Raw genomic sequence first — 70,250 nt, 5'->3', positions numbered from 1 at the left:
CCTGGACTTGTGCAAAGTATTTGATGCTGTCCCACACAGCATCCTTGTCTTTAAAATGGAGAGACATGGATTTGATGGATGGACCACTCAGTGGATACAGAATTGGCTGGTCACACTCAAAGAGCTGTGGTCAACAGCTCGATATCCAGGTGGAGACCAATGATGTTCCTCAGGGGTTGGTATTGGGACCGGCGCTGCTTAAAATCTTTGTTGGCAAGATGGGCAGTGGGATAGAGTGCAACCTCAGCAAGTCTGCCAACAACATCCACCTGTGCGATGCACTCCCACTGGAGGGAAAGGATGCCATCTAGAGAAACCTGGACAGGCTTGAGGGGTGGGCCCATGCAAACCTCATGAAGTTCGATAAGGCCAAGTAAAAGGTCCTGCACATGGGTCAGGGCAATCCCAAGCACAAATACAGGCTGGGCAGAGACTGGATTGAGAGCAGTCCTGAGAAGGACTTGGGGGTACTGGGGGATGAAAAGCTGGACATGAGCCGGCAATGTGCGCATATAACCCAAAAGGCCAAACGTGTCCTGGGCTGCACTCAAAGCCGTGTGGCCAGCAGGGCGAGGGAGGGGATTCTGCCCCTCTGCTCCACTCTTGCAAGACTCCACCTGGAATACTGCGTTCAGCTCTGAGCCCCCCAGCATAAGGACATGGACTTGTTGGAGCGAGTCCAGAGGATGGCCGTGAAGATGGATCAGAGGGCTGGAGCACCTCTCCTATGAGGACAGGCTAAGATAGATGGGGTTGTTCAGCCTGGAGAAGAGAAGGCTCCAGGAAGACCTCATAGCAGCCTTCCAGTACCTGAAGGGGGCCTACAAGAAAGCTGGAGATGGACTTTTTACAAGGGCATGTAGTGATAAGACAAGGGGTAACAGCTTTAAACTCAAAGAGGGTAAACTTAGGTTAGATATAAGGAAGAAATTCTTCACAACGAAGGTGGTGAGGCACTAGAACAGATTGCCCAAAGAAGTTGCAGATGGCCCATCCCTGGAAGCATTCAAGGCCAGGCTGGATGGGCCTCTGAGCAACCTGGTCTAGTGGAAGGTGTCCCTGCTCATAGTAGACGGGTTGGAACTAGATGATCTTTAAGGTCCCTTCCAACCCAAACCATTCTATGTTTCTCTGACTCAAAGGTCAAACCCAAAAGACATCTTAATGAAAAAAAATTGTTCTTTTTTCTCCAGTTCATCTTGACAAGATGTACACAAGGACTTCAGGCAACAACATCAAGATGCATTGCTTTCCCTCAAGAAACTTAGGGTCCAGGTCCACCACTGCATGTCCTGTAGCCAAGAGAGACTGAGCAGAGGTGCAAGTCCCAGATCCACACATGCTTCCATTACAGCACCCTAAAACCAGCTGCAGGCAGCCATGCAGGAGCTCTCACCCTGTCCCAGCGTGCTCTGCATAGAGGGGATGCATGAAGCACCCTGCAACCATCAGGGCCTCATTAGCTCCCCAATAACCCCATAGCTCCTACCACGCAAAACCCTCCAGCTTTAACCCACGGTTCAAGCTTTATCCAGTGGGATATTCAGGCCCTTTAATAATTTGTGGTTTGCAATACTTCCCCCACACATACAAGAGAAGATAACGACTCTTTGACCGAGCAGAGGACAACTCCACATGCCTCAGGTCCCATCGCAAAATGGACGTACCATCATAATAAAACTGCACATCATCAGGCAGTGGCTCGTAGAGGGGGGCAAAGTAGGGTCCTCGGTGCTCCAGCTGTGTCCACTTTACCCCATCTTCTTTCTTCTCCTCTTCCCACCTGAGACAGATGCAGAAGGACCTGTGAGAGCATCCCCATCCTGTGGTCTGGGACCTGGTCTCAAGGTCACACCAGGAAAATGCTCTATGAGCAAGGGTTGCCACAAAACCTGGGTGAGATCCTGTTGTCTCTGCTAACTGCCTCAGTTTCCCCATGCTTTCAAACAAGGAAGACTGCAATACAACGCGGGGAAAGGTGTTTTGAGGAAGGGGAGGCACTCGGTGCAGGGACGCAGGGGGAGAGCAAAAGGGTGGATGGGTCAGCCAAATCCACGGGGAGAGGCACAGAGATCCCACCGCTGAGCCACAAAGGTCACTCAGGTCACACCAAAGAGGCTGCGAGGACTAAAACACTCCCCACTTTCCTCCCCAGACCTCACTTATTTAAAAAAAAAAAAAAGTACACAAAAACAGTTCATGTGCATATTCCAGCGGAGTAAACCACACCACATTCGTAGCTAGGAGACCACCACCCCATGCTGCTTATACCTACGACCTTCATGCAAATAAAATCTTAAAGCACCTCTCCTCCCTGCAGAGCAATTAGGATTTTAAAGTCACCACAAGTCTTAGCTGAGAAATTACGATTTAAAAAAAAATAATTAAAATTTAAAAAAGAAAAAAATAATGAAAGCACCCACCCTGAAGAGCAGAGGAATAACATTAAAAAAAATAAGCCAGGTCAGGGGCACAAGAAGCCAACTGGAGGAGTGTTTGCCAGCAGCAGTGCGTGGGACAGGCAAGAGATCTGCGCTCTGCGGCTCATCGCCAGCCGGTCACTTGCCTGTTAACCCCAGCGTCTCCGGGAAAACAAAGATTGCTGGGAAAACACAGCGAGATTCCACCCCTGGGAAGCAAAACTCCCATGTTTCTTGCTCAGCAATGCCCCGGAAGTATTTCTGACCTTTCTCCTCCCCACGGGAAGCGGGGTGGAATAAATCAATCTCATCAAAAGGTGCGTTGTGCCAGGAACAGGTATTAAAAAGAAGATATTAAAAGAAAAATCAGCAAGCTACAGAAAACTTGGCTGAAAGCCTCGCAGAGACAGGCAGCCGCCAGGCTGATCCGCAGGGTGCTGCAGGGGCTCTGTCTTTCCTCCCAAACCCACGCGATGCCCCATTGCCTGCACTCACCTACCGCAGCCCCCCGAACCCGGCCGGAGGCAAGCGGGGGCGAGCCAGGGGTGACAGACCCTGCAGCCAAGCAGCGAGGAGGCGAAATGCCGGTACATCCCGCTGACCAGCCGGAGAGACGGAGAGGCTGGAGGATGCCCAGCTCACTCCACACATCCTGCCCAGGTCACCCTGCTACCCACCAGGACATGGAGGTGGTGGTGGTGCCCAAGGCATTGCCATGAGAAGCCACCGCTGTGTCCAAGCCAGGTTGTGGTGCTCCCCACGTGCCAAGGCAGTGCAGCCTTATGGGAAATGTAGTCCCGCACGTGTTTCGGGGCAAAAATTGCTACAAATAGAGCTGATGTTCCAAACCGGCCTCTCATCTTCGTGCCAGTCTCCAGTCCCCCCCACTCCCCCAAACAAGGCATTACTTAGCAAAAAAAAAAAAATGCATAATCCCACTTTTTGTGCCACCCTGTGCCCCACAAGAGCTGTCCCAAAGGTCCAGGCATACATGGGTGTCTGGGATAACACCCTAGCAGCTCCCCACAGCCTGGCTTTGCAACAAGTCCAAAGCATCCAGCCCCCTAAATGCTTCTTCTCTGCCCCAGATATTGGGGTGCTCCGCGAGAGAGTGACACCAAGCAGCTAAAGCCACCGCTCCCTGCCACCCCAAAAATAAATACAGCATCTGTCAGCCTTGCTCATACACCCTTTCCCAAAGCTCTCCTGTCAAAAACCTTGAGTGGGTCATCCAAAAACTGCTGCAAAAGCCAGGGCGCACATGGAAATGAAGCCCCTTTATATCTTCTGCAACTCCCTGATACGAGTCCCGCTGTCTTGGAAGCTGCTTGATTACAGGGGGTTGCGGGGATCATCTCCTTCCACCAGCCACGAGCATCACCCTTTCCTGGCTGGGCACCAGCAAAGCCATTTCAGAAGGAATATATATATTGTACGTACTGCTATAAGATTAAAAATACCCAACACTGTTACACAAATACTATTTTGTATTCAGGACCTCCTGTTATCTCTCACCCCCTTCCTCCTGCCAAGAGTGCCGAGTTCAAGGATGAAGAAGATACAGCAGAGCAGTTACAAATAGTAATAAAAGAAAGAATTTTCACAGTTCTACCCTAAGAAATAAAGCTAAAACCCCAATTGCATCAGTGTTAGACCTGCTCACAGGCCAAAGGCACACAGGACACTCACCACTTCCACTTTTTTTCTGCCTCTTTCTTCTCTTCCTCTTTCTCCTCCTTTTTAGTCTTTTTGTTGTTCTTTTCTTCTCCTTCTTCCTTAGATTTCCTTTTCCGAGTTTTCCCCAGGGTCTCCTCCTCTTCACTCTTCTTCCCCTTCTCTTTTGTTCCCTCCTTTGGCTTTTTCTCTTTGATTTTCCGCTTTTTCTCTTTCCCTGGCACATCTCCCTTCCCTGCCTCCTCCACCTCCTGCCCAAGCTCTGCATTCTGGGTCTCTCCTGATCCTTCATCCCCTTTCTCATGCACCTTCTCTTCCTCCTCCTTTATTCCTTTTCCATCTTCACTTTCCTTTCCCACCCTGTCTCTCTCCTCCAGTCCCTCTCCCACTCCTTTCTCTCCTTCCTCATCTGTCTTCTCCAGCTTTTCCTCCTCTTCAAACATTTTCCTCTTCTTTATTTTCTTCTTCCCCATCTTCTCCACCCCCTCTATTCTCACCTTCTTGCGCTTCTCTGCTTTCCCCTTCTCCTGCTTTTGCCTCCCACCACCCCATCCCTGGGTGCTGCTGCTCCCTCGCTTGGCTCTGCCCTGTATCCCTGCCCAATTCCTGCCCCCATTAGCACCTTCCTCCTGCTCCTCGATGCCCTCCATCACATCCCTGGGGCTTTCCTCAAATTCATCCTTCTTGCTCCCTCCTTTTCTCAGCAACCCCTTTTTCTGCTGCTTCCTTTGTTCTTGCTTCTTCTCTCTTTTCCTTTTTGAGTCTTGGGCATGCCCTTGCTGCTGTGGGACAAGGGGGTCCAGCTCCTTCTCCTCACCCTCCCTCACGGTGGTGACACCCTTGTCCATCTCCAAAGCCCCAGGCTCTCCAGACAGGGATGCAGCCCCACCAGCAACACGATCGCTTGGCTTTGGGACCTTTGGGAAGAAGCCAGAAGGGAAGAAAGGTTGAAGCTGGGAAAGGCAATTGACTATCCTAAAGCCCAGGTGCATGACAGGGGTGCAGAAGTGCCATCCCCCATGCAGGACTGGGTCTGGGGGATGGCAGTTCCTCCTGAGTTTCCTACCCCAACTCCAGCCTTGGTTCCTGAAAGCTGCCATCCTGCCATGGGTCCTGCTCTCCGGGGTTTGCGCTGTGACCTACAAGAAAAGCAAAGCCACTTCTCACCACATTGTTGAGCAGCAGCCTCCACCTCTTACATGCGGAGTTAGGGGACTGCTCCCGAGAAGTACTTGTTACCCTTCAGGAATGGTGAACCTCATGAGGTTCAACAAGGTCAAGTGCAGGGTCCTGCACCCAGGTTGGGGCAACCCCCAGTATCAGCACAGGCTGGGGATGAAGGGATGGAGAGCAGCCCTGCCGAGAAAGACTTGGGGGTCCTGGGGGATGAAAAGCTGGACAGGAGCCAGCAATGTGCGCTCACAGCCCAAAGACCAACCGTGTCCTGGGCTGCACCCAAAGCAGTGTGGCCAGCAGAACGAGGGAGGGGATTCTGCCCCTCTGCCCCGCTCTGGGGAGACCCCCCTGCAGTGCTGCGTCCGGCTCTGGAGCCCTCGGCACAGGAGAGACATGGACCTGCTGGAGCGGGGCCAGAGGAGGCCCCAGCAATGCTCCGAGGGCTGGAACAGCTCTGCTGGGAGGACAGGCTGGGAGAGCTGGGGGGGCTCAGCCTGGAGCAGAGAAGCTCCGGGGAGACCTTCCTGCAGCTGCCAGGGCTGAGAGGGGCTGAGGAGAAAGGTGGGGACAGACTTTTCAGCAAGGCTTGTAGCAATAGGACAAGGGATGATGGTTTTAAACTAGAAGAGGAGAGATTTAGACTAGACATAAGGAAGAAATTTTTTTATGATGAGGGTGGTGAAACGCTGGCCCAGGTTGCCCAGAGAGGTTATCGATGCCCCATCCCTGGAAACATCCCAGGTCAGGTTGGATGGGGTTCTGAGCAACCTACTCTGGTTGAAGATGTCCCTGCTCATGGCAGGGGCGTTGGACTAGATGGCCTTGAAAGGCCCCTTCCAGCCCAAGCTATTCCATGATTTTATGGTGGCACCCAAAGCAGCAATGACCAGCTCCTACAGGAACAGGATGGCCCCAGGTTGCAGCTTACAGGTTGAGGAAGCTCAAATGAGCAGGAACACAAGGTCTCCAGACCAAATGGGGGAGGTCACAAGGAAGTGTCCCCAGAGACACTGCTGCCCAGAGAAGAGTACAGGTTTGGCAAGATTTGGCAGCACCAACAGAAAGCAGGACAGAGACGGCATCACACCGAGCATCGTGGACACACTGAAGGAGATCTTGTGATGGCACGCATCTCCTGGGACTGTGGGGACAGGGTCTCCTACCACTCTCCCGAGGAGGCAGTCTGAGCATTGGCATGATGGGGAAGGACACAGTCTCATCATCACAAGCTACAGGACCAGGAATGTCCAGATACATGACCTCCACCCTCAGGAACGTGGGTGGGGAACACAGGAATGTTTCCTCGGTCAGCAAAGAGGTCAGGGAGCTCTGTGGGACATGTAAACATTAGAAAGCACCAACCTGCTCCTATAAAATACTTTCTCCCAAGGTTTCTCCAAGCCAGGCAAGGAGTTGGGAACCTCATCTCCAAGTTGCTCGTGTTTCAGAAGAGCAAAGCAAGAGATGAACAAGGGAGTAGCATGCACAGTCTAAACCAAGACTACATCTTGTAGGTTGAGCCTACATCTCCACAGGGTTGAAGTGATGGTGTCCCCTTGCCCACAGGAAAACTTGAGGTTGTCTCCACTTGCTCATTGCCACCTCCCAACTGAGCAAGAGGTCCACCAGGTTGCAGAGCATCACATCCCCAGCTTGTGATCAGCACCACCACAAAGAAAAAACCCACCAACGTATCCAAGCCAGCAGGTGAAAAGCACTCAGAGCCACATTCCTCCAGCCCATGCCAGGCAAGCTTGCAGCTGAGCTCAGGCCCTCGCACCAGCCCATGGGTCAGGTTCATTGCCTGCCTTGCCCCTCTCCTTGCACCCCTCAGCAGGGCCAGTACGAAAGCATAGCCAGTTGCCCTGATGCCACCCAGGAAGGAGCAGAAAAGCTCCAAGAAGGAGCAGAGAAGCCATGTTTCTCCTCCCAAGTAGGATGGTGATGGCTCTCCTGCATGTCCAGGTAAGCACAAAGCAGAGCCACAATTTTTGCTTTTAGCCAAAACACCTCACAGACAACATTTCTGCAACAGAAAGGGAGATTTTTTGGCCCGTTTCTAAGAGATCGTTTAGGCTAAATTACCAGGCTGTGGGACATCAGAGCAATGCAGGGCTCAGGAAAGCCTTCAAGCCAGCTTGGGATGGAGGTAGCAAGTTCCCAAAAAAACCAGGGGCCGGATGCTTTTTCCGCACAGCCGGAGCACGCATTACACAATCTCCACTACAGTCATTAGGGCAAACGGCCCGGCAAAACACGCTCAGCCCCTCCAATCTCATTAGCAGCCAAGCACCAGTAGATTCTCATGACTCAGAAGGCAAAGTCCTACCACCTTTTGGGATCGGCTCCTTCCCCAGAAGGTCTTATTAGAGGCCTCTCACCGGACATGAAAGCCCCTGCCTCTAAGACGCAGAGAGGATTAGCCTGCTAAGGGCCAGCTTTATGAATTTAACTTCCTATCTCTGCCTAGATCTAGCACAAGATGAGGAAAAGAAACACCCTTTTCCCAGGCTTTGCGAGGCTGGTTGTCCCCACTAGCATTTCCCCACCGCCTACCTCTGTATTTATGTAGGTATGTGCATCTGAGCAATCATGCCCTGCTGACTCCAGCATCCTTTGGGAGGTTGGATGGGGCCAGGAGCCTCCCTCACCACCCTCAAATCCCAGGATTCCACTTGCAATGGTTTTTGCAAGCTTCAAGGTCACTGAAGGCACCAGGACATAGCCAAAGTGTCCCATGGAGGCACCAGTAATGAGGTGGTCTCAGTGATACAGGAAGGAAAAATCAGGGCTGTGCAACGCCATGGCAAGAAGAGAAAGGACAAATTTCTAGTTCTCTGAGCAAAAAGCATAAAGAAAAATGGCTCGACTTACCTTGAGGAGTTCTCCAGCCCCACTGATGGCCCTTGGTGGAGGGTTGATTTCATCTTCTGAAAGATATTCAGAAGTGTTGATCCGGGAAGGTTTAGAAGTACAGAGCTGGCAGGAGTACGCCAACAGCAGCATCACCCCCAAGTACTCACCCAGGCCCTGCAATGGCAGCCACCCAAGCCACAGTGCCCATGTGCCACTGGCATCACCCTCCCCTTCCGCAGCCACCTTGGTTAGGAAGCAGGAGCCCAAAAGAGCAGGCCTCAATTAGCCAGGCTTTTCCAAGCATGAGGGGAGCTTTGAGGCTTTATGGGGTTAGGAAATCCCCATCTTGCTTCCAACAATAATGAACAGGTATTTTATGGAGCAAATACATGAAAACTATCACCCATCCTCAACCACCTCCTCACTAGATGCATTGCTGCTCTCGGGGACACCAGCCCAGAACAGCAGAAGGGATGAGAAGGCTCCAAAACAAAGATGCATCAAACGACAGCCTGTGTGCATCCACACCAGCTCAGTCCGTAGAAGATTAAGTGACCTTTGTAGCAGATGGCAAGAGGGAAAGAGAGGCGGAGGACAAAGCCACAGGGTGGGAAATACAAGAGTGAAGGGAGGGCAAGGAGCAAGAAAAAGCAAAGCATAGGGAAAATGGGGACAGGACCTAGAAGAAAATGAGATCAGAGGGGATTCAAACAGAGCCCTAAGAGCTGACCTATAGTGGCCACCAGAAATCTTATCACACTGTCTGCATGTTTGTTTTCAAAGCTGAAGCCAGGTTCTTCTGCTCCTGGCCATGCCAGGCTACATCTAACCTCACAGCGCCCTGAAACCTATCCCAGCTTCACCCGACGCTTGCCAAGCATCGAGGCTCTCGTTATAAATTCTGACTTCATCGAGTTTCTCTTTCGAAGGCTTTCAAGGGAGGCCAAAACCACACAGGGATTTTTCTTGAAAGCTGCTGCTGAGAAGCTGCTGGGTTAAGTCATTAATGAAAAAAAAACAACAAAACCAACTGAGTTAATTATAGGTTGGCCATGGCAATATACACTTTCGTTCCCTGGGAATATGCCTGCTCTCAAATTCACAATCCTTCAGCCGCTGTCAGAAATCAGGATGGTAAATTCAGGAGTAGGCAGCCACGATCTTCCAAAAAAATTCCTGCAATGCAAATGCCTGGCACTTGCACTGGGAACACCGGCAACACCAGGACACCAACCACAGGCACCCCTGGGGGGTTTCAAGGCTGCAGCTTCAATTGCATCCGTCCAGGAGAGTTTGCTGACATCTCAGACACTTTGCAAGAGGGATGGAGACTCCCCATGGGGAAGGGAAAAAGTATCTCTGCCGGTTTTACACACCAAGAGGATAAATGCGATATGTTAATGTGGGCAACACAAAACGTAGGGGGAAATCAGTCAGGATCTGTGCTCGCCAGCATCAGCCCAAGAACAGCAGTGAAGACCACAAGCCTCAGAAAGGGATGCTGTCGGGATGAGACCAACCCCAGCCTTGTGCTTGGGAAATGACAGAGACATCCACATCCTGGTGTTCCTCGTTAGAGCTAGTTCATGCTCTTGGTCCAACACCAAAATGTGACTGATTCAACCCCAACGCCGCATGCATCTGAGCTTCAGGCAATTTATGCTTTAATTCAAGATGCTCAAAGGATCCCTTTTAGGGGCTTGCAGACAACCACAAGCTGTAGGACACGATCCTTACAGCTCCCCTGAGAGCAAATCACGTGAGTGCCCCTTAATCCTTTGGTGCAGAGACCACCACATACCAACCCAGATGTAGCTCCCTCCTCTGCTTGGATCCCATCCCGTAGGCTCAAGCCAAGACCTTTCCCTTCCACAGCCTCTTGCTTTAAGGAGCTTCTTGGCCAAAAAGGAGACAGAGAAGGAACACAAGTTTTTTCTTATTAAAAAACCTTTTTGATAATCAAAGCAGCCCAAGGAGAGCAGAGCTGGACACGGTGCTCCCATGCACAACTCTGGAGTGAACCCAGATGGGTCACCCCAGCATGGGTGGGGGGGGTGGGGACAAAGCCCCAGTGATGCCATCTCCTCCCTGGCTGCCACCATCATCCCCCCATTCCATCCAAGGAGTTACCTGCTGATGATGTTTTCCTGCAGCGGTTTCTCCTTGACTTTGGACAATTTCTTCTTCTTCCCTCTTACCACAGTAGGCTGCACATCAGGACAGAGTGGGGTAAGAGAGAAGGAAGTTCATGGAATAGGTTTGATGCCCACAGAACACTGAGGACAATCACGAGGGTCACCCCAATGCCCAGGCATGGAGAGGGTTGGCTGGTACCTGCACCGTGCATGGCGTTTCCTCCGGCTCCTTCCTCACAGCCTTTGGCACCTCCTGCCCCTTCCCCGACTCGCTCTTTCGCTTCCTAGGAACAAGAGTGAATTCATCCCACCAAGGCCAAGCCTACAGCAAACCCCTTGGTGGCAGAAATAAGCCATGGCATGATGCCACACTGCCTAACCCTCACGTCCAGCAGCACCAAAAAAAGGGCTTCCAAAAGACAGTTTGGAGGGATTTCCCTGCTGACCATTTCAGGGCTGAGCTGCAGCAAATGTGATAACGTAATGCTGGAGGCCCCCCAAAAATCCCCTGCCATGCCCCACGGCACCTACCTGCTGCTGCTCTTCGCCCCACTTGTCCTTGAGACTCCCATGGCTCCGTCACCCACCAGCTCTTCAAGATGTGGCGTGAGATTAAAGCAGCATCCCCAAGGATGGCCACTGCAATGAGACAGGGGTGGCATACGGCCAGCAGCACCCCAGTTTTGCTCTTAGAGGACACCCCAGCTCAACTCCAGCTCAACCCTGCAATCTGCAGCTACCCACAGGGTTAAGCTCAGCTTTAACCAAGACCCAGGCAGAACATCAAATGGAAAAGCTGTGAGCTCAGTCCCTGAGCTGCTGTTGGAGGGGATAAAAATAAAATCACTGCTTAAACAAAAGGAAAGTCCTCCAAGATAGTATAGGGTCTATCCACAGGTCCACACAGGTAGGTGGGGGTTGTGTGCTGGGGTGGATTTACACCCGCAGAGTGGCCCAGGTTACCCAGTACACATTATCCGGGCCCTAAATGACACTCGGAAAGGCACCACAGTAGAAAATAATAAAACACAGCAAAGACACAAGAGCAAAACTGAGATATCGATCTCCTCCAAAGCAGGCAGCTGGGTCATCATCGCCCTGCTAGCACCACTCCTCTCCTTCCCATAGCTGGGGAAGCCGGACACCCACCCCCCAAAATCTCCACTCCCCCTGGAAACTCAAGGCCTCAGAGGATACAAGAAATAAAGATCACATTCAAACAACACTAAGGTGGTCCCCGTCCACAAAAGACCTTCACCACTGAAGAAAAAGAAGGGGAGTTTTCAAGGAGAGAAGGACAAGCTACAGAGCACCATGAGACATCCCACAAACTTCTCAAGGAGTAGAAAACACATTGAAAACTTCCATGTTTTACCAGCCTTCGCCAAGCCGTGAGCACTTGCAGCTGCTGGTCGGACCACGCTCGCTCAGTACAGGGTGAGGTGCTCCCTCAGAGCCACCCAACCTGGAGAAGACCTCATGCCTGGCCCAGCAGCCTCCCCAAGGGCAATGCCCCTCTGCAGGCAGCTTATTTAAAGACTCCCTCCACCCTGATTGGAGGCTCCTAGCCCAGGATGCACCCTGGGAAATGAAGTTTTAGCTCAAAAAGCTGAACTTGAGGAAAATCCCTAGCCAGCAACTCTTTGGCAAGGGGACCTGCTAAGGGGAAAACGCCTTGCGCCACTCAGGTGGGGGATCGGGCCAAACAGATCGCTTTAAAAACAACTTCGGGAGACCTCCTCCCCAGAGATATCCCCTCTGCAATTATGTGATTAAATTAGACCTAATCCCCAGCTTTTCTCAGCGGTCCCTTACCCATCAGAGCCCCACAGCTGGGTTTGGAGAGATCTTTGAGCCCTGACGCCGGGTGCAGAGCCCAGACCGTGCAAGGTGCTGCACACTGCGGCCCACGAGCCCCATCCCTGGGCACTCATGCACCCCGTCCCTCTCCAGCCCTATTCCTGCAGGTGAGTCCATCGCTTTCACCTGCCCACTCAGCCCATCAAGCACCTCGTCGCAGCTGAGCCTCAGAACGGCCTCAACCATCAAAAGGACCTGGGGGTGCTGGTTGACAGCCGGCTGAACATGAGCCGGCAGTGTGCCCAGGTGGCCAAGAAGGCCAACAGCGTCCTGGCCTGTATCAGGAATAGTGTGGCCAGCAGGAGTAGGGAAGTGATTGTGCCTCTGTACTCGGCACTGGTGAGGCCGCACCTCGAATCCTGTGTTCAGTTTTGGGCCCCTCACTACAAGAAGGATGTTAAGGTGCTGGAGCGTGTCCAGAGAAGGGCGACGGAGCTGGGGAGGGGTCTGGAGCACAAGTCTGATGAGGAGCGGCTGAGGGAACTGGGGGTGTTCAGTCTGGAGAAGAGGAGGCTGAGGGCAGCCCTCATCGCTCTTTGCAACTGCCTGAAAGGGGGTTGTGGTGAGGTGGGGGTTGGTCTCTTCTCCCAAGTAACCAGCGATAGGACAAGAGGAAATGGCCTCAAGTTGCCCAGGGGAAGTTTAGACTAGTTATTAGGAAAAAATTCTTTACAGAGAGAGTGGTCAAACATTGGAACAGGCTGCCCAGGGAGGTGGTGGAGTCACCACCTGGAAGTGTTCAAAAAACGGGTGGACATGGCACTTCAGGACACAGTTTAGTGGGACATGGTGGTGTTGGGTTGATGGTTGGACTTGATGATCTTGAAGGTCTTTTCCAACCTTGATGATTCCGTGATTCTGTGTGTGATCCTCAACCCGGTGCAAGCAGCGCGCTGGGAAGGGGTTGGTGCAAAGGGGCCGGGGGACTTTACACAGCGTGAAGAAACACGAGCTTTCCCCAAAAATGTTGGGTTGGAGAGGGAAGGTATTCCTTCACACCGAGATCCCCAGCCGGGGCGAGTAGCGGGGCCACGCGTTCCCCTGGGAAGGTGCCGCCCGGTTCGTGGCCGGGAGCGGAAAACCTCGGAGGCAGGGCTGGCTCCGGGAAAGCCTCTTTGATCCCTGTTGCGCCACCCGGGGAAAAAGCACCCAAGCCACCTTTCTTGCTGGATGAGTAAAAGTTGTCAAGGGATGGGAGCCGGCCCCAGGGCAGGGAGCAGGAGAGGACGACTTCATGCCAGAGCTTGTTCGCTCCCGGCCGCCTCCTGACAAGCCAAGGTCCGGCATATATCTGATTTTCTTCCATTTTCATTCCAGGTCCCATATAGATTTGTTCAGCCCTGGTGCTTGATGAAGGTTTCTCCCAAGCTCTCCACACCAGTTGGAATATCTGCGGTGGACAATGATGGGGTTTGCAGGATAGATGAGCTGGGAGAACCCTGTCCTAGTCTAGACCTGCTCCAATTTGCCTATACATCCAACCCAAACAGAACCTGGGTTGAGCCTCTTAATAATTAAGATGGGTCTTACTTATGTATATTTTTGTATATTTTTATATATTTTTATATATTATATATTTTTATATGTTTTCTATATTTTTGTTTTGTATATTTTTGTTTTGTATATTTTTGTTTTGTATATTTTAATGTTTAATATGTTTTATATATTTTATACATTTAATATATTTTTATATTTTATATATTTCATATATTTTAATATTTTTTCCACTTACGGGCAATCTTCACAATGGGGCAGATGGGAGCAGGATGGCTTCACCCAGGGCTCTGCAGTGGGGAAACACGGACCACAAAGAGGGTCTGGCTCATCCTTGGGGAAAACCAAGCTGCGAACGGGGTCCCTGCACGGTTCGGTGACGCCACGGTGAGCTGTTGAGGGTCATATCGGTGACACCATCCCGCAAGCTGTCGATTGCAATTGGGCTGAAGGCAGCTCCATCGTCAGCAGAGGAATAAATACCTCTTCCTACGCTCTCCCTGATGCGCAGACAGTCGCGGCCGCATGATTAAAGCACTTTTCTTCGCAAACCGTTGCGGTGTTCATCCGGAAAAGCGTTGCTGCCATTCCAGATTAAGCAGCAATTTCACTTTTCTAGTCCAGCAGCTCCTTTTGGATCGGGAAATCCAGGCAGGAGAGAAAAATCCTTCCTAATGTACTGCCTTCCCCGGGATTGCGTGCAATCCTCGAAGGCCCGGCAAGGAAAAATTGGCTGGCAAAGGTGGAAAATGGGTTAATATATTCAGGCAGTTGTAAAATAAATTCATGCAATATAAAAGACTTAATGTATTCCGGGCTAATTTTTTCCCCCCTCGTTAAACAGCTGAGCCGGTACCACGTTCCTCGTGCTGTATGGACGTGAATAGGATTCATCACGCACGAGCATGGTCTCATTAACTTCATTACAGAAATTAAACCAGACCCAAGTAAAGACTAAGGAACCTTTTCACGGTGACGCGTGCCGGTGACAACCCAACTGCACATGTTAGGGTCCCGTTTATATCTTGGGAATTGGATTTTTCCAACCCCTGGACATTTTTCCATAACATTTTACCGGTTTTAGTGCCGTTGCCTGGTCCGGCTTTTATTTTCTGAGGGTAAAATCCTTCCATGGGTTAAGAAGATGGCTCAGAGCAGGGGGAGTGGGGTGGGATTTGCCTGTATCCGGCTGGAAAGTGGATTTTATTTTATTCCTTTATTAATTTTCCATTATATTTTGAATTATATTGTATCTTGTACAGGAGCAGCGTCTAACGGGTGTAGCAGGGCAAGGGCGCGGCAGTTCCAGGTGTTGCTCCGGCAGCTGTGAGAGCTGCAGTGTCACCATCCAGATGTTGTGGGGTGGGTTCATTTGGGGGGGGATATGATGTAGCCAAGGGGCCACACGGAGGGGAGCAGCAGGGGGGCAGGAGGCAGCTGGAGCTGGCTGAGGCGAGGGGTGCGCGATGGGTGCCGCCCTATTGCACCCCCCCCGCCACAGCAGCCCAGATGTTGTGGGGGAGGAGCACGGACCGAATGGGGGAGAGCGCCCAGATGTGGCCGGGAAAGGGGGGGGGCGCGCCTGGTTGGAGGTGGGATCTTCCAGATGTGGCCGGGGGCGGAGCCGACGCGCACTCAGATGTGGTACGAAGGGGGGGCGCGCGCCCAGCTGTGGCTGTGGGAGGGGCGTGGCGCCCGGCGAGGCCCCGCCCCGACCGTGACGTCCTCGGCGTTCTAATTCCCACCGTTGCCACGGGCGACAGCCCCCCCCTCCGCCCCTCCCCTCCCCGAGCCGCTCCGTTCTTCCCCCCTCCCCCGCCTCTTCCTGTTCCGCGCCTTCCATTGGGCAACGCCGCCGCCCATCCCCGCCATCTCCTCCCTCCTATTGGCCGCCGCCGCTCTCCGCCCCGCCCCACCAGCCCTGCTTATGCCCCGCGCCGCGGCTGGGCCGGCGCCGAGTTCGCTCCCGGCCGGCAGCGCCCAGCGCGGCGCCACCGCGGGTGGTATTGTCTCCCTGGGGGGGCTCCGGGGCTTCATTTGCCCCCAGCTCGGCCATCTCTGTAAAGGAGTTTCGGGAGGGGTTGCCTCCGGACTGGAGCATCTCTGCAAAGGGCGTTGTGGGGTTTTGCTTCCCCCCCCCCCCCCCATCTGGGGTAGCCCTGAAAAGGGGTCTGTGGGGTCCGTCCCCCCCCTCCTTCAGCGGGGGTAGCCTCGGCGGGGGGGAAGCAAGCTGTGGGCTTGTCTCCAGGCAGGTTTTAGGTGCGTGGGGGGTTGCAGCAAGGGGCTAGTGGGGGTGTAAGGCCCCACCCAAGACAGGGCTGGGCTCTGAACCCCCTGGGGGCGAGCAGGGTGTGGGGCTAGGCCAGCAGAACCAGAAGAGTCCGAAGAGGGGACACCGGGCGCCAGAGACTCCCCACAGCCGCACGGCGGGGTCGGGTGGGGGCCCACCCCCCTCAGCCTGCGGATGCTGCGCCCCTGGAGATGATGCCCCCCGAGGAGGAGAGCCCGGCTGGCGGCGGGGAGGGGGACGGGGATGGCGGTCTCGTCCTCCTGCAAGCCCTGAAGGCCGGCAGCACCCGGAAGGTGAGGCGCGGCGGTGGGTTGCCGTGGGTGGGAGCAGGGTGGCCAAGTCCCCAGCTGACGCTCCGTGGGGCTGGGTATCCCTCTCCGGTCCGAGGGGCTGGTGGTCCTGGTGGGTGCCGCAGGGCGTGGGGTGGGGGTGCAGGTCCATCCTGGCCATCTAACCGTGTTGGGGGTGTCGGGGCACCCCAGCGTGCCACGTGGGGTAGAGATGTGTCCGGTAGCTCATCCTTAACCAGACCTACACAACTGTCTCGTAGCTCATCGCCTCTTCAGCTCCGCTATCGCATCTGCCTCCGTTGGCTCCACCTGCAAGCTTCCCAGTGGCTACTTTTAACCAAATTCTCCCGTGTTTTGGCTTTTTCTCCTTCCTGCCCCGTAGGAAGACGGTCCAGCCAAGCACTGCCTGTCCCCACCTCGCTGGTGGAGGTACCAGGCGGGGTGTTGCTCGCTGGCCCGTTTCTTCCCCCGGGAGCCGCCCGCAAGGAAAGTCGGTGCAGCGGGAGCCTGGCTATGGGTGTGAGATTGGGCTGATAGCTCCGCTGGCGTCACTCGTTTAATTAGTAACAGCGGAGTGAAACCAAGGGGGATTGTCCTCGGGACGCCATCAACCCCACTGCTCAACTTTCCCCGCCGTCCCTTGGGCACACTCCTGGGGTTGTGGAGGCTCCAAAGAGTGCCACTTGTTGTAAGAAAAGATGGGTAAACATGAGTTTTTAGGGTGGTTTAAGTGCGTCTCCCGTTAGGTCTGTCCCCTGGGAGCCGGTTTCATGAACCTGCAGTGAGTTTGCTTTGTAATCTGATCTCTTCTTGCAAGTATATAATTTTCAAAACTTGTTCTTCAGCAGAGCGCTGTGTTTCTGCAGCCCTTTGGCCAAAAAAAAAAAAACCCAACCAAAAAAACTAAACCAACAAACCCAACACCTAAAAAACCCAACAACCAAAAAAGCAAAACTCAAACCAGGATCTAGAAGTGGCTTTTGTTGTTTTGTGTTTTCTTTCGAGTGAGAGTTGAGATTGCAGCCTCGGCTGAACAAGGATCAATCTGATCTTGAGTCACTTGAGCCTGGCCTCTCTGACTGCAGCTAAAGAGGTTGCAACCTTAAACCAGGTTGGAGTTTACCCAGGGCCTTGTCTAAATAGCAGGTGCCACTTGTAAAGGAAGATTAGCAGGCGGGTTTTTTCCCCCCCAATTTATTCTGCGTAGGAACGCGCTCTTTCCCTTATATGAGCAATTGGTTTACCCTGTTGGCATCAGTCGGACAGTAGCACAGAGGAGAATAACATAGGAAAATATTGTAAAGCTTTGGCGGGGGGGGGCGTGACTGGCAGGGGATATGCAGCTTCTGTCATAACATGATTACTTTTTTAATTGAAAAAAAGAAAAACACCTGATATAGATTTCCTATTGATGTTACCAATTTTTTATTTAAAAGAAACTATCAATATAAACTTTTCTAGATTTTTTTTTTACCCCGACAGCATCAGGGATGTGGACATGGCCACTGCATGTTTGCTCTATTGCAGCAGATCCCAAAATGCTGCTGCAATGGTGATACTTTTTTTTTTTTCTTTGCCAGTGTTTGTGTATCAGGGCTAAAGATTTAATACATCTGTTTCCTGCTGGCACCCTGCCCTGGTTCTTATGATGCACAGACACCCCTGTGCCTCCCCCGGCACTCTGGAGCCGTTTCATCCTCCTCAAATTCAAGCTCTGGATGTAGGTTTTGCTGTTTAAAAACCCTGATTTCCCCATACTTTTTTTCCCCCCCCCCCATTTTATTTTTTCTTCTTCTTGCTGAGTGCATTAGCCAACAGTGAGGGCACTTGGTTGGGAAATTTAAAACCTTAATCCTCCACTCATTTGTTAAAAGGCTGTGTGATGTAACCATATTCTCAATAAAAGGTTTTAGAGGTTTTAGCTGGTAATGTCTCCCACAGAAAAACAGCTTGCAGCCAGAGTGCTTCATGAGATTAGTTTCATGATAGGGACTTTTATATATAAATAGATGTTCAGGGAGCAAAAACATTTTTTGTGACCTCCTGGTTGTGTTGTAGTAACAGCCCATATTACTTTCTGAAATGCCCTTGGCTGGGAGGAGGAGGAAATTATCGATATATTTTAAAAAGGAGAATTTTAAAGCCTGCTTTTGTGCCTGGAGTGGTTCTCCAGCTTTTGTTTTGCTCTCTATCCCGTGGACTAACACAGCTAAACCAGGGTCACTTGGCCACTTGTCCTGTGCTGGCCTGACTCAAAAACTCCTGGGTTTCAAAGAGGAAGAATAATCCCAGTTGACAGGTCTGACTCCATCAAAATAGCTTGTAGACCAGTGTGGTTCTGAAAATAAGTGCTGAGAGCTTGATGCTCCAGTTACCCTATTTCTACAGCAAGTTTTCCAGCTGCTGGATCATCTGTGCACTTGGAAACATCCCTTTTTGGGGACAAAACTGTGTTAGTTTTTAGTTAATATTATTGCTCCTGAGAGTGGGTGAAAATAAGTAAGTACCTGCTTTTCTTTGAGTGGGAGATGTTGTAAGCATTTACTGGGTAAAACCCATGAGGTTGAGGTGGTACCTGGAGACCATGTGCTCAAGGCACAGGGTTGGGGTCATGGATCAAGGGTACCTCTGTTAATGACAGTGGTAGTTTGTGTGTCAGTGCTTCTTAGAGCTGTAGAAGCTGTTGTCATCTTTGGCTGTTCCTTGTCTGTGTGCAGGTGTTTTGCTTTAGCTTTTACTGCAGAGTAAATGTTGATATTCTGGAGTGTGCCTTGATGCTGGCTGGGTGAATTAGTGGAGAGCAAACGCAGCTTGGACTTGACCAGCTCTCATGGAGTCACCCACCTCTACCTGAATTACGCTTGGTGGTTGGTGCTTGACTCTTCCAAGCACTGATCTTCAGCTCTTCATTCCCCGTCCCTGCTGGGGTTGAAGGCTTCTTGGGTGCAAGCCATATGATTTCCTCGTGCTTTAGCACCTCGTGCTTCTTTGTGTGCCATTTTCTTTAATTGCATGGTGAGCACAGACTGGTAGTGCTGGAAAGGTTGGTTGGTCACTAACTTGGTGGTGTGGAATACCGTAGGAGCTTACCACCCCAGGACCCACTTAGCAGACAGCTCTGAAGACTGGGGACCTTTAGGGTTAGCAACAAACCGTATCCAGCACTGACATGGATTTGGCATTAACCACAAATCCTGGTCCTACCTGAAGGAATTCCCCTCTGGAATGAGAGAACAGTTTGCAGGTGGGATGACTCATGATGTCCAAAGGATGCTGTGGCTCTGTCTGGAGCGTGGCCCTCATGCCTATCAGGTGTCGTCAAACGGAGATATCTCAGGCTTGTTTTGTAGCCTTGCTTGGCTTTGCCGTTGGCCCCAAAGTGGTTTTTTTATTTATTTTATTCTGACTGCCAGTTTTCTCTCTGTGTGTAGAAGGAGCGTCTGTAGTGGCTCTTGTGGGAGCTGCTGGGGTAGGAGGAGATGAAGTGGAGATGAGAGACAGGGATCCAGGCTTCAACAGAGCTGCCATTTCATGAGGGGTGTATTTATGCCCCAAGCAACCAACTTCAGCAACTGGTTGGTGTGAGGAGGGAACAAGGCAGCACTGGAGAGGTCAAATGGATGAAATCCCAGTGGGTTGTCCAACAGAAGAGTTGAACCATGTCCTTTTCCTTCCCTGGGGAAGGGTTGAATAATAACACTTTTGATGCCTTTTGACTCCCTTCATTTAAGAAAAAAAAGTGATAAGCGCCCTATTTCCTGGGAGGGATAAATTATAAAATTAAAACAAAATAATCGTTAAGGCTTTAAGGAACATACGCAGCAGTTTGGGACAATGGAAACGCTGAAGGCAGTTGAGGCTTCAGGGGCTGTAGCAGATAAGCATGGCAGGTACCTGTGCTAAGTGCAGCTGGGCTCTGCTTAACATATTCATGGTAGCTACCATCTCTCCAGTTGGTCTGAGCAGCAGAAGCTGAGATGGGCCTAATCCTGCCCTTACTCCTCAGCTATGTCCCTGAGCTCTGGTTGTCCAATATCAAGCACCATCATTCTGCATTGTGAGACTGAGTCTGAGCCTGTGTTGTCTGACCTGGGGTACCAGGACTGTGGTACCCCAGATGTGGTACCACTGCAGATGTGCTGCTTCCCATGTGCAGTGCATGATCTTCATGACAAATCTTACGGCAGATAATTTGATTTCTATTGAACCAGGTTATTCCCTCATTGAAAAGAAGAGAGTTGTGGGTAGAAATGCCTGACTTCTCTGAAGCAGCAGTTTATCCCGTAGATATTGCATTGCCTGGCACCAAGTGTCTCCCTACCTTTGTATACGTACATGGCAGTGATACAGGGCTGGCTGGTGCCCTGCTCCCCTTGCAGCTTTCTCCTTGAGCCTCCCTGTCCTTGGAGATGTGAAGGTTGTCTCCTTGGCGGTGGGGCTGGCTGTAGAGCCTAGGTCAGCACCAGGTGGCGACTCATCTCACCACTGCTGTATTACGGATGTCTTTAGTCTACGTGCAAATTAAACTTTAGTTTCCGCTGTTCTGCGGGCACTCTCCAGCTGCTCTAATTGGCAGAAATCCTGGTGGTGACTGTTTTGTGGCTAAGACTGGCCTTGGAGATGGCACAGCTTGGTCCACACTTCAGCAGGTGGGCTGTGCGGCACCTCCCGTGATCCAGACAAGCTCTGCAAATGTCTGTGAGCTTTTGCTGCAATACCCATTGGGGCCATAACTTAACTCCCAGCTACAGACCCCTTCTTCACTTCTCTGAAGAGATCCATGCCTGGCTTTTACCAGCATGCTCCTGATCTGTACCTGTTCCTCTGGACAGGGATGCAGCAGCCACTTATGCAACTGGATCAGTATCTCCATTTCTCTCTTGCTTATAACTCTAACAGCATGTCCTAGGATTGTGTTTTCCCTTCTCACAGGTGTCACAGTAACAGCTCGGAGTCATCCTTTGATCGCTTCATACACTTAACGTTTTGCTTTTGCTCAGCTGCTTCCAGCGACAGAGCTCCTGTTCTTCTAGCAGAAACAAAAGAGCAGAAATTAGTCCCTTTGTACATGGCTTTGCCCTTTGGACTTGCTGGCATCCACCTCTTCCTACAGGTGATTAGGTTTGTCTGTCATTAGTGCTGGGAAAGCTGGGAGGTGGTGGCCTTGTTTTGGCAGCAGGGTCACAAATAACACTTGAGGTGTGCCTTGTCACCCAAGACATATCCAGGCTTCATCTCTGTGGGCTTACTGGAGATGTGAAGTGCAAAGTACACTTGGTGATGATCTCTAAACAAACATTCTCTAAGGACTTGCTTATAGAAGGAAACCTAACCATGTAACTGCCCTATTTAACACCCCAGATGGGTGCTCTTGAACTGGAAGAGGTGTTGGGGAGTTAACACCACCATTACATCACGGTGTATGTTCCCTGCAAAGATAGGGTTTGAGTTGGCAGAAGCCTTGACGTCCCTCTAAAGGGATCTGTTTGTCTTGGCCTCCTCTGGAAGGGGTCTTCTGACCTGTTCCCTATTCCTCCTTACGTGTAGACATTGGCTGAGCACTTTCTGTAACGCTGTCATCTTTCCATGCCGAGGGTTGAACCTGATGTTATTTGGCAGCTGTCTTCTGAGCATAAAATGGTCTCACTACAACAATACTGGCTCTAATCCTGCTTTGTCAGAGGCAATAAACTTCAGAGTTGGACACAACTCGTATAACTTAATGACCCACACCTCATTCATTTTCATGGCTTAATGTACGCTGTTTTCTGTGTACATACAAGCTGTGCTGTTCCCTGGCTGCTACACAATTTATGGCCTCTTACTGGAAGAGTTATGTGCTTCTCCTTTGTAAAAGCTTTAAACTAGGAAGGCTAAGAAATCTCACGTTCAACCTGGCCACTTCTTAAACACACAACTTTACTCTCTATTGATGTCCCTAGGTGCACCCCAAACCCCAAGAGGCTGGTTGAAATAACATGTCTTCTGACCTTAAAGGGTTGACCTCAAGAGCTTGTACAAAGGAGAATTAAGCAAGGAAAATCACTTTTATAACCTAACAGTGGGTTTTGGTGGGTTTTTTCCCTATGCCTCCTTATGTAAGGCATGCTTAAATCCATCACCGCTTTAGAAACCCTGTGCTGTACTTTTTAGCTTTTGGTTACAACTTGGAGAGTATGGGCACAGGCAAAGTGATGGGTTCCTTTGAAGGCAAGCTGTTGAAGGATGGACGTGCTCTCCTCTTGACTCTATCTCCCCTATCTACCTTTTGATTTACATATGGCTTTTTTTTCTTGTGATGGTGTTTCCTTTCATATGTCAGTTAATCTGGGCTAAGCATCTTACTCAGGAGCTGAATTTCCTTCTTGCTCCAGTATTTGTGAAATAATGCAATTTCTGCAATGCGCCAGGAACAGCTGCAGACTGGACTTGGCTGTTCCCCATGGTAGCCGTGGCATAATGCTTATATTGGTCCTTGCCAGCAAGGGATGATGCTTTGGGACGGACGGCAGATCCTCTTGAGGCGAGATGTGCTGCAATCACATGGGTTACTGCTGTTACCCAATTTCGTAAAGGGTGAGGAGGAAAGTATGGTGCGGGGAGATCACATGAAGTCCCTAAGGGTAGCAAGTCTTGAGATCCTGACTCGACATCCTCACAAGGCTTTGGCATTACGTCAGGTGCTCCAATACCTGACTTTCCAGTACCTTTTTGCTGTTGGGTTAGGAGCCTGGATGGGAATTGATAACTATCTCATTAAATCCCATTGAAAAGACACCCAGTGTTCAGGCAGGGGAAAAAAAACCTTGCAGCTCTACAAATGGCTTGGTGTCTCTTGGAGGGAGAAGTCTAGGCAAATCCAAATGCCATGATATCCTTGATGTTGAACGCTGTTTGGTCCCCAGCTGCATCAGGGCTTGCAAACCTTCCTGGTGGGCAGCTCCTTTGGGCCCTTGTGGAGAGATGAAGTGATTAATGACTATCAGTGCTGCTCTGTTTCCATGCTTGAGAAGGTTCTTGTTCATCAAATGTGACACTGGTGACTTGGATTTTGCCTCTTGGTGTTGTCTCAAGCTGGACATGGGAGAAATGGGGACCTGCCAAGTCAAGTAGTTAAACTCCTTAATTGCTTTTGAATTTTGAATGACAGGCTTTAAGGCTGTCTTTGAGTATCTTGTAAAGCCATTCTAGTGTCTTCATGACACTCTGCATCTCACTACTTTTCTTACTGAGTTTCTTCTTGTCTTGCCTCCAGACAAGGAGATGTTCATGGACCTTATCTGTCATTTTGGACAGTCCTTCCACTTGTGCCTCTTCCATCATCTCTCACCTGCAGTTCCTCTGGTTTCATGCCCATGTGTTCAGATAGTCTTTGCTCTTCTGCCCTCCCCCAAAAAAATCTTAAAACCCTCTGACTGCTTTCAAGCAAACCTTTGCAAGATGTTGAGAGGCCTCAAAGGTGATGAAAGCTCTGGTAGGAAGAGCTGGAGGAGAAGAGGTGCTTTCCACCTCCAGCAGTTGCTACCGGGGCTGTTGAGTTTTGGATTGATCTTTATGGCTCTGGGGGCAGAGAGGCGGCCTGGATCCTGCTCATTTGCGTGTATTTGGATATGTTTGTATACGCATTTGGCTTGTGTGTCTCCGGAGCTGACAAGCGCACATAGCTCTCAGCTGTAAACCTGGGGTGCTGTTGAAATTTTAATAAGCACCACCTTCTCTTTGTGGCTTTTTCCCCCCACTCTTAAGCTTTAATTTCCATATATAGGTTAATGCCTTGCACTGTATGAAGAAACATCATTGAAGCACAATGTTTGTAATCAGCCTTTAATTAATAAAAGCAATACTTATGCAATATCTTGGACTATATCTGCATGAGTAGCTACTTTCTGGAGTTTTCAAGAGTTTGGTGCTGTCTCCTTTGCTTTGAGAGCCTCTGGGTGCTCAGATTTGAGTAGTGCCTGCATGGTTGTTGGTTGGTTTGGTTGTTTTTTGTTTGGTTTTTTGTTTTGGTTTGGTTTTTTCCCCCAAGGCCTATGTTCGGCAATGACCCAGCTCCTTCTTGCTGCAGAAAACCTGGCATGGTCTCTTGTTGGTCTCCATGGTGTGGGATTACTCATCCTTTTCCTTTTTTCTTCCAATTTTTGGATTTTTTTTTTTTCCCTGGGGAGCCAACGGTGTGTGCAAGATGGGTGTGTTCTCCAGGGCAAACTTAGAAGTGGTACGTCTGGATCAGCCTTTTCTGTATTTGTTCTTGACCCAAGGTTTGTGCAGCTGTTGGGGTGTTTTCCGGAACGTCCCACTTAACTGCTTTTCCAGAATAATAAGGGTCTCGTGCTTCCAGCTTGTCCCTTCAGTAATTTCAACCAATTCATGGATTACAGTAAAGCACTAAGCCTGCAGATTTATGGACCAGATGGAGTGACTCTGATTCCATGATCTCCAATGTACCAGTTAGGAGCTCAAATCTTTCACTTAAATGAAAATGCCGATGTTAATCCTGGACCCTTTTCAAAGGGGGCACCACTTAGTGGACTTCAAATGTGAGGAATTAATTTTCAGAAAGCTGAAGTCCATGAAAACGCAAAATTTTCCATTCCCTACTTACTAATCAAAGCTGGTCTCATATATTTTTAAGCAAAGATTTCTTCTTTTCCTTTCCTACTCACCCATAAAAATCAAATAATCTGTTAGAAGTAAGTTTTTCCAGAGTAACGCTGGGACCTACTGTGTTTTCTGGAGAGATAACCAAGCATTGCCCTGGCTTGTTGATTTGAGGTTGTTGTGACTCATCTTGGAGGATGAGGCAAGACCTGGTGAAGACCACTGAGATATCTACCTGGAAGAAACTAGCTGAGAAGATGTTTTGGACAGGATGAGAGCGGGCACTGTTGGAGCTCTTTAGAGTCTCTTGGGTGGCAAAACCCCTTCTTGATGTGCAGGCAAGGGGTCCACAAGCAGTGCTGGAGGGAAGGCCGTGGGGAAGCAGGGTAAGACTGATGTGCATAGCAAATGGAGCTTTTCTAAGGGGAGCAAGAGGGTGAAATAATGGCTTTGAGGAATTTCTCTTACTGCTACAGTGGATCTTAATATGTTCTTGGAAGGATCTGCCCATGCTTTGCACTGGTGTATGAGAAGCAGGCTCTGAGGTCTCCATCCTCTTAAACTACCCAGCTTTCTGCCCTCCCAAACAGGGTGTTTGGTTGTGTGTTTTATTTTTTTATTCAGGGGTCTTTTAGAGGCTCATTTCACCCATCTGAACCTCTCCTCACACAATGGAAATCATCTCTGCTTGGGCAGAGCTTTTGTGGCCCTGGATTCGGAGACCTTCATCGTGGCAACCTCACTGCCTGGGACATCCCATAATAATCTCTTGCCCCTGTGAGACAGAGGGATATTGTCGTCTGTTATTTCCTGAAGTCGGAGATTAAATGTGTTTCCCTGTCTGCAGAAAGTCCGAGCCAGGGATGGAATTAATTTTCTGCTTTGTGCAACTCATTTCTTCACCCCCGTGAACTCTTGACTTGCTGCCTGCACTCGATCCCCTATAGCCAGCAGGAGATGGGCGCTCTTATAGACATAGGGTCACATCTGTTCCTGAGCTTGAGGGTTATAATGAAGTCGTCTGCAGTCCTCTGGGTCTTGTCTCGTGTCCGGGTGGCGAGACTCTGCTTAGTTCCTGTTCGTGCCTGCGTTTGGAAAGCCTTTTCTGAATAGCTTAGAAAATAAATTTCTATAAGCAACAGGTAGTATTGGATAATAACACTTCTATTTCAAGTGCAATGCTCGGAAAGCTCCGTATTTAATCCCAAAATGGTATGTTGTGTTTTTTATGGTGAGAACCTACCCCTCTCTCTCAGCAGGGCTGCGACCCCTTCGCCCAGACCCAACGCAGCAAACTGCAGCATCGCCGGGCACGGATCAACCAGCAGATCAACAAGGAGATGAGGATGCGAGCAGGGGCAGAAAACCTCTTCAGGTGAGTCCCCAAGAGCATCCCTCTGGCCCAGGGCTGTGGCTGGGGGTGGAAATATGGTCCTGATGTCAAGGAGGCAGTTGATGCTGGTATTCCCGTGGTTGGGGTTTGCTTAGTCTTCCCTTGATTTTGCAGCATTCATCCTAGAAACGCCCGCCCTCCGTTGGATGCAATGCTGCTGCTGTGCATTTTAACAAAAAAATTATAATTTTAATGTCCTGGAAAACTGATATAAAGCAGGGTGTGAGCAGATGGAATAATGGGAATAAATGTTTAACTGGGATTGAGCTTGGACTGCAGAGCTCCTGCCTGCTAACCCCAGCAAGCAGGTCAAATCCAGCTTTAATTCCAAAAATCCCCATCCCAGTGCCTCCACCAGCACAGAACTGGAAAATTCAGGTATGTCTTTGCAGATGGTCACACTGTGGTGGCTCTTCACCCTGTTGGAAGACGCGTTTATGGGATGGTGCAAAAGTTGTCACCTTTGCATGGCTTTCAGATTGCAGCTGGTCCAGCACAAGTTGAGCCAGTGCATTACTGCCTTCCCCTGTAGAGTGTTCATGATGCAGTTGCCTGTTTTTTTCAGCTATTTTATCTTTTTTTTTTACCCTAGGATGACCTTTTTTGTAGCTCGTGTGTATCTTATGTTCCTGTAGGATATCAGAGCACACATGCAGGGTGGGTATGTCCGTTAATATATGAAAATACCATAAGCCTGCCCTAAAATAGCTTTTTTTTTTTGGCATAGTTTGCCAGTTTGATTTTTTTTTTTTCCCCTGGCAATAAAACAAGATTGACTTTTCACTTCTGAACGTGAATGATTTAACATCAGTGGTGTGTGCCTGTTGCACCTGGAGGAAGGGACTAATAGATGCTCCACCAAACTATAGGATTTTACCGGTGGATGAGGACAGCAGGGCTTCCCAGTGGAGGTGAGGTTACAGCCCCCATACCCCGCATGCCTCATCTAATTAAAAAAGCCCATGAAATCCCAATGTGTGCTGCTCCATGCAACTCCCCTTTATTATTAAAAAAAAAAAAAAATTAGAGGAAAATGTGCTGGCTCAGCAGAAACAAGCCTGGCCGTTGTTTTGGTGCAAACAGTGGGAAATGGAGCTACATGCAGGGGAGTGAGCAAAAATGTGATGCAAAACACATCTTAATTACTCGGGCAGGGAAATGGACTGATGGGGTGCTTTTTTTCTTTTTTTTTTTTTTTGCTGGATCAGCAGTTTGGATCTCCTTTGGTAGCAGCCACTTTTCCTCCCTCCCACAAGTCCACTTTCCAGCTGAGTGATAATGTGGGTTTCTGGGTGCTATGGTACTTAGAGCTTACAAAACGTGGGAAATCTGGCAGGGGGAAATAATCAAGCTTGTGCCTGAAATTAAAGCTGGGGGGTGTGGGTGATTATGTTGTAAGAATAAAGGTTATTGCTTAAAAATTATAGACTTTAGTCGCACAAAGAAACTTCCTTTACATCTCTCTAGGCTTGTGCTAAATGCAAGTAGAAAAAGCTATGGGTTGCCCAGCTTGGAGCAGAGTTTGCAGCTGAACTTGCTGGTTTCTTTGCCTCTCAAAAACAAACCACCACCACCCCCCCCCCCCCCAAACAAACAAAACAAAACAAACAAAAACCCCCATTAAAAAAACAAACCAACCAAACCCTCAATGCTTTAAAAAAAATAATCTCCTGAACTGTTCTGTTCAGCATATCAGTCCGCTTTCCTGGAGAGGTTGCAATGAATGGTGTGTTGGAAAAAATGCACGTGCTGTTTGCTCAGTGGTGTTAAGAGGGTTTGTTTGCTGGATAAATAAATGGGCAGAGGCAGCGGAAACCTTTTCCTTTCTTGTTCAAATACCGGGGCCGAGCAAAGCAATAGGGGAGATAAAGGTATCGCCAATAAACCTGTTCCTTAAAAAGAAATTAAAAAGAAGAAAAAAAAAAAACACATCAGAAATCTTTTTGTCTGGTGTTAGCTAAGCAAACAGCTGATAACTTCACCCAGGAGGCTGAGGGAGACACGTAGGTTCTGCGTGCTCGTGTGGAGATCGGAGCTTGTGCTGGACAGGGAGCACGAAGTGCGGGTTTGCTCACAGAAATGAGGGAGTGCTTCCCTAAATCCCCGCTCTGAGAGGTGCCACGCGCAGCAATTAAGAGCCCAGTACTTGCAGAGCGCAAACTGAAGTGCCCCGAAGTGCCGTTGGGCTTTAAAACCTTAACCCAGTGCCAAGTCCTGGAAAAACTTGTACATGTGTACAAAATCCTGCAGAGCAAAATCGGGCTTAAGAAGCTGCCCCAGCCTTTCTGCTGCAGAGCAGGGGTGAAAGCACGGGTCAGGAATAGATGATGTGTGTGTGCCAATATTACCCTGGTGTTGCTGAGTTCCAAATCAGCACAAATCAGCTATTGGTAACATAAGAAATTAAAAAAAAAACAATAAAAAAATGTTGCCAGCTGGGACCAAGAAGAGGGAACTCTTTATATTGGAAGAAAATTGTAGTGACAGCAGCGATGCATCTGCGTCCTGGAGGTGTTGTGATGTGCGGAGGCCTAAAATAGTGACTAAATGCTGGTTTATAGGGGAGAAAGGCTGGTTTGCTGTGGTGATACCATATGGGGAATAGCAGAAGTACCAAAGGATGTTTAAGTGGCAAGCAGCCGTGGAGATCTTTGGCCCTGCTGTGGTTCTGCTATGTTTGTTTAAAATAAAAATGCATTGGTCTTGGGAAATCCCAGCAAAAGAGAGCCGGGCAGGAGATGCTGAAGGACCGGCATCTTAAAAGAAAACCAGCATAGCTTTTTGCACTGCCCTGAGCTGGCTCAGGGCAAAGCCCCTGAAGGATGCTATCTGCAAAACCCACACATCGAAGGCACCGTGCTCTGCAAAAGTTGGGGAGAAGCGTTGCTCTGGCTGAGCCAAGCTCGCGCATGTGTTGTTTTTGCTGGAGCCCGGTGTGATTTAGCGCAAGCCGACGACTGCATGCTGTCAGCTCTGGGTTATCTCTCCCCGTTTTTCCTTCAGAGCAGATAAGAGGGGTGTAATCAGCCTGGGAGCTTGTCTCGCTGGGAGTGGGCAGCTGAAATCAATCCTTGGTGTTTACATCTCCTGACACACATGAGCAGGGAAGGACGGGCAGGGTCCAGCACTTCTAAGGGGCGAGCACAGCAAGCCTCTGCTCTTGCAGAAGGGTTATTTGTGCCCAAAAAGAAGTTTTTCTTCCTCAAACCCAACTACAAAGTGCTTTTATTTGGTGTGGTCGATCACCTCCAGTGCTTAGAGCCAAATCTGAAGCTGCACTGGAGTTGGCAGCGTGGATAGGCAAGGGGAAGGTTGATCTCAGGGAGAAACAGCAAGTTCATCTGAGTAGGGTGCAACACTGTAATGAGTTTTGCCCGGCCTCAACTTCCATGGCACAGTGGTCTGGATGCTCTGGCTTTTCCAGTCCCAAAAAGCTGAGGCACCTGGGGTTGTTCAGCCTGGAGAAGAGAAGGCTCCGGGGAGACCTTACTGCAGCCGGCCAGTACCTAGAGGGGGCTTCTAGGAAAGGTGGGGACAAACTGTTTAGCAAGGCCTGTAGCAGCAGGACAAGGGGTAATAGTTTTAAACTAAAAGAGGGCAGATTTAGACAAGAGATAAGGAAGAAATTTTTGACAATGAGGGTGGTGAAACCCTGTCCCAGGTTGCCCAGAGAGGTGGTCAATGCCCCATCCCTGGAAACATCCCAGGTCAGGTTGGATGGGGCTCTGAGCACCCTGCTGTGGTTGAAGATGTCCCTGCTCATGGCAGGGTGTTGGACGGGATAACCTTTGAAGGTCCCTTCCAACCAAAACCGTTCTGTGATCATGTGCAGAGCAAGAGACAAAGTTCTGCAAGAAAGTGTGGATGGATGCACGTGGTATGGCACCACTAGAGAACTTAATCTTTCTTTATCAGCGCAGTCAAGCGTTGATAAACAAAGGCATTGATGAAATGGGGGAGGTTTGATGCACATGGTGTTGTCTTGCAGGGCCACCAGTAACCACAAGGTCAAAGAGACGGTCGCCCTGGAGCTGAGCTATGTGAATTCCAACCTGCAGCTGCTGAAGGAGGAGCTAGAGGAGCTGAACAGCAGCGTGGACATCTACCAGAATGACAGGTACGCTGGGTGGCCAAGCCAGACAGGCAGCTGCCTGCAGTGCCGGAAATGTAGCTTGCTTAGCTGGGATTTAATTTTTATTATTATTTCATTTTTGCTTTTTCTGGGAGCAAGGCAGCCTCTTGCCTTGTACCTGTTGCTCTCTCTCCCTGCTCCGCACAGGGATTGACCCTCTAGCAGGGACCACAGGGTGGAGGCTGGAGAACAGGGGAGGACTTGGACATGGGCCAGATTTCCTGGAAACAGTTTATCATCCTGGGAACATCCGCGTTTCATGTATAGAGCTGCAAGGAGAGCACACTCAACAGCTATTCTAGCAGAAACTTAGGAGGCAATTTGGGGATGGATGGTGTGTCTCCTTGACACCAGTGTCCCAAAGCAGAATGGATAAGTCAGAAACAACCATCTTCACTTCTATCGTCCCCCTTTCCTGAGCATCCCACGAGGGCACGATTATTTTTTTTTCAGCAGGTGAAATAGGGTGTTTAGCAGAAGAAAATAAAAGTGTGGCTGCTCAGGAACCTCCTGTTCTGGCGGTTCCCAGAGTGGATTACCCTCCCATCGAGGGTATTAAGTTATTTTTCTCTCTTTCCGAGGTTAGACCTTTTGTTAATTGTCAATGCTCTGTGGCTTTGAAACATTTACCCAGCCACCTCGGGCTTGACTCACCGGTGCGGTAATCCTAGCACGCTCAGCAGCAGCAAACCAACATGCTGGGGCGGCTCGGCAGCACTGTTTCACTGGGTGAGAAAAGCAGAAATCCCTGAGGCAGAAAAGTCTGGGGACACAGCAGCAAGACGGGAGCCACTGCCACTCTTTCCCTTCCTGAGATAGATGGGTGGATGGTGTTTGATGTGCCTGAGGGACGGGATGCCATCCAGAGGGACCTGGACAAGCTCAAGGGATGGGTCCATGTGAACCTCATGAGGTTCAACAAGACCAAGTGCAGGGTCGTGCACCAGGGTCAGGGCAGCACCCAATATCAGCACAAGCTGGGGAGAGCAGCCCCATAGAGAAGGACCTGGGGGATGAAAAGCTGGACATGAGCCGGCAACGTGCGCTCACAGCCCAAAGGCCAACCGTGTCCCGGGCTGCCCCCAAAGCCGCGTGGCCAGCAGGGCGAGGGAGGGGGTTCTGCCCCTCTGCCCCGCTCTGGGGAGACCCCCCTGCAGTGCTGCATCCAGCTCTGGAGCCCTCAGCACAGGAGAGACATGGACCTGCTGGAGCGGGGCCAGAGGAGGCCCCAGCAACGCTCCGAGGGCTGGAACAGCTCTGCTGGGAGGACAGGCTGGGAGAGCTGGGGGGGCTCAGCCTGGAGCAGAGAAGGCTCCGGGGAGACCTTCCTGCAGCTGACAGGGCTGAGAGGGGCTGGGGAGAAAGGTGGGGACAGACTTTTTACCAAGGCCTGTAGCGCTAGGACAAGGGGTAACAGTTTTCAACTAAGCAAGGGCAGATTTAGACGAGACATACGGAATAAATTTTTCACCATGAGGGTGGTGACCCCCTGGCCCAAGTTGCCCAGAGAGGTGGTAGATGCCCCATCCCTGGAAACATCCCAGGTCAGGTTGGACAGGGCTCTGAGCAACCTGCTGTGGTTGAAGATGTCCCTGCTCATGGCAGGGGGTTGGACTACATGACCCTTTAAAGGTCCCTTCCAACCCAAACTACTCCATGATTCTATGACTTTATGTCTACCTGTGTCCTTTTCCCAATGCATGGTCCTCCTTGCGGGCAGATTGCTGTGCCGGGGACAGAGTCCAGGACAGCATCAGTGACTCCACCCTGCAGGTTGCTGCAATGACATTAAATGTAGCACCAGGATGATCTGGGTGCAGGATCGTGTTAGGGTCGTGGCGTCTCCTATGGGGACAAAGACAAGGGAGCCCATATCTTTACCACCCTTGGGTGTTTGCTGCGCCCAGATCAAATGAATGTCTGAATGTAATCCTGGATGTTGGTGCTTCTCTGCTAGAAGTAGGGTAGGTCTCTCCTATGTTGCAAGCGTTGGCCCCAAGCTCTTCCCAATCAGGGATGCTTGGCTTTTCCAATCTGCTACTTTTTTGACCCAGTTTAAAAAGAAAACAGCAGCAAAACCCTGCCCAGGCTGAATGAAAGCCCCTTTGTTTGCTCTGGGCATTGGATTCAAGAGGAAATCTAACAAGATTCCTAACAAGGGAAGGAGCAATATTGGCTTTTCTGCCCTAATTATATCCCTCGAAGCTGTTTGTTCAGTATGAAGAGATGAAAATGTGGGTGCAACCTTCCTGCCCTGCTCCCTAGGTTTTTGCAACTTTCTTTGTCTCTTTTCCTCCCTGAGCTAATGAGTGATGAGATAACCAGTTATCAGCGGTTTCTGGAGGTAACGAGAGAGGGCTGTTGTGCAAACCTGGGCTGGTGAGGGCTTGGTCCTGTCCAACCCGCTTCCCATTTCTCACTCTGCCCAACCCTTCTCATCTCTTTAAACCAGTCCCCTGGAAGGCCAAGGGTCTGGGGATGTGGTAATGTGCCTCGGTGCCAAGGTTAGGGGCATCCCCGAGGGATAGGTGGATATTGGGGAAAGGTTTTGTGAAGCTGATGTGAGCTGCGGGTCCCACCACATGTTCCCGCTCCCCATCTCTGGATACAGGAGCTGAACGATGGATCCAGCTTTGGGGCTCTTTGCAGAGCAGCAACACTGTAATTTTCTGTGTGCTTCAGGTTCTGAAACTGGTACAGACCATTTCTTTACTTCTTCTCGGCAGCAGAAAATCAAAAAAGCCACTAAATCCCTCAAAAGATGGTCCCACCTGGCTGTCATCCTTCAGCGCTTCTTCCTCAGTGTAGTTTTAAAAAACTGCCCCGTTTCAATGTTGAAACACAAAACCACTCCCCGTCTGGGTGTTCCCAGAGTTGTCATCATCTTCAGCGTTTTACAATATTGATAAGATATATCTGCGATAAGAGCTATTATTAGACAACTGCTTTTAATAGACGTAGAAAATTTCAATATCAGGTGCGGGGCTGCAGCCTGAGCAAGTCCTTATCAGCTCCGAAGACCAGATTAGCACGTCAGAGTGGGTGAATCCGTGACCTGTGCTCACATCACGCCCAGTTCCCAAGGGCTAGTAATTAAAGCAGCTTCGTTACTGGAGCCTATTTTGTTGCTCTTGTACTTGTTACAGATAGAAAAGCAGAAGCTAGAGTGATGGTTTCAGGTTATTTTCTGTGCACCTCTCTGCTTGTACTGCTGTTCCGGACATCGTGTTGGGAAGAACATCCTTCTGTTTTGCGGAGTCGGGTCCTCTCCCAGCTTTACCTTTAATTGGAGCAGCACAAGCCCAGGGCAATGACCTGCTTCATTTTAGTCCCCAACACACAGGGTCTCTCCAAGGCTTTTAAACCAACCACCAAATAGGTTGCTGTCTTCTTCCAGCGAGTCCATCAGCGTCCCCATGATCCCTTTGGGCCTGAAGGAGACAAAGGAGCTGGATTTGCTGGTACCGCTGAAGGTGAGCATCAGGGTTTTGCACGCTCAATGCGATGTAAGACGATGGAGGAGAGGGTTGGGTGCTATAAAGGAGATGCTGCAGCAACTGCAAAACATCCTCTGTTTTGGAACAGTTGCAAAAAAGTAGATTTATGGGGAGGAGCTGGACTTAAAACACGGCAAAGTGGGAGATGAGGGTCTGGAGATGCTGGAGAGCAAGAGTCAGGCAGGGGAGGAGATGGCTTTCCCTGGCACAGATTTCCTTGCTCACCCAAAAATCACCCTTTAAATCTTGAATATCTATTTCCAAGGGCAACTCAGGATTTTGTTTTCTCTTGTTTCCCCATCCAGGATCTCATCAGTGAACACTATGGAGAGGAGGGCATCTTGTTTGAAAAAGAAATCAAAGAGTTCATGGAGCTACGGCAGGTCGGTGTCCCTTGAGTTGCAAAATCTTGCTTTGACTTGTCCAGAAATGCTCCTTGGAAGTGCCACAGTTTGCTCCGGGGTCCCCTCAGCCTCTTTTCAAACTGCACATTTATCCTTGTGTCTCAGAGTGCGGGATTCCCATGCTAGAGCATCTCAGCTTCAGTTCATAGGTTACGCAATATTACAGACCATTCAGGTAATTGTTTTCTTTCCCCGTCCTTTAACACCCTGCTAATCTAGAATTCAACAGCAATAAAAGTTATAATGCAATCCATTACTGGCTTATGAATATTAGTTCACCTCCGGCAAGGCTAAATGACTGCTCTCTCTCCAGCTAGCACTTGGAGAAGAGGAAGTATAAAGGTGAATTTTCTCCTCTCCTATGAAATAGCTCTCATAAGTAACTTCAAGTTTTGCCTTGCCATGAAGCTTTGATCTGGGAGAGTGGAAGGAAAGAGGGTTGCTCAAGCCCTGGTGAAGGGCCTGATCCTGCTCTTCAGGCTGTAGGAGAGGAGCTCTGCAAAGCCAGAAGCTGGGAAAAGCCCCGTGGTTAAAGCTAGGCGTTAGGAGAGCTCTGACCCTCCTCCCTGTGTCAGGTCAAAAGCTCAAGGGCTTTTTTATTGAGAGCAGAAAATCCTATTTCTTCCCTAGCATTTATTTCAGCAGACTTTGCATGAGTTTCTGTCTTAAAAAAAAAAAAAAAAAAAAAAAAAGAAAAGAATCCCAGCTTGGTTTAGGCAAGTGTTGCCATCAGCACGGCTCCCAGGCTGCTGGCTCTGGACTTGGGTGCCCCAGCACCCAGCTAGTGCCTCCCTGACCTTTCCCGCAGCCGAACCCATGCTGGGGGGCTGCCTCCCACTGCTGTGCAGCCTCTCGTCTGCTGTTGATCTAATCCTATTGATCTAATAACTCAGGCGGAGTTTCTTCCCCCTGGGCTGGCCAGCACGTGCAGCTCTGTAAATCCAACGTTTCCTTCCCATTTTCCCTCTCTCTTCCCACCCACCATCTCCTTTCCCGTCCCCGCAGGCGATGCGCACCCCAAGCCGCAACGAAGCCGGGCTCGAGCTCTTGATGGAGTATTACAACCAGCTTTACTTCCTCGACAGCCGTTTCTTCCCTCCCACCAAAAGCCTGGGTGTCTTCTTCCACTGGTTGGTGCAGCTTTCCCCAACCCCCCTCGGGCATCACGAGTGGGGAGGGGGCTGGGGCCAATCCTCCGCGGTGGGATCACTGCCTCGGCAGCAAGGCTGGGGCTGGTGGATGCGGGGAGCTGGGTTTGCTGTTGCCCTGGATGGGTTAATTAGGGGAGACAGGGGAAAGCATGTGCCCTACGGGGATGAGCCATGATGGGAACGGTGGCTGTGAGCCCACGCAGAGCGCTGAAAATCCTCAAGGCTCCTCCAGCATCCATGGGCAAGGACCTGGGGATGGGCAGCCATTGACTCTTCCCTTCCTCAGGTATGACTCCCTGACGGGGGTCCCATCCCACCAGCGAGCGCTGGCCTTCGAGAAGGGCAGCGTGCTCTTCAACATCGGAGCCCTGCACACCCAGATCGGAGCGCGGCAGGACCGCGCATCCCTGCCGGGGCTCAACCAGGCCATCGATGCCTTTCAGAAGGCTGCCGGTACGTGGGTTCCCCCATTCCTTGGCTCCCCATGGCCATGCAGGCAGCATTTCCACGGGGTGGGAGTAATCCTCATGAGTGCAAGAAGGGGAGAGAGCAATGGTGCAAAGAGGGATGGGCACAGGGCATCTCTAAGGGACTATGAACCAAGCGTGAATTGGCACCATGCTGCTTCTGTGGGTTATTGAGAGCTGGGATGACCCAACAGCTACCCAAATGGGTACATCAGCATCTCTGATGACCCAACAGCCATCCAAAGTGGGTACATCAGCTAGGGAGAGGAGAGCTGGAACATGTCCCAGCTAGGGAGAGGAGAGATGCTGATCCGTCTGCAAGCAGATGGGAAAAAAGGAACTCGGGGACTGTGATCACCCAGGGCTTTGGAGAAGAAAGCTGTGAGCACAAGGATCGTTTAGATCGGGACCCCCGACCTTTTTAACCACCAGTAATTGTGAGATGTTTGATGTGGGAGTTAGGTTGGTGGCTCTTCTCCACCTGTGGTGCTGGTGGGGAAACCTTCATGCTTCAAAAGCCTGACCCTCCTGCTTACAAGCCCGGCTGCTACCAGGAACTTCTCCCTCTCTTAGGTGCCTTTAACTACTTAAAGGAAAATTTCTCCAACGCTCCCAGCCTGGATATGAGCGCCGCCTCCTTGAACATGCTGGTGCGATTGATGGTTGCCCAGGTCCAGGAGTGCGTTTTCGAGAAGATGACCTTGCTGTGCACTCAGCATGACTTCCTCGCCCGGCTGCAGCTTGCGCAGGAGGCGGCAAGGGTGAGCACCTTGGGGAGGAGAGGACTTGATGGGGCTGTCACCACTGGAGAGGCTCCTTCTCCAGTCAGCAGAACCCCCGAGGAGAGTACAGCCTGCGCTCACTGTCTCCTGATGGATGTCCAACATCCCAACCCATGGCTTAGCAGCTTGTCTCTTGACACTCCACAGGTGGAAGACGTCTACTCGCTGGTGCACCAGACGATGACCCAGGCCCACGTGAAGGATTACGTTCCCTTCTCTTGGACCACCATGGTCCACGTCAAGTCGGAGCATTTCAAAGCCCTCTCCCACTACTTCGCTGCCATTGCTCTCTGTGACTGCCCCGGTGAGTGTTGTAGTTTGGCGGGAGTTGCCTGCTCAGCCAAGTGCTGGCACCACGTGGTGGCCTGGTGTTTGGGATGGAATGCAAAAAAAGAGGTGAAGGGAGATATGCACAGAGTAGATGGATACAAACCCCAAAGTTTTGGGGATGCTCTGAGCTGTTGATCTCACTTATTGACTCGGTGATTCATCTGCAGGGCAGATTTCCCCCATATTTCTGGTTTGCAAAGTCCTTCCAAGAAGGTGAGCAGAAAGGTGCTCTAGGGATATCACCTGCTCTCCCTTTGGGGTTGGGTGGGTAAATGGGGGGGTCAGCTGCCTGCCGACCACACATGTGTGGTGTCCTCAGCCAGGCATCCTCCAGAGGCACCCCGGTCTATGTGGCGGGCCAGGTGGGGGCTTCAAAAAATAAAAATAAACTCAAAAACCTGCAGAATATCCCTGGACAAACTGGTCTGGGCTACTCTAATTTGCCAGCCTTGTGACCAGCTGCTCTGGGCATCCCAGGATAGTGAGGTGCTGGCATCTGGGTACGCGTGGCTGTGCCGGAGCTATGTGGCTCCGGGGGGCCAGCGCGAGCATGGACGTGGGATGCAACCTGTGGTCTCCATCTGCGCCGTCACCGACACCCATGCAAGCAATTTCAGGTCAGGCAGAGGATTTGGGGGCAGGCAGGCAATGCACGCTGTGACCTATGGTGCCGACCCATCACTTGGTGGGGTGGCTGAGGACAGGCTACAGGACTTCTTGGGGGATGGCTGCTGAAAGCAGAGCCGTGATGGTGATGGTTGCCAGACTGTGCCAGCATCCTCCCCCGCTCCAGAGCCTGCCTAAAATCTTGCTGCCGGGCTTGTGCCGCGTGGGCGTTTCAGAAGCAGGATTGAGCGAGGAGAGCTGCGGGGGCAGAGACAGGAGAGAGTGGGGTGCCATGGGGCTGAAGCAGCTTAAACACAGAAACGGGAGAGGATGGTGATGGGGCCAGGTTTGCATGGGGTTACAAAGGACAGGGCAAACCTTTCCCTTAAAATTTTGAGGCTGTTTGCCTGTCTTAATAACCTTAGATGCCGAGAGAAACACAAATCACAGAATCACAGAATGGTAGGGGTTGGAAGGGACCTCTGAAGATCATCTGGTCCAACCCCCCTGCCAAGGCAGGGTCACCCAGGGCAGATTGCACAGGAACACATCCAGTTGGGTTTGGAAGGTCTCCAGAGGAGGAGACTCCACAACCTCTCTGGGCAGCCTGTTCCAGTGCTCCGTCACCCTCACAGTAACAAAGTTTTTCCTCGTGGTGAGGTGGAACTTCCTGTGCTTAAGTTTGTGCCCATTGCCCCTCGTCCTGTCACTGGGCACCACTGAGAAGAGACTGGCTCCATCCTCCTGACAACCACCCTTCAGATATCTATAGACATTGATAAGGTCCCCCCTCAGCCTTCTCTTTTCCAGACTAAACAGCCCCAGGTCTCTCAGCCTTTCCTCATACAAGAGATGTTCCAGTCCCTTAATCATCCTCGTAGCCCTCCGTTGGACTCGCTCCAGAAGTTCTCTGTTTCTCTTGAACTGGGGAGCCCAGAACTGGACACAGGGCTCCAGATGAGGCCTCACCAGTGCAGAGTAGAGGGGGAAGATAACCTCTCTCGACCTGCTGGTCACACTCTTCTTAATGCACCCCAGGAGATCATTGGCCACCAGGGCACATTGCTGTCCCATGGAGAACTCAGCAGAAGTTGCCTAATATGGATGTTTGGGGATATTTTTTGCTCCATCCAGAGCATGCTCTTGAGATCTCACATGCTCGCTTGCTGCCTCTCCAAGCGTACCTTGACCCCCTCGTTCAGAATAGCAAATCTTTTGCTCCCATAACCAGCTGGCAATAAACTCCTTACGCTGCAGTTTAATCCCTCAGGGATGCTGGCATGGGGACAGCCAGCCCCGGAGCTGCCGGTTCCCAGCCTGCTGGGGTGCCAATGCTGGGGATGCTCACTAGGCTTTGAGATCTCCTGACGTTCAGACCAGCAAGTCCAGAAGGCTCCCTGGAGCCCTCTGTGTTCCTTCCTAGCGCACCCTGTGCCCAGGCAAGGAGGCTGCCATCCAACCCTGAGCTCCCTGTGAACCAAAGAAGGATTAGGAACAGCTTTGGCTGGAAAGAAGGGTGTAAAAATCATGCCTACAGAGCCCAGCACGGTGCTTGGAGTGCCTGTGCAAGCTCTATCCATCTCTGTTTCTTCATCGAAGGAGTACATTGGTTGCACTGCAAGCTCTCTGTTCATGCAGCGGTCCCAGGCACAGCAAGGAGGGCTCAGGTCCCAAACTACACTTTCATCTGCCCTGCTCTTGTGCTGTTGTTGTCCAGCATGGGTCTGTGTTGCTAATCTCTAGGTGGGAAAAAACCAGTTATCGCCCCTCTATCCTCAGCAGTGGTGAGGCTGCACCTCGAATCCTGTGTTCAGTTTTGGGCTCTTCACTACAAGAAGGACATTGAGGTGCTGGAGCATGTCCAAAAAAGAGCAAGGAAGCTGCTGAAGGGTCTGGAGCACAAGTAATGAGGAGCGGCTGAGGGAACTGGGGTTGTTCAGTCTGGGAAAGAGGAAGCTGAGGGGAGACTTCATCGCTCTTTACAACTACTTGAAAGGAGGCTGTGGTGAGTTGGGTATTGGGCTCTTCTCCCAAGTAACAAGTGATAGAACAAGAAGAAACAGCCTGAAGTTGTGCCAGGGGAGGTTTAGGTTAGATATTAGGAAAAATTTCTTCACTGAAAAGGTTGTCAAGCATTGGAACAGGCTGCCCAGGGAAGCGGTTGAGTCACCATCCCTTGGAGGTATTTAAAAGACGTGTAGATGTGGCGCTTAGGGACATGGTTTAGTGGGACTTGGCAGTGTTAATTTTACCGTTGGACTCTGATCTTAAAGGTCTTTTCCAACCTAAATGATTGTATGATTCTATGACTATATTGTGCACAAGACACATCCTACACTTAGCTTCAAAGCCTGGTGCAACATTGAATGTGGTAACTCATCCCTCTCCCCATCAGTGATGTCTTGGTCGTTGCAGGCTGTGGCTGGGTGAAAGAAAGCTGGTGCTGAAGTTATTGGGGCCACATGAATGTGGATGTGGCTTCCTGGTCCCCTTGTCCCCACCACCATGGAGGTCTGGGTGGCTGAGTAGCACCCTGACTTCTCTCTAAGCCCATCCCCACCCATTTGTTTCACACAGTGGCATCTGATGCTGAACTGCCAGAGCAGGAGAAGGCTTTTATCCAGTTCCATGTCACCATGCCAGAGGGACCATCTCTCCGCATCCTGCTGCAGGACCCTGAGGAGAGGAGGAAGCTGGGTAAGCACATCTATGGGTGCAAAGCCCCCAGTTCTTGCCATGAAACCTCGATGCACAGGCAGTGAGCCCCGTTGTAACCTTATCTGTGTAGACATGGTCTCCATGAAGGTGTGTGATGAGCTGTTAAGGGGGTCTCTCCATGCAAAGACACCTTTTCCAGGGTTTTCTTTGGAAAGAGTCATTCCTGGGAAGGCAGGAAAGCATCATGGTTCCCTCTTAGGGTGCCGACAACCATCTCATGGTGCTTGCATCAACCTGTCCGGCCGAGTTTGACAGTAAAACCTTGGGCACCGAGGTGTCTTAAGCCAGGTAATGTTGCCCAATGCAGCACAGAGAAATCTGTAGGGACACAGAGATCCTGGAAAGTCCTTGGCTTGGGCTTACCACTGGCTTGGCTTGATGACAAGAAAACACAGCAGATGCCAGGGGGTAGCTTTTTTATCTGCATCAAAAGGCTTGGGAGACAAGAGCTTCCTCCCATGCAGATTTTCAGCTTCAGGGGAAAAACAGAGCATTGCTTATTCAGCTGAAGTTGTGTTTTGGCAGCCCCTCCCCAACTAGGCTGCAACGAGAGCAAGCTCAGTGCCCTGATTTTGAGGTATCGTCTCCTATTTGCCTCCCCCCACAAACTGGTGATCTTTCTCCTCATTGCACATGTGTGAAAGGAGACAAGTCCCACCAGGAATGAGTTTGTCATGTCACCAGCCCCAGCAAAGTCCTCCCGGTTGCTTGGCCGAATTTCACTGCTGGGGATGGGAGGCGGAGGACGTGTATGAGGAGGCTCCTTGAATGAACCCCAAAACCAGAGCGTTATGGTAACACCACCCTGACACCCTCAGCTGCTATTATCTGCTTTTCCCATTTGCACCAACCCAGCTTCCAGCTCTGCCTGCACTTCTTGGGGGGTATGGACTTCGTTCAGCATTTGCTGGTGAAAAACGAACGTGCAGATGCCAGCCTCAGCTCTCATTTTGGTTTACAGGAAGACAAGAAACCTGCAGCATTAACACCATCTCCCTGAAAGGATATTTTTTTCCCCCCTCGTCTCCTAGTCTTATAAAATTATGTTTTATTAGACATGGTGTATTCCACCATCTTCAACAGAGTGGAGCTAAAAGCTTACGCGACTTCCATGCTCAACCTCTATTCCCCATAATCTCTTAGAAATAGCAAGAGTCCTTGACAGTCGTTAAAACCTAGTTGCTTTCTTGTTGACAGTGGGTGCTTTGATAAAATATTATTGGTTGCATTTGATACAATTATTTTGGAGACACTCTTCCTCTCTGATTTCCATCCGGCCTCAAAATATTTCCTCGATTGCAACTTCTCACAAGGGAGAGCGGAGGTCTACAGGCCACTGGCTGTGGTCCTCATAAGTCTGGAGCAAATCCCAATCATCTCCCTGCATTATGTTGCCACCGTGTGTCCTAAAACTGGAAATGCTACAGGCACACGTGTTTCTATGATATATGTGTGTGTGTATATATATATATCTTTTTCAGTAGTTTAGCGTTGGATACGGGTATCTTGGTTGCAGTCTCTCGCAAAGGAGATGTTTGCATTGATACCCACGGGTCATCATGATTTCATCTCTTCTGGCTGTTTTTTGGCCACCCTGTTTTCACCAGGGCGGAAACAAGTTGAAGGCAAGTTGAGAGGAGCAAAGCAAGAGCAGATGCCTAAGAGGGTGGGAAGCAGGACCTGCAGGGCAGGGAGGAGGCTTTGCTGAGCCTAGAAAAGAAGGAGACATGTTGCATCTTCCTGAAACTGAAAAGCTGTCACCAGGAGGATGGGGCTTGATTGTCCTCTGTGTCCCTTCCTTGGGATGCAAGGCGATGGAGAGAAGTGGATTTGCAGAGGAGATTGAGGTTAAGCATTCAGAGGGACTTCAGGGGCAGCACAGCGTGGTGGCAGCTCCTTTGCTGGCAGTTTTTGGGAACATCTGCCAGCTCCGGCACCGTGGGAGTGAAGTAGGTCACCCTTCAAGGTCCCTTCCCAGCCCTGCATCAGGGGCTCAAGCTGACGGCTGGGACCTACCCCATTTAGCGCACGTTGAACGCCTAGCAGGCTGTGAACGTGACTGGGCTGTTCCTGAGTCACGTCGGGTGACACAGCCGCGGAGGCTGCTGTCATCCGTGGGCAGCTGAACGAGCGGAGAGAGAACGGCAGCAGCGGCGGGGCTGCTCCGCTCGGGCTGCAATCTCTCTGCTCCCTTGCAGGCAAAGCTCATCTGAAGAAAGCCATCATGAAGCACGAGGAAGCCATGAGGATCCACAGCTTATGCAAGATCCTGCGGAAGATGGATATCCTCCAGGAGGTCCTCTCCTTTGCCCACAAACGTTCGCTGAGCAAATACTCAGAAATCGACCACGAGGAGGACTTCTTTGAAACAGGAGATGCTCCAGACGTTCACCGTAAGTGTTTTTTTGGGGGTGCAGCTGTGGAGGGGATTTGTGGCAGGTTGCATGGGGTGGGCAAACTCCATGGTAAGTTTGTGGCATGTCGCTGTGAACCAGAGCTCCCTGCCCGGCGGTGGAGCATCACGGGTGGGGGCTCCAGGCTGCATGTCTAGCAGCTGCCTGAGCCGGTCCCAGCTCTTGTGGGTCACACCATCCCTTCTTGGGGAGCACGATGTAGAGGCAGCAGCTGCCACAACTACCTGACCCCAGTGTATGTGCTTTTCTCTCCCTACCATTAGCTAAAACACACCAGAAACCAGAGATAAAATCCCCCAACTTCTCCCAGGTGAAGGTGACCGACCTCTTCCACAGGCTGGTACGTACAGCTACGGGATGGAGATTGTCCCAGGGGAGCAGACATCTCCTCCTCCTCCTCCCCTGCATGCTCTGCTTGTCTGGTTTCCTTCCTCCCCGCAGCCTCTTCTCCCTCTCCCGGTGCAGCCGCTGTGCTCACGGGCGGCTTTCCAAGGAGGGTGAGCCTCCCCCTCACAGGCAGGGACCCATGCAGGAGGGCACGGATCTGTCTCTGCAAGACCTAAACGGGTCGCAAAACTTCTCCTGAGCACAGGCACAGGCATTTTGGCGGGGCTTTACCTGAGAAGGACCGAAGAGACCCTTTAGTGGCAGCTATTTGGGGGAGCAGAGCAGGATGGTGCCAGCTGTAAGGCACTAGGAAAATCCCACCAGACCTTTATCCCTACCCTCCTTAGGCTTACAGGGTCCTGGGAGCAGGGTGTGGGACCTGACTGAGCTGTTCCTGTTCCCCAGGCACCCCAAGCGCTGTGTAGCACCCCAGGGAGAGGTTGGACATCTCTGCTTTTGAACAGCCCCAGGGCAGGCAGGTATATCCTGCTCCTGTGGGAATAGAAAAGTAGGAAAAAGACAGGAAAATAGGAAGGATTTGGGAGGGATCTGACCCATCCCACTGCCTTGCACCCTGCTGCTGGACCACCCCAGCCAGGCTGCATCCCCCAGAGCCAGACTGCTGTGAAAAACCTGGCTTTTTCACCCGTCGTCTCTCCTTGGGCAATGGCTTTTATATCCTGAAGGGGGGAATTAAAGGAGCCAGCTCTGGCCACCAGAGCTTTCTGGTTTGTTTGCTCCACGACTGTAGTGTCTAAACTGATGCCAGGGTGCCGAGACCTCCTCCTCCTGCCTTGCAGGAGCAGGGCAGTGCCGGGAGGCTGTCCTGACCTAAGCTCTGGGCAGAGAGTTGGACCAGAGACCTCCCAAGGTCTTTCCCAATCCACACGAGGCTGCTGCTACTCCTCATAAAGCCAATGTCTGACACGGGCTTTTAAGCACCTCTAGCTTTATCGTGCATAAATCTGCATTTTTGGGCATGCAGGCAGGATAAAACACCAGGCAGGCTCAAAACTGCATCCTTCAAGAAATGCAAAAGATGGGCATTCTTGCTCTGCCTCCTCCGCATCAGTGGATGTTTTGCAAGGTTGCACGTCCCCAGGGAGTTGTTCTTGCACCGAAAGGTGCTTTCTGTGTTTCGACCTTACCCCAGGGGCCCCTCTCAGTTTTCTCGGCCAAAAACAAATGGTACCCAGCCCGGAGAGTCCACCTGATGAGAGGAGAGAACGGCTTTGGGTTCACACTGCGAGGAGACTCCCCCGTCCTCATCGCCGGTGTTATCCCGGGGGGCTGCGCTGCTGTGAGTACCCCTGGCCTTTGCTGTCCCTGTGGGGGTGCTGGAAATGGGGTGGCAGGGATTGCCTCGTGGGGTACCGGGCGGTTTTAGGTCTTAACACTCAGTTGTATGACTTGGTGACTGCATTGGTGTGCTCAGGTGGAGGCTCAGCCCTGCCAGATCTCAGCCTGGGGCTTGCAGATGGGTGTCATGAGAGACTGTAGATTTTTTTTAGGAGGCAGCTAAGGAAAAATACGGAGGTTAACACAGTTTTCAACTGCTGGCAGATTCTCTTTGGCAAGCTCCCAGCTCCCTTCTCTCCCATTTTGGGATGTGACAGTGGATGGAACAAGATGGCAAGTCTGAAATGCCAGTAATCTCAGTGAAAACTCACTGTATGGGCTTTCTGATGTATCGGGGGCAGCTTTGTTTTCCAGCAGAAGCTTGCTGGAGCATCCTGGTGGGATGCCCAAAACAATGTTCCTCCTGCCTCAGCAAGGCTCAGCATTAACCCTGCCATCCAGAGCCCAGCACCCCTGTAACAACACACTCCTTAGCAGCAGGATTGAGCCCTTTTTTGGAGATTAAAATCTTCTTAAAGACCATATACGGTCCATATCTGGACCACAGTTGTGTCCCCTGGGCTACTAACAGTCCTTACACTCAGCTGGGGTGGGATTGGTCTCCAGATAGACACCAAAACGTGGATGTCCCTCTGTGGGCAAATTTCTAAACCTCCATCGCAGCTGGCCTGGCATGTCCTGGCTGGGTTGCTCCTAGTTCTGATGCTGTCCCCACAGCCCCAGGCTGGCACGTGCTTTCCTTCAAGCATATCAAGAGCCTTGTTGATGCCTTGATGAACGAAGGGCGCATGTAGGACCTTGCTGAGCCTGCTCCATTTTCTCAAGGACCTAGGCTTGCAGGAGATAATTTTTTTTTTTTTTAATCATCTGGAGACCTGCAGCATTTAACTATCGAAGAATCAGAGCTGGATGCACTTTTTGCAAGGCTGCCAAAAGTCACGGGGCTGAGAGTTTACAGCATGCTGGATGTCAAGCATGACCGACTCCAGCAGCTGTAAAAAGAGATCCTTAGTCTGTAGACCCTCCCACTTTTGCGTGCACACTGCAAAGCAGATGTAAGATCTTTAGGATGATGAAGGTATTGGCTGTCTTGTGCTGTAGGTGGAGGTTGGACCCCAGCCTTCCTCGTGGCACATTTCTCCGCAGGACTGGGACCTGCGGGGTGGGGTGGACACTGAGCAGACCTTGTGCAGCAGCATCCATGAGCTCAAACATGTGCATCTTCTTTCTTCCCCCACAGGAAGCTGGGCTGAAGGAGGGAGACTACATCATTTCGGTGAACGGCAAGGACTGCAAGTGGTCCAAACACGCCGAGGTGGTGCATCTGCTGAAGAGCACTGGGGAGGAGGGAGTGGAGATCGGTGTGATAACCCTGCAGGGCTCAGAGGGACCAAAAGCCGTAAGTCACGTCCCAGTAAGTCACTGCAGCTCTGGGAGGGGAGAGATCAGCTTTGGTCTGCTTCAGCGAGGCTCTGCGCTGTCTCTGGCACAGCAGGTTTGTTTGCAGCCGGCTTAGCAAATGTGAAGCAGGGTTTCCAGGGATGGAAGAATTTGCTCTTTCTCTCTCAGCCTCAAGTCAGGCACCGAAGCAGGCAGCTCCATGGTGGGCAGAGGTTCTCCGGAGTTCTGCTCACGGGCTGGGGGTGCAGGGCTGAAGCCAAGGCACCACATTTGCAGCCCTGGTGCTGCCCTGGCTTCACTCCCTTCTCCACTCCCCTTCCCAAACAGGCAGACAAGAAGGCAGCAGCAATGTCTTCAGGCAGCGGGATGCTGAAAAGCAACAAGGAGAACAGCCGAAAGAGCCTGATGAACAGCAAGAGTGCCAGCACGCTGCTGGTCTGGAGCAAGAAGAGCAAGCGGAGCAAGAAGAGCACCTACGGTGTCCCCTTCACCATGGTGGGAGACAACGAGGCCATGTACTGAAGTGGCTACCGGGCTAGGTCGTGTCCCATGAGCTCCGGGACTGGCTGCCCGTGAACCCTCGCAAGCACTGGTGGCCTGTCTGGGCTGCGCTGGTGTTGGTGCTGCAAGGACCCCCCCTGCCCTGGGGACGTGCCGCTGGTCGGATCCTCTCCAAAGAGGCGATGTACAGCACCAGACTCCTCCATCTCCCAGCTCCTGTGTTAAACAGTCCTCAGCTAAACAATGTGGGGAAACACTGATTTATTCTTCATTTCTAATTTTTTTTTTTTTCCTCTTAAGGGGTCGGGGGGAGCTGTGCTTTGGTATGAAGCAGGGGCTGGTTTGTGTCTTCTGCTCAGTGTGAGGAGCAGCCAACCAAGCCCCAGCCATTAAAGCAAAAGCTGTAAGATTCTTTAGCGTCTCCTAGGCTTTCTCTGCAAGGTAGAAGATGGCACTGCTGCCAGTGCTCACCGGGAGCTGCTGGTAGAGCTGAATTGTTCAGCAGCTCCAGCTGGAGGTCACCTTAAACTCCTCTTTTTCGGGAGAGGGGATGGCATGGGCATCGATGACTCGTACTGACTCCGTCATGGGGTCCAGCGCAGACTTGCCCAGGCAGCACCGGGCTGTGCATCTCTGCCGTGGTACAGCTTAGGGAAGTCCCAGTGAAATGGCTTGAAGTTACGATGGGTTTGACCACTTTTTAGTGCTTTTTGGGCTTTTTAATGAGCACCCGGATTGGCCCAGCAAATACAGCCCAGCTGCACAGCCCGCTTCTTTGGAAGAAAAGGGAAAGACATAATGTGCATTTGTTGTCTCGCTTTTTTTAATCAGTAGAGGTGGATTGCCCTAAATATGTGAGTAGATTAATAGCTAAGAGCCTTGGTCTTTTTTTCTTGGTATGAGATTAAAATTCCAGGAAGATAGCTCCTCCAGATTATTAAACTACTAAATTTGTGCTAGTATTGGATCTTGCACACGTTGCTAATACCCTAACACTGTGCTGTCAGCATTCGTACCCAAGCTGGGCTGATGGATACATGCGTCTTGGTAATTGTACTGGAAATGCTGGAAGACTCTGAATACGAGCTTAGATATATTGGCAAAATTTTCTCAATCCCATTTCTGCCTTGTGCATTATTTTTCTGAAGGCTAAAGAGCTGTCTGGTCTTCAGTGCTTGGATGATCTTGGTAGGTATAAAATACCCTTCAGAGATGCAATTGTATTTTTGTACTTTTTAAGTCGTGACAAATTTGTAGCGGTAGTTTAATGAAGTGAACGCGTGCTGGCAGCGGGATATCATCGCGAGAGCATCCCCCCGGAGTTCTACCCTGACTACTTCTAGGTGGCTCAGTGCCCACGTGCCAAGCTTTCAGCCCCAGTTTTATTTAAGGAGAACTAAAGGAGGGCTTCTGACTCTGTGTTATTGACCAAGAGGCCTCTCCGTAGACCGAGACATCATCAGACGGGATTACAGATCTGGCTGCCACCACAAGGCCATCTGGTGCAGTCAGCTTTTCTACGTAATCTTGCCAGCCGCTTGGCGCAGGAGTGGTAAGGAAGGGGGTAGGTTCACAGAAAAGGCCACCTTGCCATTAAATCATCCCAGCAACATCTTCCCCCGATCCTAAATGTGTTGCCAACACGGACGTCTCTGAGCTGGAGATGTATTTATTTAGAAGCAGCATGCACAAGCGGCAAGCCTGCGCATCGCGTTGCCACCCGCATCACCCAATTCCTCCGTTGGCGTTGGCGGAGGGGTTGAGTTTTGTGCGAGTTGGATAATTTCCCTAACACAGGTGGTTTTGGTTTGGTTTGTTTGGTTTTTTTAATTTGTACATGGACTCTTACCTTTTATGGATTAAAAAGCACTGATTCAAAACCACTTCGTAGCGTTCATCTCTGTTGCAAATTACAGACGGACTGGGTGCACCAGCCATGGCGGGGAACAAGCTCTGGTTGGGCTTCCGAATGGGTCAGGTTTGGGTCATTTTTACATAAATTTAGAGATGTTGAGATTGGGAGAGGTCATTTGTCTCTAGTGTGGCCTGATCCAAGGCAAACCAATGTCCTAAGCACCCGGATTAGCCTTTGGTGAGCCATTGCCTCCGTCTCCAGCACGGTGCAATAGGAGCTGGTGGCTTTGTCATATGAGTTATTTCATGGAAGTAATGCAGGAGGTGGGGAGCAGGGCTCGGGTTGAGTCCCTTGGGGCCTTTTCTCCTGAAAGGGGGAAAAAAAAAAAAAAAGTTCAAGAAAGTAATCTTTGCTTCACACAGCATGTTTTGATCTGCTGGTTTTGGGTTTCCAAAAAGGCTTTCCAAGGTGGGTTACAACAAGGATTTCCAAACCCCTTGTTTTTAGAAGAGCACATCAGTGGGAACGAAGGCATCACTTGTGCTGGAAGAGCTCACTGGTAGCTGGTAAACAGCAAAGCTTTGACGTGGGTCCTGCCCTCTCTCTTTTCTCTTGCGAGTCTTGGGTTTCACTGCACCCCACCCTCCCACCATCTTGGGAAGGTGACCAAGCCCATGGCTGTGGGGCTGGACCATGGGTTGTGGCAGCCAGACAAGTCCTTCACTCGGGGAGTGTGCACCCCACAGGATGTTAAAGGACAGAGTAACTCCTCTTCAGAAACACACAGGTGGGTTTAAACCCCCTTAGATGGGAATGAACCAGGGTCAGTGCTTTCAACACTGGGTTGATATATAACAGGGTGGTGGGCAGCTTCTTTTTCTCCCATCTACCAAGCCAGGGTTAAAATGGCATCTGGCTTTTTTTGACAACAGTTTCATAATTTAAGGTGTTTCCCCTTTCATCAGGCCTCCTGTACCCAGCACCAACCTCAAAGCCCTACGAAGTGTTTTAATCCACCCACAGTAAGTTGTTCTGCTGCAGTAGATCCTTTTCCCACCTACGTTCAGAGGATGTGGGAAACTCGTGACTCCATAGCCAGGATCGCCTTCCCCCTCTCATGACAGGTTTTTCAGATGAGATCTGGGCTCCATCAGCAAGAACTTGGTGCTCCCTTCCTCCTTGCTGAGAGGCTATGGAGTTGGATCTTTCCATGCTCGCCTTCTCCATCTGGACCGGGAGGTGGAGGGGTCCTGTAGGATCCTGGTGGTGGGAGACAACATGGGTAGAAAGCACAAGACCCATTACAAAAATAGCTTTACAGTAACTAAGAACTTGAGGCCTCTGCCACCTCTGCCCTTGCGGAGAGGAGCTCCAGGTGGGCTCAGGAGCTGAGGCCATGTGCAACGCTCTTCGGTCTGGGCAGCTTGGGCTGGGACCACTTAATGCACCTCTTAAGGGCATCTTATGACCAGAGAGGAGGTGCAAAGAGGGTTTCTTTTTATCCTTTGCTGATTTCTAAGGCCCTTGAGACAGAAGAGGTGGTGCCCATCATCCTGGAAAACCCCATCTGGGAGAGCCCAGCAAACCCACAGGGGTTCAGCCCAGTTTCCTGCCTTTGAGGTTGAATTTTGCTCCTCTCAGAGCTTCACGCTCGATAATAAAAATCTCCCGGCCCATATATCAGCCCTTCCAGCGTGGTGGGAAGGTGTTTTTATTTTCTCCTCTGTTAAGTACACAACGGCTGTCTTAATAGAAGAGGAGAAGGTAGCTGCGGTGTTGGAAGCCACCGCCATGCGCCTGCCTCCTCGCTTCACGGCTCGTTGGCACCGAAACCCATAATGGCTCCTCTGGAGCTGTCGCTGGCTACAAATTAATGCTCCCCCCTGTGCCTGGGGACAACAGAGGGAAAGCAGCTAGTGGGCTGATGGCCCCCGACCCTAATGTGGCTTGGTGCTGGGACACTGCAGTCATGCAAGGTGCTCTGACTGCTTCTACACTGAATTTGCCATTTGTTAGGGGGATCAGGCCCTTCAGCAGCGCCTGGTGCTGCCTTTGAACAGTCCTGGGCCAGGAGAGATCAGCAGGGTCGTCTCAGGAGAAGGATGGGGCACAGCAGGCTTTCTCCTGCTCCTAGGAACGTGAGCAGTGCTGTGCCTGCTTGGTCCCTTGTCCAGTGCTCACTCCATCCCATAGAGGTGTCACCCCCAGCCCCACATCCCACCTTGGCCCTCCCAAGCACCCGTGTGCTCGGTGTGGAGTGGGGTGCCCACAGCCACCCTCCACCCTCCTTTCCAGCCTGAGCCCACTGGAGGGCAGCAGCACCCCATCTGACGCACCCGCTCCTTGCAGCACCGGCACCCCACATCTGCCCCGCAAGGCTGGCACCCCCTGACCCAGGCTGCCACCCAAGGGTGAGCAGGTGCGTCCTTGAGGTGCATCAGAGACCAGTGCGTTGCAAAGCATGGCATAAAAAGCCGTTTTGAACCACATATCCTGGGAGGTCCTTACCGAGGAAGTGTTCAAGAAATAAAGCCAAGCGTTGTGTTGCAGCATCTTCTGGGGTAGAGCACCCTGCGCTTGTAGCAAGATCCATTCACCCCATAAAGGAAGGGGTGAAGTTTTGCTGGGACCACTGGGAGCACCCATCCTGTTCCTGCAAGCTGGCCCTTGGGCCCCACTGGGGCTACAATGGGGGGCTTGCTCCCCTGGGTGGATCCTAAATACTGGCCCAGGTTGCCCAGAGAGGTGGTCGATGTCCCATCCCTGGGAACATCCCAGGTCAGGTTGGACGGGGCTCTGAGCACCCTGCTCTGGTTGGGGATGTCCCTGCTCATGGCAGGGGGTTGGACTAGATGGCCTTGAAAGGTCCCTTCCCACTCAAACCGTTCTCTGATTCTATGATTCTAAAAGCTTTGCCAAGGTACTCTCCGAGATTTACAAAGTCCCCTCCGGGCCTGGCTCCCCAGCAGCTTGGAGATGCTAAAGCCCTCCTGCATGGCCTTGCCTGGCAGCAAACAGCATTAGGAAGCTCATCAGACCTGAGGCCACAAGAGAAGGGCTGTGCCAGAGGGGTGTGAAGCCACCAGGGCAGCAGAGTTGGGTGTGTCAAGGCTGGGCTTCACCTCAAAGTGCTGAGAGCTGCAGGGAAGAGACCAGCAGGTTCAGGAGCTGGTGGGGATGTAAGCTGGCAGCATTGCACTAGAGGGCAGAGTCAGTACGCGCTGAATCCTGCTCCTTGCAGCCCAGCCAGCCCTTCGTCACCCCAACCCACTCCCGCACAAGGTGGGATGGTGTTCGAGTCCTGAATTGTCACATAGCCCCCATGCATGTAGCTCCATGCACGTGACTGTGCAAACCGATCTACATGCCCGCACCCAAGTCAGCTCTTGCTCTAGCAATTGCCTCGAAGCTGCTTGACGGCAAGTCTTGCATCTGCCCAGTGGGTAAAGGGAGAGGAGAGAAGGAGAGCTGCCATGAGCAGGGACCTGCCAGGCACCTGCCTGTCCCCAGGGCCCGTCATCCTCAGCTGCTTCCTACCAGGGACACAAGCGGTGGCTGGGGATACCCCCTCATCCCTGTGTGGTCCCTGGGGAGTGCTCAGCCACCTCCCCGTGCACAGGAGCAAGCGTCTCCCGCATGGGAGTGAGTTAGACCTGGCCCAGGGTGGACCTGGTTTGGCAGCAGGGCAGGGGTGGAAAGGGGACCTTCTTCAATCCCTTGCGCCATGTTTTCTGTGGGACATGAATGTTTCGGAAGGGTCTGTACTCTGTAGTCCAAAGGAGGATGGGGAAGGATGCTGGTCCTCTACTGGATTCACCCACAGAACTTGTCCTGAGGTTTTATGGGTCACCTTTTCCAAGCTAGTAGCTTTTGCACAGCACCCCCTTCCTAGATTTTTACCCTCGAGTACAAAGCTGCCCCACTTCAGGATTTGCATCCCCCTATGAGGAGCTGCCTCTGATCATCTCTTTGCAATAGCAGCAACAAGAGATGGGCAAGTTTCCACTGTGGCACAAACTCCACTGACATAGGAGACTGAGGCCAGACCAGGGATGTAGGACTTTTGAAGGCTGCAGGATGTACTGGGCGGCCAGTCTGGGTCTACACCAAGCAGTGAGGTCAAGACGGCCATGCTATGGGGCAAGGACATCATGCTGTGAAGAAGGAAATTCATGTTTTGGAGCAAGGTTGACATGGTACAGGGCAAGGAGTGTCATGCTGTGGAGCAAGAGGACCATGCTAGGAGGTAAATGTGTCATGCCACAGAGCAAGGGGGCTATGCTCTTGGGCAGGGACATCATGCTAAGCACAAGGGGATTGTGCTATTGAGCAAGAGGGTCATGCTGTGGAGCAAGGTAGACATGCTACAGGGTGAGAGGGTCATGCTATGGGGCAATGGGGGTCATGCTGTGGAGCAAGGGGGTCATGCTGTGGGGAATAGGGGCTTTCAGGGTCCTGGTACTCAGTGGGGATCCCTCATGGCTTGGAGCAAGCCCAGCTGATGTGACCTTGCTCAGCATGGCTGGATGCAGCGGCTGGGCCAGGCAGCGATGTGTCCTTGCATTGAGCCGAGCCAGCAGCCTGCATGACCCTCCAGGGCCTGTGGGTCCTGCTCAACTCCTGGGGACCAGTGACAAATAAACTCTGCAGCATGAGGACAGGCCCTTCTCTGCAGCACTCAGGGGCAATAAATGCAAAGCAGTGCTGCATCTCCCTGCTCCGCCTCTTCCCTCTTTCTCTCCTGCCATGGAGTGGCTCTTGCCATACCCCCAACTCCCCCAACAAGCTCATCCTATTTTTTCCCATCTCGGGAGCAGTCCCGCTCTTTTGCCCTGCACTCACGAAGGACCTCCTTCTCCAGGGCCCGGTCTTTAATGGGAAGGACAGAACTAAGCCGTTCAGAAATGGCTTCTGAATCTTTAATAAAGCAAACGTTGCCTGGGCCATAAACATATGATGACAGCAACAGAGGCTCTCAAGCTTATTGCCTGGCTGCTAGTTCTTTACTTAACTCTGCCATAATGGCTTTAATAGCCCGGGAGGGAGCTGAGGTGAAAGTCCTATTAAAAAATGTATTTCCGAATTTAATTGAGGCTCCATCTGTGGGGAAAGACAGAGGAGAGGTCGCTCCACAAGAGAGCTATGAGAAAAAAGAAAAAAAGAACCCTCTGTCCACCTTCCCCTGCTCCTGCCCTGCTTGGTTAGTGCCCAGCAGCAAATCCCACCCCGGCCAGTGGACCTGGGGACGTGGGACCAGTGTCCCCTCCGTGGGGGAGACCACCAGAACCCTGAGACTGTCCCTTGCAGAGGGAGGAGGCATCCCCATTTGTGATGCACCCCCTTTGGATTTACAATTGGCCAGGACAAGTGGCTATGGTCCACAAAGCCCATCAGCATGTGCAGGCAGCACCACTAGCCATGCTGGGCAGCATCGGCTTCATGTGGCCCTCCAGTCACCCATCAGTCTGTCCAGCTGTCCCCACAGGTTTCTGGGCACCTGGTTCCATACTCATACACATACACATACATGTACACGTACACATCAGCGTCGTCAATCCATTTGCTTCAGCCCCATCAATATCCATCCATCCATCCATCCATCCATTTATTCACCTCTATCAGTCTATCTATCCACCTATCTACCTACCTATCTATCCATCTATCTATCCATCCATCTACCTACCTATCCATTAGTCAACCTATCCATCTATCTATCCATCTACTTATCTATCTATCTATCTGTCTATCTATCTATCTATCCATCTATCTATCCTTCCATCCATCCATTCATCTATCCACCTATCTCCCCATCCATCTATCCATCTGTCTACCTATCAGTCTATCTATCCATATATCTATCCACCTCTATCCTTTCATTGATCCAGCTGTCCATCCATCTATTTCTCCATCTATCCTGTCACCCAGCACCGAGCTTTTCTCCATCCAGGGAAGCTTTGTACATTGAGACCTTTGCAGCCTTTTAAAGAAGTCACCAGGGATGAGCCCAACACTCCAGACTGGGAGACATCCCCACGTCCTGGATCATCACAGTTTGGGGCTGGACATGCTTAGATAGGGTTATTTCTCCCTGGAGAAGTGTCTATTGGCAGATGGATGAATAAGGGGACAAACAGACAAACAAACGGATGGCAGATAGGGAAAGGAGGAACAAAAAAGGAAACTGTTGGGATCGGTCTGGGAGACATCCCTGTCTGCTCGAACCATGCCAGCCCGTGGGCTCGCAAAGAGCCACTGTAATTAGTGACGAAGAAGAGGGGTTGGGAGAGGAGGAATTCACTCCTTCCTCCACCCCCTTCCTGCGTCCCCTCCTGGCGAGCATCACCCTGAGTCAGCAGATCTGCCGAGGTCACGCCACCCGCTCTATTAATTGGATTAATAAAGATGTACGTCATTGAGGTAATTACTCGCTAATTGGGGATGACAAGGTTGTCAGGGTTTGTCCCTCGAAGGGACAATTTCCCATCCCCGGCCCCTCCTTTTCCCAACACAGACTGAGTCAATTGCATTAATTAAAAATCAGAGTCCATAACCTTGCGCTGCCAAGCCCCGGAGAAATTGCTGCCTCCAGAGCCACGTGGGAGGACAGGGTGGTGGCATCGGCCACCAGCTCAGCTGGGGAGCATGGTCCAAGCTGCCGGCACCCAGGCAGCAAGTTGGTGGGATCTCAAAGGTCCCTTCTGCTTCCCCTGCATCCTTGCCTTAACTCCTTGACGATGCTGCAGGTTGCCAAGAGGAGACACATGGATGCTGTAACCGGGGTCAATGAATACGTTGATGTGTAGCAGCTCGCATGCCATAATACCCAGGTCCTTGACTTTTTGAAAGAAAACCAAACTGCACCATCACCCCCCATACCATGCAGGTAACTTTTTCAGACAAAGAAATGCTCATCGGAAATGTTTTGTTAAAAAAAAAAAAATTTCCCCGAGGAAAGATCTCAGCCTGATGATATCTCGGTGATGGAACATTTCCATTCTGCCAAAACTTTCCCTGCCCTTTCCCTGGAGCGAATCCCTGCTGTCAGCCGCCGGCTGTGCATCGTCTCTGCCTCTCCCTGGACTCCTGCCTTGGTGGGGATGTCCAACGTACGTCCCAGCCTGTTCCTCGCCGTGGCCAAGGATGCTCCAGGGCGCCCGGCGCTGAGCCCTGCGCAGCTGGATGCTGAATCCTGCAAGCTGCACGCTGTGCCCTGATGCTCTGCACATCTGGATGCTGCACAGTCGGCTGCTGTGCTGTGTTGGGCTAGTGATGTGTCCTCCGCAGGGGTGAGGAGCCTCGCACAGCTGGATATGACTCTGGCACGGCGGGATGCTGTGCACCGCACATCTGGATGCTGTGGGGCTTGATTCTGAGCTCTGCGTGGGCTGGTGCTGAGTCTCACACAGGCATGAGGAGCCTGGCACAGATGCATAGTGAGCCCAACACAGCTGGATGCTGACCTCCGCACATCTGGATGCTGCTGATGCTGAGTCTCACACAGGCATGAGGAGTCTGGCACAGCTGGATAGTGAGCCCGGCACAGCTGGATGCTGAGCTCTGCATGGGGATCCGGAGCCTGGCACAGCTGGATACCTAATCCAGCACAGCTGGATGCTGAGCCCTGCACATCCAGGTGCTGCACAGCCTGGCAGGAAGTCAGGTGCAATGAGATTGTGCGGCCTCAACACCGCTGCAGCCTTGAAGTGCTGAGTTTGGGGATCGCCTAACGAACCCAGGCTTAACGGCGAGGCAGGGAGCTGCTCCCGTGGCAGGAGCAGAGCAATAAAAAGGGCCGAGGGGCATCGCAGGGAATCAGTCCTGCCGAAATGAACATGATTGATTGCCAGAGTTTTGTTTTTACTGTTAACAAGGCAACAAAATTAGCAGCAGCGGGAAAGCAACGGCTGCACCAAGGGTATAGTGGGATGTGAGAAAAACCAGCGAGTCGCTGCCTGGAAAAGCTCAAAAATGAATAGGAGGTGGCGGGACTGGGAGGGTTGGGGGGCTCAGTCCCTGTCCCGGCGGTGGGAACAGCTGGTCGGGCTGGGACGGTGCCTCTGAGCTCTGTGAAAAACAGGGAGGAGGGTTACGTGGTTTCCAAGGACCCGGGGCTGGGAGGGCTTTGTGCGTAGACTCGGTTCAGCCCTGCGTGAAAATTTGGCTTTTCCCCCGTCTAGCTGGCTTGGCCCTCTAGGCAGGGCCCCCACATCTCTCGTGTTGTTGCTTCCTTGGAGCAGTCTGTTCTACAGAGAGGGGAAACTGAGGCACGTGGGGTCAGCTGGCCGGGCTGGGGCTGCTGCTGCCCCTTATCTTCTCTAATCGCCAGGTTGAGAGATGGGAGGTGGCATTTCCTCAGCTACTTATGCGATATAACCAAATCGTTTAATCCTTGCTGAGCCGAAATCAGCCTCCCTGCCCGGGCCCCGAACTGTGGAGAACGCAGGTATATTAAAGTGGGTATTAAATTGCTTGAACAGCCATTAAAAATTGCCGTACAGCTGTAATGCTACTAAGCTACTGTTTCCACATTTCTTAATTACATGTTTTGGGGCATGTTTACTTTCTCCTGACTTTTTTTTTTTTTTTTGGTGCTTTTTATTTAAATCAGACTGAGGCCAACAAGATTATTTCTGTGATTTAAGAGAAAACTGTAGTTGGACGTAGCATTTTCACCGTGGCCATTTCCTTCCCATATTCACAGTAAAAGGCTGCAGGCGTTGTGCCGTGCTGATGCTATCTCCACCAAAACTCAACAGAAAAGGAGGGGAGAGGAGGCTGGGGAAATAGGAAAGTCAACAAGCTGAATTTCTAGCCTTGTACCAGGACAGGTAGAACACATGATGCATCGGAAGACTTGGAAGAAGGTTTTTGATCCCCCCACCGAGGATCTGGCCACCCAAAGGGGACTGGGGTCTCCTTTCTGTGTTTCCCTCCGCAGAAAGAAAGGCAAACGATGAAAACATGATTAGAGCAAAGAGATTAGCACAGGCTCAGGAAGCCTTCGAGCAAAGGCTCATCCCCAAAGGATGCACCATCGTGCCCTGGCAAAAAGGCAAATAGTGAAGAACCAGTGGCGTCGTTTTCCCCAAATCCCTCTGGAGACACCTGCCAGAGGGATGTCAGAGGGCCCGTAATGGCCTCGGTCTCTGCTTTTTAACCCAAAAGCTGCTTATTGAGAGCTCTGGTGTAAGTAGGGCAGGAGACGCCAAGCTGAGGCCAGAGGGTGCGGAAGGAGAGTGATTACCCGAGCGATAAATCAGCAGCGCGGGGCTGATGATATAATAATGGCGATATGATGTCATCTCAATCCTGCCCATTGATTTTTTTACTTACTTTTTTTTTTTTTAACTCTCAGTGAACAGGTTTTTCCCATCCATTACCCTGCCCAAGCCCACGCCGATGCTGCTGCTGCGGCTCTTTATATCCAGAGCTATTGATTGAGCCCCAACTCCATGCTACAGTGGCAAAGAACGATGCTTGCATGGGTGCAGGACCCTGGGGGTCTCCTCACGAGGGACACCCTTGCTGAGGCACCAGGATGCTCCTCGTGAGCTGTCAGAGCAGCCCATTTGGTCTCTTAAACCTCACCCACAGGGAACAGGAGAGTCTTTGCTCGCAGCTGGGCTGGGACTTTGTGCAATCCTTGGTCCATGAGCTGTAATCTTCCTTTTGTCCTGTCCTTGCTCTTCCTTCCCTTCTGCTGCTACAGGTGAGAAAGAAACATCTCCCAGCTCTGGCAAGCAGCATCTGAATGCATGTCTAGGGCGAAAGAAGATGGAAAAAGGCTTCAGCTCAACTGGAACCGGTGGAAACCCATCAGCACGTCCCCTTGGTGGAGGCATTTATAAAATCCTCAAGCCTTAGCTGGGGGTTTGGGCATCCACAATTTAGCAGGACCTGGCTCATTTCATGTTTCTCCTGGCTGTGGCTGCAGGTTTCAACACTGCTGTCAACCCTCCCCATCCCTTTGAATGAACGTCCCTATCCAAATCCAGGTCAACGTCCACACTGCACTGACATCCAAAGCTTCTGCCCCGTGCCATGAGGCCAAGCCAAGACCAGGCTTGGCTGGAGCCCCACCACCTTCCTCATCACCTTGCAGCATCCTCCCGGGGGGAATTTTCCCTGTCCCAGCATCCAGGCTTCAGCAGGAAAAGTACCAGGCAAGCCGGTTCCTCCGGAGCAGATGGGTTTCCATCAGAAATGCAAGGACAAGCATTAATCCTCAGGCTCCGCAGAGTCCAGCTCTGCCAAGCATGAGCATGAGTTCAAGGCAGGGAGCAGTTCCCCAGCATGATCCCTGACCCGCCGCCTCCCCCCAGCCCCACCGTACCTCACTGCCACCCCACAGTCTGTCTCCCCACTCCTCTGCCAGCCTCAGGGATGGAGGGCAGAGCTGAGCCCACCTCAGATCAGGCTCTCCAAGGGGACAAGACCCATCACACAACTGGGGTGATACCCAGTGGAGTTTCAAGTTAAAAATATGGAATTAAAAACATGGATGTGAAGGCGCTTCCTGGATGGTTTGCAAGCACTGAAACCGCATGCCAAGCCCTGGGGAGCCCACGGGGTGAACCCCACCAGGATGTCGCTGCTCCCCTGGACCCCAGCTCCTCCTGTCCCTGTCCCTGTTCCCAGGCTTTCTGAGCCTCGCGGAAAGGCTGTGGATACCCAGATCACCTGGGGAACTGAAAAGTGGTGAGCAAGGAGCAGCTGATGGATCAGCCGAGCTGCTGCCAGCAATTTCATGCAGGGTAAATCCATTTATCACCCCGGCACAAGGAGGGGGAACCACCAGCAGGCTGACAGTGGGGATGGAGATGGGGTTTTGCATGAGCCAGTACCACAGCAGATGCAGCCAAGGGAGGTGCGGGTCAGTAGGCGAGGGAGGGACAGGGGTGTCACACCGCAGACAGGACCCACCAGTGGCTCAGGGGCTCCTGGGTTGCCCACAGGCTGGTGTACCCAGCAAGGTTCGTTGAGATTTGTCTCTCCCTCATGGGTCGCAGGCACATGGCTGGTGGCAAGGGGCTGCACAGGACTCTCCGCCCTGTAGAGCCTTCTCACCCTGGCAGGGGTTTCGCAGCCCCTCTTCTCCCCGGAGCTCACCCAAACCCCACTGGGAAAAAAAGAATAAAAATATGCAACACAGAGCTCTGGGACACATCTCCTCGCCCCTTCACGTGTTGTCCTCTGCCGTCCCCTCGCACCCCATTGCTGCCGTGGACTCCTATTTCCATACCTCGCCGGAGAGCCTCCAAGGGGCGGGTTCGGAGCCAGATAGGCACGGGACGAGCATGCTGAAGCCCCCCTTCAGCAGCATCTGAGCAGGGTCCCCTCCAGCTCCGTGTGTGTCTGTGTGGCAGCGCGCGCTTGCGACGTGCCAGGAGCGGAGCGTGGGAGGGTGCCATGCCCGCAAACCCACGGGCAGACGCTCTCGAGCAGCCTGCGGGTCTCTCGTGGGGCATTTTTGCGGGTGCGCCGGTGCCCCGCGCGCCGGTGGGGTGCAAGGTGTTACAGCATGTGCTGCTTTAAGAGCAAGCCGAGTTTCGCGGAGTTGGCACTCTGTGGCGCGCGGTGTTAAGGCTGCCGTGGGAATTGCTCTCGGATATTGAACAGGTAAATAACGCGCAGCTTGGAAAAAGCCTCTAGAAATGGGCTGCGAGCAAGGCAGCCTTCCCTGGGGTGTCCTTAACCCGCAGCCCTCCTCTCCACCCTGAGGCCACGGTGGGGGGCTGCCAGCCCCACAGCGGGGAGGCCTGGAGCAGCCCTCAATCCTCTTAACCCTTTCCTCACCCCTCTGCCTCCTGAGAGCATAAAGTAGCCGTGCCAAGGCTCAGACCAGAGAGTGCAAGACCAGAGAGGTCCAGCTCAACAGGCTGGTGATGACCAGGAATGGTCCGAGAGACCTGCACAGCCTCGGACTTCCTCACCTGCCCCCCATGGGGCTGCCTTGCTTCGGGAGCAGCTTCAGAGGGGACAAATTCAGGATTTCAGAGACCAGGGGCATCTGCAGAGCACATCCAGCACAGCTCCGTGTCCTGTGGTGTCACCGCCAAGGGCAGCGGTGTGACCCCCTTTCTGCAACTGGGGTGCAGGGTAGGGATGAACCCCATTTCCCAGAGCATCCTGTAGCAGAAGGAGGGGTTTTTTGGGGAGGAAATGAACCCCAGCATCCTGCCCTCTCCTGGTTAGCAACCCCACTCGTGTTATCCTCCACCTGATCCCTCCCTGTAGAGTCTTTACCTGGTGCCCATCCCTGTTTCATGCAGGGCTCACTAGCGAAAACAGGGAGGGATTCTTGTGGCATGACCAGATTTGCATGGATTTAAGCCAGAAGAGCCTGGACGGTGTCCCCCAGAATGTCACTGTACATGTACCACCACTCCCATCCCTGCGACCCCAAAAGCCCACAGGCAGAGAGGTCCCAAGCACCTGCCCCAATGGATGAGCGATGCGCTCATCCCCACGCTCATCCCTTTCCAGTTTGATCCCCCGCCCTCTCTCCACGATCCTACCTGGTTGCAAAACGGTTACGTCTCTGCTGAAAGGCGTTCACAGACGATAGGATATCAGGATTTTTCACCTGCCCGCGGGGATCCATTTGCGGCATTATTGCTGTAAGGTAGATGGTTATTACCGCACACCGAGCAGCCCTTACTTGTGGCATTCGGACAGATTAACGGTAGGTTTCCTTCAGAGATATTAAATGAAAAGATTATTTTTTTTTTTAAAGAAAAAAAGAGAGAAAGGGAAAGAGGGGGAAAAAGATTAAAACCCTCTGGAGCCTGCATAAACCTCCACCTGAAGGAGCTGGGAAATGGAGTTCGTTACTTATGAAAAACTTTGGGGAAAAGTGGTGTTTCGATGGTCGTCTTTAAAAGCCCAAATCCCACCAACCCCTTCAAAGACATTATTTAGGTACATTTGCTAAAAACTAACCAACTGGTTTCTTCTGGCTGCTTTTTAAAAAGTGTTTTAATTTATCAAAAACTTGGAAGTTGAGGCTTTGCATTTTCATTTTCTCATGGAAAACATGGAGAATTTCAAGAAAAATAAATGTAAATGAGAGAAAACACCACTTGCAGTAAACCCATAGATTTTCATGCCCTTATCGCTGAATTTGCAAACCGCTTCACTGGTGCAAATGGGGCGCAAAAAGTGGCTGATCTGATCCACTCTGAGGGGCTGAAATCCGAGGGTTTCCCCTGTTTTATGGTGGCACTATGAAATTTGCATGGAAGGTGGGAAACATTCTGGACCTATGCGTGCGTGTGCATATTCGCCCTTGGGCAGCTGAGAGCTTACACAGGTTGGTGCAGAAGCTATGGCTGCCTTGGGGCAGGGGAGTTTTATGAGTTCACTCTGGGTTTTTTCCATCTTAAACCCAAGGGAAATGATGCACCCACCTTCTGCTCATGCGAGCTCGCTGCTCTCCCTGACAACATGCAGCTGCCAGTGCAACCAGCTCGGCAGAATGGGCACAAAACCCCACGGGGCTGCCAGCAGTGGGTGGGAGGTGGAGGCACATGTCATGCCTCCATGTGCCCCAAAAGCATGGGTGCCCACAAGAGAGCTCTCCCACACACGTTCTCATGCATGGGATCCCCATGTGCATTCGCAGGTGCCGTACGTGCAGCCCTCGGGAAGGCTGGTGTTTCCTGAATCCTTGGGACCAGAGCAATAAGCATCGCCTCCTCAGACTGAAAGCCCAGGTGCCCAGTGGTCCCAGCTTCTCTGCTTGGCACCTCATCCTCTTTACCAGCCATTCTCCATCACCCCAGCTCCTGACCTGGTTCCAGCTGAGCAGCTTCACAGCAAGGCTCATCCCAGACCCTCCTGTCCCAAAGAGTTGCAGGTTCAATCCATCTGGGCCCCAGGGGAGCCAAGCCGGCGACAGAAGAAAAGCATCGTCACATCCTAAAACAATCCTTTTTGAGAGGAAAAAGGCATTTACTGTCCTTAGGGTGACGCACATCAAAGTGGGGTTACCGTAAGGGGTCGGAGCCATGGGGAGAGTTGGCTCTGGGCTTGGCCCCAGCGATACATGTCTTAGTGGAGTCGGATAAGGACTCCACAAGCACCAGGGCTGGTCAATACGCCTCGCTGCGATCAATGGGTAAGCGGCAGTAATTACATTTCCAAGATCAAATGGACATATAAATGTTTCATCTGGGTAAACGTGGTGCTGGGTGTGTTGGTTTGTTGTCTTTTTTTTTTTTCTTTTTCTTTTGTTTCTCCTTTCTGCACATGCTGCGGGCATCTGAGCGGGTCCCACCGACTTGAACCGAGCCTCTCTGCTAAGGAACGGGAAAGCCCTGACTTGACACCTAGGGACCACCCCCCCCAAATCCCACTGCTCTTCACATGCCGCAGCATGGGGCAGTCATCCGCGTGCGACATACAGCAGAGAGGTGGGCAAATGGGCAGGCAAAGGTCATGCCTACGCCAAAGTATCATCTGACAGGGTTGCAGCATCACTCTGGCGTGCCTGGGCTGGCTCTAACCTTGCATGACTGACTGCCTCCCTACCACCTCCCAGCCTCTCTGAAGGCTCTGGCAACGGGGCTGTGCCAATTTTTGCACCAGTCCAGGGTAGCTGGATGCTGCCTACGCTGATACACTTGGCTGTGATATAGACACAACCCAAAGGACCTGATGCACCTCAGCCGTCACACCCACTCCTCCAGCTCCACCATGCCCCGTGGGAGACTCTTGGCCTCCATCCTGCCCTGCAGACACCCCTGCTGACTGCTGGGTCCCCTAATTTGTGGCCCAGCAGTACATGGGTATCTGCATCCCCATATTGCTCGGCAGCCAGACATGTCCCCCAGCAGCTCTGCTGGGAAGCATCCTCCCTAGCTACTGCTTCTCCCTTCCCCTTCCATCCAACGCCAGGCTGTTTTGCACAGCAAAGCAGAAGAAACCCGAGCAGCCTCTGAGGACACAACATAATCACCTGGATCTGTTTCACCCTGCAGATAAGTCCCCAGAGCATTTCCTTTCCGGATGCTTTAACCCTTTTCTGACACCACCAACCTCCAGGATGTGAAGTGCCAACAGTAAAGAACCGTAGGAGAAGGCGCTGGTTTCTTCCAGCAGCAAGCAAGGACCGTTACGCAGCTCAGGGGGTGGCTGACCCCATCTCTGCTGCTCCCCATATCTTCCTTTTTCTTCCTGTACTCGCTCCTGGGCTCCTGTGAGATGGAGGTGGCTGGGAGGTGATTCTGGTGGGGTGCAAGGAGCAAAGCCCCTCCAGATTTAGAGGAAGAAGGATAGAGAAGCTGTGAATATAACTTCTGGTGTCCAAGGAGACCAGCAAATGTTTTTCCGTGATTTTTCGGGAAGGGGGGGAAGTCCTGTTTTGTCTGCATTTGAGTCTAGAAAGGCAGCTGGAATTTGGGCTGGTTTTGATATTTATAAAGTCTGGTCTCATTCTGCTGTTGGACTGTCTTTGTCTTTGACAACATCGCTGCCCCAGAGCTTTAGTGCTTAGCAAAAGAAGGGAAAATCTCATCAAGGGTAGCAGCACTGCCTGGGATCAGCCTGGTGCCTTGTTCTTCCCCATCTTCTCATGCACCAGGCTGGGACTCTGGTGATCCATGAGTGATGCTCCCTGGTGCTTCAGAGTCCCTGTGTGATGAGTCGGTCACTTCTGTCTCTCTTCTGAAGGTCACGTCTCTCTCCACCTTTGCAAGAGCCTTGGGAGTCCCTGCAGCAGGGGCTGTCCCCATGCAGGGCTGGCCCCAGAAGTCCTGCTTTAGGGGTATGGAAAGGGGTGTCCTGAACATCTAACCCCCTGACCAAGGTGCTCCTCAGCAGGAAGGCAAATTATCTGATGGACAGATGGCCCTGAGACACTTGCAGAGGCTACACTCGCCCAGTACCCACCTATCCCAGATTTGCTCCTACACCAGATTTAGGGACAAGTCCACCCCAAACTCCTTGCACTTCTTGCTTGCCCTCTTCCTTCCTCCCACCCCTGGCCACACCACGCTGTGTGTAGCACCCTGCCGTCCCAGCCCCATGTGGTCTCTGCAGGAACATCGTCCTTGAGATGTCCCCCAGAAGCTGCTGAGGAGCCAGTTCCTGAGCTTGCTGACGTAGTGCATTGGCTGCACTCACACGTGGAGGCATTTTGGGGCCAGCTTCCCCACCTGGGCCCTGGAGCTGAAATCCAACACCAGGCTGACCCTTGGAAGGAGGTTGACTGTCCTGTCCCTGCCAGGGAGGAGTTCCGCTGCGGAGAGCCAGCATGCCGCTCCCAGAGCTCCTGTCAGTGGCGTGATCACACCAGGCTTTCAAACTTTCCCACACATTTTTCAGACCCACTTGTACCGGGCAAGATGAGAATGACTCTCATCTGCATAAAACCCTTCGGGCGTTGATGGGGTTTAACGAACTCTGCCCTCAGTGCATCTGACAAGATCATGACCATCTCCTTGTCCAAGCACTGGAATGAAAAGAAAGACCTGTAAGGCCAGTAGAGATGGACACACATTTTCCTCTGTTTTTGGCCACAGTGAGTCAAACGTTTTATGCACAGGTCTGAGAATGGTCCTCTCGTTGCATGTAACAGACTCCAGAACATCCTGTCTGCATGCCCAGGAGCAGCCTGCAGACTGCTTATGGGGCTGCTGTGCATGGAGGGAAGTGGTTTGTTTTACCCAGCGCAGAAGTAAAGCAAAGCTCCTATGTGTTCCTCCATGAGACATGTTCCTGCAGCATCTCTAGGCTCAGGAGTGGGACGAGGAGGAGACAGGAGGATCCAGCACCCGCTGCATTACACCTGACCCCACAAGAGATGAGGAACTCATGGGAGGATGCTTGCAGGGCAGATGCAGCCATGCTGCCTCTCCTGGTGTCCCACGAGACAGGACAAGCCAGGAAAAGCTGAGCCAACTGACTTGAGCTGCCCCATCCATCCCTCTCTGACTTCCCAGGAGACAAAAATCCCTGGTGCCTCAACGCCAAGGTGGAGACCAGTGGATCAGATTCACCTCTTGACTTTCCTCCTTCCTCCTGCTCCCCACACCCGTCAGTCTGCACCTGCCCTTAGCAGACAGCAGGCACCCGAGGAAAATGAAGGAGTTGTTGGCCAGTGCTGTAGGGACACCCTGCACTTCAAGTACCCCAACGCACCAGGACAAGGCCATTGCAGAGCTTCCTCCAACTTGTGTACCACCAACAGCTTTGCCCCATCAGCAAAGGCAGACCCTCCAGGCTGGTGGCAGTGTTAGATAATCAGAAGCACCTTGACCAGCGTAACCACTCCACTGCAGCTCCCCGTCCCATGCTCAGTTCTCCTCTCAGTCCTGTGGATTTTCTTAAACACCATGAGCCTGCTTTTTCTTTAATTCAGCCATAACTTGTTGAATAGGGCTGCTAATTCAAGTTTTAGGAGGAGCAGCTGAGGGAACTGGGGTTGTTCAGTCTGGAGAAGAGGAGGCTGAGGGGAGACCTTATCGCTCTCTACAACTACCTGCTGGTGGTGAGGTGGGTGTTGGTCTTTTCTCCCAGATAACAAGTAATAGGATGAGAGGAAATGGCCTCAAATTGCACCAGGGGAGGTTTAGATTGGATATTAGGAAAACTTTCTTCACTGAGAGAGTGGTCAAGCATTGGAACAGGCTGCCCAGGGAGGTGGTGGAGTCACCATCTCCGGAAGTATTTAAAAGACATGTAGATGTGATGCTTAGAGTCATGGTTTAGTGGTGGTCTTGGCAGTGTTAGGTTAATGGTTGGACTCGATGACCTTAAAGGTCTTTTCCAACCTAAACAATTCTATGACTCTTGCAGACGTTTGCTGCCTCTGCCAGTGAATTCTCCTCTCTGCGGAGGAACAAATGAAAGTGGAGACTGACCAGCTCTCATCCCCACCATCCTGCCACACGCCGGCAGGAAGATTTCTTCCTTTATAGAAAACTTTAAAAGTCTTTGTCACGAAGACACGGGAACATTTGGTTTCCTCTTGCAGGAAACATTTCCACTGCCAGTTCTTTCTGGAGACCTGGAAAACTTCATCAAAAGCAGGTACTTGCCAAGACAGCCTCCTTTTTTTGTCAGCAAGAGGATTTGAATGGCAATTTCCGAGGATCTCTGCTTGAAGGGAGCTTTGCAGTGGGACTTTTTTCTCTCTTCGCCACGTCAAGAAGCCCCCAGTGAAGCAGGGTGCGAAGGAAGGATGCGGTAAGGGACCAGCTCCACTGGGCTGATGAATCGCCCAGCACTGGGATTGCAGATGGTGCCGAGTCTTGGCAGCAGCTTCTCCCAGGTAGCTCCGAGACTGGCATGCAGCAGATCCCCAGCTCCCAGGCTGATGACCTAATTGCAAGGGCCCTCTTTGCTAACGAGAGGTGGATAGTTGGGGAGAGAGTTAGGCTCTTTCCCAAGGCACCGCAATCAGCATCACTATAATTCAGAGCATCGTGCCCGGATCCTCTGCTCAGAATCTGGTTTTCATCTCCACGTCTCCCCCAAAGAGGAAGAATTTAAAGGACTTCCCAAACCCAGGACCATCACAGCATCTCAGAACCATTGGACAGGACACTGCTGCCCCAATCTGTCTAAAACAGAAGAAATAAATGGTCCCAAACCACAGCTGAATTGGGGTAGGCAAGGAGCAACCAAGAAAGAATGAAACCCCAGCAGCTGGCTTGATAACTTCACCCCTCAAGCAGTGAGGAGAAAAGGGCCCCCACCCTCCAGGCTTCGTCCCCACATTCCTGCATTGAAATAATTAGTTTTCTCTTCTAAATTATTTTTTTTTCCAGAGCCCAGAAGGTCAAAGTTTAGTACCTCCAAAAATAAAAAATAAAAATAATACTAGTAAAAAAAAAATCCTCTCTCTGCTTTGCTGGCAGAAAACAGCAGGGGGTGAGGGGTAAGGGAAAAAAATCAATTTGAGCTTGGGTCAGCAGTGTGTGCGAGAGAGACCTTTGGAGCAATGGAGATTAATTTAGTAGGAGAGAGAAGGCAGAGTGGAAAAGCAAGGAGGGGGGAGAGGAGAGAGCCCAGCCCCGCTCTAGGGGAGCCAGGGACAGGTTTGGGATGTGCTTGCTCTCTCTTTAATAAGATCCCAGCGTGGCCTGGTGAAATTAATCACTGCTTCATTAGAACACAGATGCGAAAGTGCCAAGTCAGTTGCTGCACTAGAGGAAAAATCCGAGGAGCTGCCGGCCTGCTGCTGTGTCCCAAAGCCACCATCCCCAGGGATGGGAGATAAGGGTGCCTAGATAAGGTCCCTCCTGTTTGTCACTGCTGGCAACCCTCCAGTCCCACTGGAGACCCTTTCACAAATTTGATGGGGGGTCAAAGCAGCTTCTTATCTCCAGCTGAAGGTTAGGGAGATGGTCCATCAACAGCAAGGGTGCAGACCCTTGGGAACCTCACCAGAAGCTAGTTAAACCCGGAGCAGAGTTGCGGTAGTATCCCCGATGGATAATGGGGATCCTGGCCAGGTACAGAGCAGCTGGAAGCACTTTAGTGGCAGGAGGGATGGGTCTACTCGCTCATCTCTGCCTGTCAAAAGCATCATCCCTGGATTATACGTTACTATAACTGGGGGAGGATAATAAGCACCTAATCCAATGTCTGCCCAAGCCGTGGAGCGTCTTCGGTGGAAGATGAGCTCCTCTGAAAATCTGTCCTGCTCACCTCTGCTATCACAGAGGTGGCTTTTGTCACGTGGGCATGTCCAGAGCTGCTTAAGAGCTTATGGACCCCAGCTGGCTCATTAGAGGCACCTTCCAAGGCTTGGAATGGGAAATACGAATGTTTGAAGGGGGAATGGTGGAGGGGGAATGAGATGAGGCAGGAAAAAGGCAAAATTAATTTATCCCCCAATCTCACACTGCAATGGGATGCAGAAGGCCCAACCCATGCTTGCTGGTAATGAGTCATTCACGGACTGATTGATTTTATCTGTAACAACAGCTGTAAAATATTCTGGGGTGAATTCTGACCATATTGACCCTGGAGAACCCAGCCGTCAAAGACAGTATTGACAATGATGACTATTGCTATGGATAGCATCCTGGACTGACTGGGATGACGGCAGTGGTGGAGGGTGGCAGAGGGGAAAGAGCAAGATGTGCTTTTCCTAAAGATGCTCCAAAACTGCCAGAACTGCAAGAAATGAGCCTGAGTGGGAAACGTGATGTCATGGAGAGGAAGCAAAGGTGAACTCAGGGCATCTTCCAACACTTGGCGGGGGCTCAGAGACTGACCAGTCCCAGGAGGGGGACGGAGGAGCAACCTTGCTCACCAGAGCAGATTGGCAGGGATGTGGGGAGACTTTGCCTTCCTCTCCAGCCCAGGAGGTGACTGGCCAGCCAAGAACCTTTTGGCCGCTGCAAGGACCTCAACCTCATGAGCCATCACACAGCATGTCCTGCCTTCTGCCTGTGACAGGCAGCCACTGAGAGCTGCAGCGCCTCCGTTTTTGTTTTCCGTGAAGCCAGGGGGGTCAATACAGAGTGAAATACACATGATGTTGCAGATTAAATGTCCCCTGTGGATTGGACAGTCTGTAAGGAAAACTGAAGTAGTCACTTGAAAGACCCATAGTCATGGGTTCCAGCTAAACCGGCAACTGGAATAGCCCTCCCCATCCTCAGGACTCTTCAAAGCATCTCTACTCTGTCATCAACCAACAGCCAAGACTTGCCCAGATCGTTGTGTTTTACCAAACAGAGAGGGAAACAGTGACTGAAGAGAGAAGAAAATGCCCAGCAAGGAGAAAGTGCTGTCACAACAGCCTTCTGTTTTAGCTCTGTGTTGTTTCTCACAAGGAGAGATAAAGATATGCCCAACTTGGTGTTGCGCTGATGACCTTAACGCTTGCTGCCCCAGCTTGAGAACAAAGGTAGATCTGACTGCACCAGGCGACAGTCGGATCTCACCCAGCTGGAGGAGAAAATATTGCTAACAAAGCTTATGTCCAGCAGGATTAATGGCTCACCGAATGACCCCAGGCTTTCAGCATCCTTGCTCTGCCAATCATGCTAGCGGAAATGAATAAAGACTTTCTTTTTGGTATTTAAAAGGTTTTCAGGAAAAAAACAACCCAAAACCAAGCAAGTCCCCCAAACCTTTTAATTGAGTCTGCAAAGTATTTAAATGCTTGACTGGTCAGCAACTGCTTACAAATTACTTCAGGAGCCACGGAGACCTCCCCATGTGGGGCCAGTGTCATTGAGTGGTTCTGCCTCCTGACACTCCCCGGATGTCCAGGCATGTACCTTGTCACTGGAGGATGTTTGTGCTGTCAAGGGTGCTGTGAGACCAGGATCCAGCCCAAAAGGCAGAGCCAAGGTGCAAGGTCAGGAGCTGAGCAAGCAGTATCCCTCATAATGTGGGCACAGTTGGAGTGCCTCAGTTTCCTCATCACTAAAGTGGATAAAATTAATAATGTGGCGGATGGTAGAGGTGGGCCATCTTAAGTATTAATATTGGAAAAAAAGAAATGCGCTCTCTTAAGTGTCTCTTGCTCACACACATGCACATATATATGTATTTCCTTCTCACATTTGAGCACAGCATGAAAGCAGCCAAGGAGGAGGTCAGTTTGCACTGAAGGACTTTGTTCATCGCTCCACTTAGTGCGAACACCAAGATGTATTAAAATCTAAAGGGGAAAATCATCTTCAAGAAAAAAAAAAAAAGAAAGAAAAAGACCCAACTCGATTTGACTTTCATGAGACACCAGTTAAATTTTTTTTAAGCTTCCACACAAAACGGCAAATCGTCTAAAATTAGATCTAGGGAATTATTTTATCTGCATGAGGAAAAAGGCTGTTTGATACCGCTACTGTGTAATAGGGGACTTCTCGGCTTCCCAAACATGTTAGGGAGATGCTTTTGATTTTTTCCCTTTTCTCCTCCTCTTGCCTTGGCAAGCGCTCAACACATTATTTAAAGAAAAATTAAGAGCTGCTCTCAGGTCTGGCTAAGCCCGACATATAGATTTTGTCTTAAAATAAAAGGTTGGATTGGGTTTTCCGTTATGTGCTTTAACACAGCAGAAGAACACTGTAAAAGCAACCCCATCACCGAT

The 70,250-nt window shown here is 51.4% G+C and overlaps 1 protein-coding gene across 1 annotated transcript; it reads left to right on the top strand.

Annotated features, from left to right (window-relative positions):
* Positions 1-15,868: 15,868 nt before the first annotated feature.
* Positions 15,869-47,132, top strand: RHPN1 (rhophilin Rho GTPase binding protein 1). The gene is made up of 15 exons (XM_082015090.1): positions 15,869-16,198; positions 26,056-26,171; positions 30,178-30,306; positions 33,719-33,794; positions 34,124-34,201; positions 35,228-35,352; positions 35,660-35,826; positions 36,414-36,601; positions 36,770-36,926; positions 40,136-40,255; positions 42,475-42,669; positions 42,954-43,030; positions 44,231-44,377; positions 45,677-45,835; positions 46,165-47,132. The coding sequence occupies exons 1-15, from the start codon at positions 16,097-16,099 to the stop codon at positions 46,357-46,359; spliced, it is 2,031 nt and encodes a 676-aa protein (XP_081871216.1). The 5' UTR covers positions 15,869-16,096; the 3' UTR covers positions 46,360-47,132.
* The last annotated feature ends 23,118 nt before the right edge of the window (positions 47,133-70,250 follow it).

The sequence above is a fragment of the Phaethon aethereus genome, assembly GCF_964289735.1.
Source record: "Phaethon aethereus genome assembly, chromosome: 2".
Classification (NCBI taxonomy): domain Eukaryota; kingdom Metazoa; phylum Chordata; class Aves; order Phaethontiformes; family Phaethontidae; genus Phaethon; species Phaethon aethereus.
The sequence above is the reverse complement of the archived record's forward strand: the minus strand, read 5'-3'. Positions and strand labels throughout refer to the sequence as shown.

Excerpts from the sequence above, each read along its gene's own strand:
- RHPN1 (XM_082015090.1), top strand. The coding sequence starts at position 16,097 with ATGATGCCCCCCGAGGAGGAGAGCCCGGCTGGCGGCGGGGAGGGGGAC. Across the intron at positions 16,199-26,055 it reads AGGCCGGCAGCACCCGGAAG|GGCTGCGACCCCTTCGCCCA; the intron begins GTGAGGCGCGGC and ends CTCTCTCAGCAG. Across the intron at positions 42,670-42,953 it reads AGATGCTCCAGACGTTCACC|CTAAAACACACCAGAAACCA; the intron begins GTAAGTGTTTTT and ends CCCTACCATTAG.